This window comes from Heteronotia binoei, chromosome 2 (genome assembly GCF_032191835.1).
Source record: "Heteronotia binoei isolate CCM8104 ecotype False Entrance Well chromosome 2, APGP_CSIRO_Hbin_v1, whole genome shotgun sequence".
NCBI classification, from domain to species: Eukaryota; Metazoa; Chordata; class Lepidosauria; order Squamata; family Gekkonidae; genus Heteronotia; species Heteronotia binoei.
The window spans coordinates 183,592,092-183,645,176 of NC_083224.1; the positions used below are offsets into that span (position 1 = coordinate 183,592,092).

A 53,085-nucleotide genomic window follows, 5' to 3' on the forward strand; every position below is an offset into this window, starting at 1 on the left:
TGTGAAACAATGGTGATGTCAGGGGATGTGGCCTGATATGCAATTGAGTTCCTGCTGGGCTTTTCTTACAAAAAAGTCCTGTGTGAAACAATGGTGATGTCAGGGGTGTGGCCTAATATGCAAATGAGTTCCTGCTGGGCTTTTTCTACCCCCAAAAGCCCTGGATATACAAGTGCTGGACCCTGGACTCCATCCAGTTGTTTGCTGTCCCCCAGGAGCTACTGTGCTCAGGTAGACTGTTTCTGAAAATTGCGGTTTTATAAACCTGTCCACAAAAATGCACAGATCACATAAGGATGCCATCTCCAGGTAGTGGCTGGAGATTGCCTGGTATTAAAATTGGTCTGCAGGTAGAAAAAGTCAATTCTCTTAGAGCAAATGCTTACTTTGGAAGGTAGCCTCTTTGAGATTGAACCCCATGGGGGTCTTTTCCCTCCCCAAACCCCACCAACCCCAGACTCCATCTCCAAAATCTTAACTAATTTCCCAACCCAAAGCTGTCAAGCCTGTGCAGGGAGATGAGTAAAGATATATCCAGGGCTTTTTTTGAGCAGGAACACAGTTCTGGCTGGCTTGGCATTAGGGGGTGTGGTCTAATATGCAAATAAGTTCCTTTTTTCTACAAAAAAGCCCTGTGTGAAAATGGTGTCGTCAGGGGATGTGGCTTAATATGCAAATAAGTTCTTGATGGGCTATTTCTACAAAAAGCCCTGTGCAAAACAATGGTGACGTCAGGGTGTGTGGCCTAATATGCAAATTGGTTCCTTCTGGGCTTTTTCTAAAAAAAAAAAAGCAAAAAGCTCTGGATATATCTGTCCTGAACCAATCCAGTGCACTGGGTGAGAAATAAGATTGACCAGGGGCCCTTTAAAAAAACAATCAATGCAGAAGTATTTAAATTGGTTTAAAGGGAGACCTGTCAAGGCCATCATTTTTGTACAAATACGTCTCAATGTTTCCTGACAAAATGAATGAATTAAACAAAGTTGAAATAAAACCCTTCTGCTCACACAGTGATTTAAAATAAATATTATTAGCCTTTAAACCAATCCCGCCACTCCCCGCACTTTAAGGTCGTGTCCCTTTAAGGGATAGACGGGAGGGGGTCAGTCAAAGATGTCGGGGACGGACGTTCCCCCCCCCCACTCAATGCGCACGCGTCGCTGTTGGAGACCTCTTCGCCTTTCTGCGCAGGCGTTGCCTTTTTAGTTGCCGGTGGGAAGAAAGCTGGAAAGTAGAACAGCTTCATCGAGTTTATGCGCATGCGTCTCATTTCCTCATCCACTCGGGACAGCCCCCTCCTCTGGGCCATGTGTCGCAGTTCCTCTAAGGTACCCTCTCGCTGCGCATGCGCTCTCCATTTCGCTCCTCGATTGGTTGCCAGGGCCTCCTCCAAGGCTCCGCCCCCGCTGCGTGTCACGTGATGCTGGTGGCGCTTTCCTCCCCCTCCCTTCCTCCACCTGTCCCCGGCGCGTTGGACGCTGGAAGCCAAGATGGCGGCGGAGCTGGTGGAGGCGAAAGTGAGTGAGTGAAAGACTTGAAGGGGGAGGGAAGCGGCGTCCCGCTTCGCCCTCGGGGGGGAAATGGGACTCCCCGGTTTGTGTGGGAAGGGGGTCTCCGCTTACCTGAGGGTAGGGGGCGTGGCCAAAAGGAGCGCGCCCCCTCCTTGCTGCCTCAGGCCCCGCCCCCTGACCCCAGTTGGGGGAGCGAGCCCCCCCAGGCCCTGAATGCTCCTCCCTTTCTCTGAGTCCCTTAGCGGCCCCCGCCTGAAGGAAGACGGACTTTCAGCCCCTTCCTCATTTCCCCTGCCCCCCATCTCTTTGCCCCCCTCCCATAGGATCTGTCATAGATTTATTATCCTCATGCGCTGCATCCACCTTCTCCATTAACTGCGCCTCAGTTAATGGAGTTATTCCCCCTCTCCAAGAAAGAGGAGTTTTCCCTTTCAGTAGATCTTTTAAATAATCTAATACTTTTGTTAGTATCCTCTCTCTTGCTAAGTGCCCCTCCCTGTTTCCAAGGGCGTCTGCAATCCCCCCCTTTCCCCCAGGATGTCCCATTCCATTTGTTATGCCTGCTTCTTGGAAGATCCATTCAAATGTGGTGCTGTGTTTCCATTTCATTGGAATTGTCAATTACTATTACTCTTTTTATTTTCTTAAATTTCTGCCCTGTGCGTCTGTCTCCACCTCTCTTCTGCAAGGTGGACATCATCCCTTAAATTTGATGTGATGAATTCCATTGGCTTTAAAGTTAACAACAAAAAGGTTTGCACTTCATTGAAACTGGTGTGATTTTTAATGACAGATAAATGTGGTGTTTCCACAAGCAAAATGTAGACTCTTTATGGCATGTGTTTCAAACAAGATTTATCACCAATGTTGCTTGCGTTAGTTTTATTTACAGTTGGGAGCAGTGCTGAATTTTTTATTGATTATTGAGCTGTCAGCTGTGGAGCCCCCTATTTAGAATGTTGTGTATGTCTGCCTGAATTCAAATTAGTCTTAACTTCTGTATTGCTGTAAATGTTAATTTCTCCTTCAAAGCATTGGAAATGGGCAAAGGATTACCCGTACAGTCCATGATCATCTGATTGTGAGGTGTGTGTGTATTCCCAAAGCTTTTCTTCCTGTTCATCATCTGCACACAAGACTTATGTTGGTACACTGTTCAATTTTTCTTAACAAAAACAAGTAACAGAACTAATAATATGTAAAGACATGGCCTAGATTCCTTCCTTACAGGGTTGTTATAACGGTTGTCTCCAGGTAATGTAAGCTTGGAACACAGCATAAGTATTCTTCATGTAGTGACCAGTTCAGTTTTTGCCTTGAATCCACTTGGTGGCCTTACACCAGCTGCTGATGACATCAAACCACCCCCATATGTAGAATGGAGAGTCATAAACCTATCCTACCTTATAAAAGATACTGGAGACAGCATGTAGAAAACTTCCTATCAAGAGGATCAATTTATTTTGTGACACTGAACTTGTTTTCTATTCCCTGTGCAAAATATACTGGGCTCTCACACTAAAGATGCCAAATCCAGGAGGACGGCTGCATTGTGTCCAGAGAGAACGTAGGTGAAGGGCAGCAGTCAGTTTATAACATGCCTTCTGGTTTTGCATGTGTGAACGAGAGAGGGGCTCAGTGCCAAGTATTGTCAGATTGGCATTTTGTGTCCAAAGTAATATAGACTAATACATAATGACTGGAGCAGATCCTCGGTAGCATGCTCTCCTCCCCTCTCTTCATACATACCGGCTGTCCTCAGCCTTTTCAGACCTGGCTTCCACCTGATGGAACTCTCTTCGTGGTGGTATCTGCTCCCTATGGGACCTTGTACAGTTCTGCAGGGAGTGTAAGGGATGTTCCACCCAGCTTACAGTTGAGGACAGCAGTGGTTTCCACCACACTTGGCCCACTATCGACACCCCCCCTGCCCCTGGAGGGAGGCAGATTTATACTAAATAAATGCCATCACTGATTAGACTGTATTTTAATGGTTTTATTTTCAAGCTGTTTAATTTAATGGATGTCTAATGAATGTATGTTTTAATTATGATGTACACTACTCTGAGTCCTATGGGGGAAGGCAGTTTATACATTCAATAAATAGTAATAGTTAATAAATAATACCCCTTCAGGAGTAAATGCTGCTGCATTCAGTGGCACTTTTTGTGGACGTGCACACAAGATCTGTCTCCAGAAGGATAAGTCTATCAAAGATGGCTAAATGGAACCTCCATGTTCAGAGACAATCTGCTGAAATTCTGGGATGAAGAACACGGGAGGGCGCTTTCTTTGTGTTGTTTGGAAGGGGGAATCCTGGCTATTTCCTGTTGGGAGCAGGAATAGGGCTTTTGGTCCGGACTAATAGGTCTGTTCTTGTATCCTGCATATGTATTCATGTTACAGACCCACATGAGGGATGCCCATTAGTAAAGAGAAACTGAACAAACCCTGATGAGTCCTTTTATACACCTTTTTAATGTTTGACTGCCCTAACCTGGGCTGCTCAGGCTAGCCCAGTCTCCTCAGATATTGTAACCTAAGCTGGGTCAGCCCTGGTTAGTACTTGAATGGGAGACCACCAAGGATTCAGGGTCTCTGTGCAAAGGCAAATCATGGAAATTAAAAACTTGACAGCAGTTTGTACCTACTAACGTTCCGCTGTTGAAAGTGAAACTAAAATGTTCCTTAAAATATTGCATGCTAAGTCTCTCATCAGCTTTGCGTGGCAGTTCAGTCTCGTTTAAACCATACTAGCATCTATCCCTTCCTCTGTTGTATCCTTGCTTTTATTTTGGTAGAAGAGGCTCCTGCTTGTATTCCTGTGCTATTCTGAGCTTGGTGTCTGTGTGTGCGCGCACACGGGCAACTGTGAAGCATGGGTGAGATTTTGAGGAAACGGTTTCAGTAGTTAAGTATCTCCAGGGGATTGTCAAACTTTGCAAGCTCTCTGCATGGTAAGCAGTGAAGGTGTGACCTGATTTTTTTTAATTAGACAAAAGCAGAGGCGGCTTTGAAAGATGCTCCATGATTTCAGCATAATCATATTTATACTATATATATATATATATATATATATATATATATATATATATATATATATATATATATATATAGTATAGTATAGTATAGTATAGTATAGTATATATATTTAAAAACCCTGTTTGCAATGAATCAGCTTCAAACTAACTTTGCTTTCTGTTAAGGCAAGGTTGAACACATGAAGCTGCCTTATACTGAATCGCACTTTTGATCAACCTAGGCCCTCAGGCTGATGTCTGAATCTCCAGTTAAGATCTTCTACATCTCCCTGGCCTGATGGAATGCTCTCCCAGCTGAGATTTGGGTCCTGTGAGATCTTTTACAGTTCCGCAAGGCCTGTCAAACAGAGCTGTTCCACCAGGCCTAAGGCCGAGGCTTCTGACCGAGGAGAAAACAAACCCACCTGTTGGGCCCTCCTCATGCTTCTCCTCTTGTGAACTTCCTCACAATCTTGATGTGGTCAGAACTTCCCCCCCAGCCATGAGATTGCATTGTTTATGTGCCATATGACTGGTGTGGCTTTTGTTTTAAATTGCTTATTTGGTTTATGATTGTATTGAGAGCCAGTTTGCTGTTATGGTTAAGTTCAAGGACTCTAATCTGGGAGAACTGGGTTTGATTCCCCACTCCTCCCCATGAAGCTGCTGGGTGACCTGGGGTCAGCCACAGTTCTCGCAGAGCTGTTCTCTCAAGAGCAGTTCTTAAAAGAGCTCTCTCAGCCCCACCTACCTCTCAGGGTGTGGGGAAAGGAAGGGAAAGAGACTGTAAGCTGTTCTGAGACTCTTAAGTGAAGGGTGGGGCATAAATCCAATCTCCTTCTCCTCTTCCTTCTTCTTCTTAAATTGTTGTTGTTACTCTCCCTGAGGCCTGCAAGTGACCTTAAAAGAGGTAATGTTTGGCTGGACAGAAACCGATTTCATTAAGGATATTTTATGTGATGAAAACCAGCTGATCACTAAAGTTGTAGCTAAATTCTGTGCTGCTTGTTACTGTATTCAGAAAGGTCTTTTGAATTTGAAGTAAGTTTATACATTTAACTAGTACCCATACTTAAGTTTTTATGTAATTTTAAGCTATGCTGTTAGTGGTTACATGTTTTAGGTATATGATGTACTTGCTCGGTGCCGTAATTGTCTGTCTGTCATTGGCCTGCAATAGCATGGGAGGGCAAGTCAAAAATAAAATCAAATAAATAAAAGGGTCAGGGAGTAGATGATGGCAGGAATTGAACCTGAGGCATTCTGTATGCCAATCAGATGCTCTGCCCCTGATCTACAGCCTCTCCCCTAGTATACTGATCCTCCTTATGAGGGGTCCCGGATCATTTTGTGCTTGTGGGCATTTTTGGAAAGCATAGTGGGTGCCATCACAACATGATTGCTGGGGGAGGGAATGACAATATTTTGAGAGTTTCCAAGCCACACGTTGTTCTTGGATGGGAGAGGCAGCTGTTTCTTGATGGGTACTCCCTGCAGGCCCAAAGATGATGTCTCATGGGGTCCTCTGAAGCAGCTACCCCATTAGGTGGAGGAAAGCGAGGATTAGCTCTTGGGGTGGGTGGGGAAGCATTCATCAATCCAGTTTCCTGAGCCCACCCTCACAACTGCCTGGCCATGAAGATGGCAGTGGAGGGAGCTTAATCTCCCAATCAAGGCAACAAACACGATTTAGGTGGCAAGTGGGATTTGATGTGAGCATCTTTGTGCAGAAGCCGTGGCATACTGTAACCCCTGAATGCACGTAAGGGTTTATGTGTGTAACACTCTGAGCAGTGAAAACACGATAATAAATTATAATGGCTATTAAATATGACATTCTTTGCCTTACAGCAGAAAAAGATAGCAAAGCACACCAACACACCTTCCTTCAGAGGAGAGGTCATTGATCGGGACTCTGTTGTACAAGAAGCCCTTTCTCTGGTAGCCTTCCATCTTGCTCAGTCAGGGATACCTACTTTCCACCGCCATCCTTGTGGCCATGCAGTTGTATTGGTGGGCTCAGCAAACTGAACTTCTGTGTCCCTGTGAGTCACAGTTAGCACAGACGTGGGCTTACAAACGAGCAATTTGCAATCCTGGTTCATTAGGTGGCTTGCATTCAGATGACCCAGATAACTAGGGGTTGGTCAAACCATAAGTTATGAAAACTGAATGTAGCCACTATATTATTGTCCTTAAAACATCCCTCTTGTACTGTGTCAGATTGGCAGACGGCTGGGGTGGGGGCTTGCTTCAAGGCCAACATGTGTGTCCGTGGGAGTTGAGAGCCAGGGATTGCCTGGCTAATGGCTCATTCTCTTGACCACCAGGCCAAATCAGCTGTTCCTCCATGCTTTGGGCTTATACGTTTGTTGAACTGGTCACTGTTGGTTCATATGCGTCTCTGCCAGCATGGTGTAGTGGTTAAGAATGGTGGACTCTAATCTGGAGAACTGGGCTTGATTCCTCACTCCTCCCTAGGAAACCTGCTGGGTGACCTTGGGTCAGTCACAGTTCTCTCAGAAATCTCTCAGCCCCACCTACATCGTATCATGTCTGTTGTGGGGAAAGGAAGGGAATATGATTGCTTGAGACTCCTTAGGGTAGAGAAAAGTTGGGTATAAAAACCCACACTTCTTTTCTTGTTCCGGTTTTTATTCTGCCTGGCGGCTAGCTTAAGTTTTTTTGACAGAAAGTGAGCATAAAGTACTGTATCTCAATCAGACTTTTAAGAGAGCGAATCAAGTTCCGGGTCTTTGTGGTTGCTTTAAAAAGTTCTGTCTGGTAAGGGAGGGGGGAGTGCCAGCCCTCTTACAATTAAAGAGCCAAATTACATCAACATTCAGAGCCGGAGCTCACCAAAGAGCCAATAAGAGTGCACATTTGTATAACCAAAACTGTGCAGCTCGATGTTACCGATAACCGACATGTTAGTGAATTATCTTTCGCTTCTGCAGCCTAAACACTGGTTGCTGCAAGCGGTATATTTGGAAGTGGCACAGAGGATATCACACAGTACGTACTAAAGATATACAGAAGCATGCTGGCAGAAACCTGTGCATGGTTTGCAATTGGCAACTGTTCTCCCCTGTCATTTCCCTTTCCATAAATCACCTCTGAGAAGCCCTTTGGTCCTGTAAAAATCTTTGCTTGACATTTGCTTTGTAGGTTCGTTATTCTGGCATCCCAACTACACATCCGGTATACCTCAAAATAGGATTTACTTATGCATACTTACCAAGAGGGGCTAAACATCCTCTGTATATTAGTGGATTTTTTGGGGGGGAGTAGTGAATGTAATGTAAGGCAATGAATATTGGAATCTGACAGAAAGCAGCACCCCACCTCAAAGTAAAGGATGCTCTCAGCAGATTCTATGTACGAGAGCAGACGAATGGTGCATAACTGCAGAGTCGCAATTACTCTTACGATTAAGAAAGATAGTTTTATACGTTAGTCTCCTACTTTTATTTATTGCTCCACTGTCCCCCCCCAATTAAATCCAAACCTATTGTGACTTATAACCTTAACATGTTATCGCCATTTTGTCTTTGCATAGATCAAAACATCTTCGTTAAGATGTATGCTAATTTGCCATTCACCTGTGTAGCAGCATCTAGTTATATATATATATATGTAACATTAGCTTCCGTTTCTATGTATCTGAAGAAGTGTGCCTGCACACGACAGCTCATGCCTTGAATCAACTTTTGTTGGGCTTAAAAGTGCCACTGGACTCAAAATCTGTTCAGACCGACACAGCTGCCCACCAGAATTCGATTTAATTTTTTAAAGAGCTGCATATAGGTTGTGGTCCCCTCAGTTAAGTTTGCTTGCAGGTTTTTTTGGGGGGCGGAAGGTGCAGTGACCCTCTCTTGACTCTTTGTGAGCCTTTGCTGAGCTCACTGGAGTGATCTCAATGGGGTGGGGGGAATTCTCCACTTTGCTTCAGTCAAAGCTTCAGACTCTAGTGCTGCTGATTGTCCTTAGCATTTGTATAGAGAGTTTTCAGAGGACTTTGTGCTACATCTCCTTAGTCCTTGCATCTGCCCTGCAAAGTATGTTTGGTGAAGTGCAGCGGTGGCCAAACTTGCTTAACTTAATAGCCACATGGACTAAACATCAGATGTTTGAGAGTCTCAAGACATGAACATCAGATGTTCGAGAGCAGGAAGGAAGGAGGGAGAGAGAGGTGGAAATAAAGCAACTTTAAATGCATTCTCTAGGCTGCTGGCTGGCTTGGCTTGGATAAGTGATTTAAAGAGAGAAATGCCTTCTCTAAATTGGCCAATGGGATAGTGAGGGCTTCAAGAACCACATAATATGTGTGAAAGAGCCACATGTGGCTCCCAAGCCACAGTTTGGCCACCCCTGGTGTAGTGGTTAAGTGTGCGGACTCTTATCTGGGAGAACCGGGTTTGATTCCCCACTCCTTCGCTTACAGCTGCTGGAATGGCCTTGGGTTAGCCATAGCTATCGCAGGCGTTGTCCTTGAAAGGGCAGCTGCTGTGAGAGCCCTCTCAGCCCCACCCATCTCACAGGGTGTCTGTTGTGGGGGGAGAAGATACAGGAGATTGTAAGTCGCTCTGAGTCTCTGATTCAGAGAGAAGGGCGGGGTATAAATCTGCAGTCATCGTCTTCTATGTTGGTGGTGGTATTCCCAGATCGCTGGAGCGTTTGGGGATAGGCTGAGATCAAGAAGCAATGGCTGAGGTCACGTTTGGTCCCAGCTAGACTAGTATGGCTACACAGCTGTCAACCCAATAAAGGACTTTCTCAGTTGAGGCACCAAAACTCTGGAACTCGCTTCCCACGGAAATTCGCCTGTCTCCCTCTATTGGTACGTACCTTCCACCAGTGGGTGAAGACTTTTTGTTTCTTTTGGCATACCCCTGATAACAGTTTCTGTCTCCCTGGGTCTGGCGGTGTTTCCTTATGAATTATTTTATCATTTTAAGTGTTTTTAATAATTCAAATGTTTTAACATTTTCATATTCAACCGTCTTGAGTACTTTGATTGGTTAGAAAGGTGGCATAAAAATGCTTTAAATAAATAAAACTAGCATGCTTTGTTGCCATATCAGCTCTTGGCTTGGGGTCTCCTAAGTCCAAATGGGATGTGAAAACTCTGGGTTTCTGTGTTGTTTGTGTTTTGCTTCTCTTATTGAATGGTGAATCTTATTGAATATTGAATCTTATAAATTCAGAGCAAAAGCGCTGTCTAGTTTGGCATCCATCTCAGAGGGCTGTAAGAATCTTTCATATTACTGGGTACCAAAATCGAATTTCTAAGCGTCAACCTCATGTTTTTAATACCAGATGGGTTGGAGAGGGCAAAGATGGGAAAAATCAACTTCCCCGGGATTGCTTCCCCTTGTTGACCTGATTTGAAGGTATTGCCCTTGTTTCTATGGTCTTGGGACACCTGTGGATGTTTGCAGGTATCCAGGTGCTTCTTGGAGATGTCCCCAAATAACCAGAGACGAAAATGGGGACAAGATTATGTCCACTCTCAGAGCAGTCATTCAAGGAAATAGATGCATCAGCATAGCTGGATTTTGATTGTAAGAGGAAAGAACAATGCACCCTCTTTCTCACCCCCCCTTAAAATTAAAAATCCTCCCCCAGCAGTTGAGTGCATTAATGTTGCCATCTCTGTGAGAATACCACAGTGATGCAGAATTTGAGCTGGCTTCTGTTTAAGTAGTTGAAGAAGTTCAGGTTGAAGGCAGTTTAAGGCATTTCCACACTATCTGTGCCTGTACAACCCACATGAGGCTGCCTTATACTTTTTGGTCCATCAGTCAGTCCTGTCTGTTCAGATTGGCAGCAGCTCCCCAGGGTCTTGTGCAGAGGTCTCGCGTATTGCCTACTACTGGATTAGTTTAACTGGAGATGCCAGGGGTTGAGTCTGGGACCTTCTGCCTACCTAGGAGGTGCTCTACCGCTGAGCCATTGTGGTGTCAGGTTAAGTTGTGCTGGGAAGTCTGGGAACTGTAGTTCAGTGAGGCTTCTGGCAGTACTCTGTCAGAGGTTCTTAGCTGCCTTCTTTATCAAATGCAAACTTGCTGTCAGGAGAAGGAGTACCCACCCAGTTCTTTGAAGAAGGTCATGGGCTTTTCTCTTTTGGTAATGGGCTGCTGAAACTGCAGGAGACTGATTTGGGGACAGGGAGCAATGACTGATCTTGTTCTAGCTTGTTGCTCTTGGAGTGGTCTAATGAAGCCTGCCCTCTTAAGAGAGAGCAATTCCTCAAAAGAAGGAAGAATTCACAGTTGTCCTGACTTGGGTGGCCCTGACTAGCCCAGTCTCTTCAGACCTCAGAAACTAAGCAGGGTCAGTATAGCAGGGGTGTCAAACATGTGGTCCGGGGGCCGAATCAGGCCCCTGGAGGGCTCCTATCAGGCCCATGAGCAACTCGCTGTCATCTGCTTCCTTCTCCCTCTTTCGCTTCCTTCTGCATCACAACTTGCTTTGTCAGGCTTGCTCAATCGCACAGGAGCAACAGAGCAAAACTCCTCCCTTGTGGGGGAAGGAGAGCTAGCTGTGCCAGCTCTCTCTGCGTAGGGTTGCTATGCAGAGGCACACAATGGCAAACCAGCTCGGGTCATCTCTTGCCCTGAAAGCCCTATGGGGTTGCCATAAGTCGGCTGCAACTCGATTATACTTCCCCACAGCACTACATTGACCATTGCTTGCATGAAAATATGGTGGAGTTGGATTGGGATGATGTCATCAACCTTACTCTGTTTATGACAAAGAGAGCTGAGTGCAGGCTTGCAGGGGCCAGCGGACCTGGCAGAATACTACACTCTCACTTGGTATTTGTTTGAACCTTTGCCTGGCTTCCTTGCAGTTCTCAAGAGCTGTCTGGAAACATTCTGAGCGAAGCACCTAATTGTGGGTGGCAAGTTTAGACTGGAGGGTTGTCAGAAAGAGGAAGATTCCTTGCCTCCAAAGAGCTGTATCGGCTTGTCTGTAGTGCCCCCATCTCTCCTTTGCGACGTGGCATCGCTCACGGAAGTCGAGGCCAGAGCTACAGAAATGCCCAGTGGCACCGATGGCCAGTAGGTGCCTAGATACCCACAGCTAAGAGTTGGACATGTACCCAGTGCCTTTCAGAACTGAGCTTGGTGAAACTGAAGCTGGTGGCCAGAACTGGGAACCTTTTCGCTGTTCTGCAGAGCTGCTGTTTCAACTGGCAATCAGCTAATTGCCACCTTTAATGAGTGGCTTGCAGATCTTCATACTAAAGCATGGCAGTGACAATTAGGACACCTTGCCACTTTCCCCCCTACTCTCCCCCCCCCACCCCCCGCTTTGGTGTGCTGTAGAATAATACCTTGGTTAGAGATGCGGTGGTCACTTGGAAGCTGTATGGGTTTCTCTCGGATGACCTTCAGGGGTTTTTTTTGCAGCAGGAACTCTTTTGTACTTAGGCCACACACCCCTGATGTAGCCAATCCTCCAAGAGCTCACAGAGCTCTTAGTACCGGGCCTACCGTAAGCTCCAGGGGGATTGGCTACATCAGGGAGGGTGTGGCCTAATATGCAAAGGAGTTCCTGCTACAAATATTGCCCTGGCAACCTTCGTCCGCACGCAAGAAGGATTCTAAGCCAGATCAGTTGGTTACTAGGCAGAACAGCTTTTCCCAGTCAGTTGGAGAATAGATGCTTCGCAGCCTCTCCATTCCATCTTTCAAAATTCAAAATTCAAAACCAGTGAAATCTGTTTCCTACTGGTTCATAAGATGATGGCTCCCCTCTGGTTCATATAAAGACAGTCTGGCCCAGTTTTGTCTGTTCCGACTGGCAGCATCTTTCAGGACCCTCGAGGAGAGAAAGAACTTTCTCAGCACTTGAGGCTTTCTAACTGCTGGGAACTGCATTTCCGTCCTTCGGCATGTAGAGCAGGGTTGCCACAGCCCTCTTGTGAAATTCGTTTTCATCTGGAAGAAGCAAAGCATCCTTTGGCTCAGCATGGCTGGTACAGGGCAGTGGGTTAAACTTCAGCAGTGACTGCAGGCTTAAAAATGTTTTTGTTAGATATAAATTTCATTCTGAATGCCTTTTAAAGAACCCTTCCTGTACCTGAAACTGCAAATGAGCTGAGCTTAAATATTCTTTTAAATGTGTCTGGTTTTTTAAATCCCCACCTTCTTTGGCTTCCTGATGAGATGTTACAGGGTATTGTGGTCAGGCAGTGTTCTTCCAAATACAATCGTAATATAGAGGGAGAGACTGGTTCAGTCCTAAACTGACTTGCACTCTTCCCAGTCTGTTGAAGTCAGTTCCCTTAGAACACACGTTGACGTTTCTTTCCTTCCACTTTAAGGGCCACCCACAAAATTTAGGAGCCAGACTTACTTTTTTTCCAGACTTTAAGATTTATATTTTAATTATCGTATTTCCTAATTATTGTTGCTGCAAAACCTAATCCTAGACCAGGGGTGGCCAAACTTGCTTAATGTAAGAGCGGCATATAATAAAGGTCAGATATTTGAGATCTGAGAGAGGGAGGAAGGAAGAAAGGATGGGAGGAAGGAGGGAGATGTGGAAAGAAAACAACTTTAACTTTAAATGACTTTTCCAAGCCAGCTGATGGGGCGGGGGGGCTTTGAGAGCCACACAATATGTGTGAAAGAGCCACAGTTCGGCCACCCCTGTCCTAGACTCTTCTCCACTGCTTGTCATCAACTGCTTTTTGTTATGTATAAGTAAGCATAGGCTAAACCTGGTTGTCATCACGAGAAAAGCCAACCTCTACTCCTCCCCTAAATAAACTTCATTTTTCTCCCAGAAATCACCGAGGCACTTCAGTAAATGGCTGCTGAGAATACTAGGTGCTACAGTGAATTGGGGGGTGGGGAGTGTCTGGAGCCAGGGATTTGTCAAGTCCTGATTTGGAAGGGGGTAAATTACAGAGGATTGCCCCATTGGTCTCTGTCAGCTCACATGAGACACCCTGCTACAGAGGGGCATGTCACACCCCACTTTCTTCCTGTGGATCCAGTCCCCCTCCCCCAGCAGCATTTTGGGGAGCATCATAAGAAGTAGAATGGTTTGGCTACGGGTGCTACTCCACTTGCAATATTAAGAATTCAATTAATTCCTCCCCAACGCAGTATTTTGAATATCATACATCATATGTCCCAAACAATGTCTGGTTCTTCTGACATTTTAATTGCAGAAAGGTGAGGTCATTTTTATAATAAATGTATGAAACTTTGAATTAAGAAGAAGTGGGGCAAAAATGTAGACAGGTGTGAAATTTTCCCACTTAATTGAATCCAAAAGTTTTGACAGAGGGAGTCCAGATTATTCAAATGAATGTTTTATCCTGTTATATACAATTTAAAAAAATTTTTTAACCCAGGAAGGTAAATTTGTAGTCCAGCGTCCGATATCTAGGGTGGAAATTTAGGCTTCTGACCTCACAAATCTTGCCGTCCTGTCAGAGGACAGCAGGTTACTTGCAAGAATTCCTATTTAATGTTTTAGAAAATATTTGTGGTTGAAGTCACAGCTGGATTTTATTTGCTGGCAGAACAGTTTATTTTGGGGGGTATTTTTGTGTGTACACACACCTGAAAGTCAGGCTGGCTTCTGATGACCCCCTACTGGGGTGTGGGGGATGTTCAGAGAAGTGGCTTGATACAGCCTGCCCCTGCCTCCCGGCTCTGATATTCCAAGGAAGCCTCCCAAGTACTTGCCAGGGTCAGCCATGTGTAGCTTCCAAGATCTGACAAGATCGGGCTTGCCTGGGCTATTCAGGCCAGGGCAACAGGATTTTGTTTGTTCTGTTTTTGACCCTTGATTATTTTGCTCTGTTCCTCTCTTCCCCAGAACATGGTGATGAGCTTCCGGGTCTCGGACCTTCAGATGTTGCTGGGATCGGTGGGCCGGAGCAAGAGCGGCCTCAAGCATGAACTGGTCACACGGGCCTTGCAGCTGGTCCAGTTTGACTGTAGCCCAGAACTGTTCAAGAAGATCAAGGAGATCTACGAGGCTCGCCACGCCATAATCACCGACGCGGGCCAGCTGCCTCAGCAGCATCAGCAGCCACCCCCGACGCACCGACCTCCTCCCGAAGCCCTCTCCCTGCATTCTTCCTTCGACCGCAGTGGCACGGTGCCCAGGACTGCCCTTTCCACCCCCAACATTGACTATCCTTCTCTCTACGGGAAGTACTTAAACGGACTTGGACGGTTACCTCTCAAATCCATGAAGCCAGAAGTTCGGCTGGTGAAGCTCCCCTTCTACACCGTCTTGGATGAGCTTTTGAAGCCGACCGAGCTCGGTGAGTGTGTGTGAATGTACAGCTGCTGGTCTCACAGCTCCAGATGTGGTGCCCTTCTGGGCTAGCAAGGGGTTGTTGATTAGTAGAAGCGGCTGTTGTAGAGCTCTGTCCTGGCATGCTGGTGGAGAGAGTGGGGCTTCTCTCAGTGCCTGGAGGGCAAAGTGGTATTTTTTTTGCTTGTCTGATACCTGCTTATTCTTTTCTGAGCTGGTTTTGGAAGGTAGCCATTTTGAACTGTGGGAGAACGGTCATATTCAAGCCAGTAGCACAGTAGAGATGAACGAGATTTAGGGGGGTATAACCTTTCAAGCATCAAAGCTCTCTGTAGAGAGCCAGTTTGGTATAGTGGTTAAGCGCACAGACTTTAATTTGGAAGAATTGGGATTGATTCCCCACTCCTCCACCTGCACCTGCTGGTATGACCTTGGGTCAGTCATAACTCTCTCAGAGCTGTTCCTCTCCAGAGCCATTCTGGGAGAGTTCTCTCAGCCCCACCTACCTCACAGGGTGTCTGTTGTGTGGAGAAGGGAAAAGAGACTGTAAACTGCTCTGAGCCTTTGAGTGAAGGGCAGGGTATCAATCCAATCTCTTCTTTTATACTCCCAAAAACTTATTGTTGAGCAACTCTTACTGTCAAAATGTTTTTCCTAATATCCATCTGGTGCCTTCTCACCCTTAATTTAAACCCACTATTGCGAGTTCGCTTCTCTACTGCCAACAGGAACAGCTCCCTGCCCTCTTCTAAGTGGCAGCCCTTCATATACTTCAAGAGAACAATCACGTCCCCCCTCAGCCACCTCTTCTCCGGACTCAACATTGCCAGATGGGTTTGCCAGCACCTGGGAGTCAAACAGATCACCCTCCTGACACCATGCAGTGGTTTACAACTTCCTTTCTGTGTTGATCTGCATGCTTTTGCACGTGTTGTTGGAGCTCCACGGTTTGAAAGCCTTCTGGGCCATGCTCTGCACCAGTGTTCTCTCTAAGCCGAGTTAGTGTGAGCGTGCTCACAGGTTTTTAGCCTCCGGCTCACGCATTTTTATCTTCGCTCAGGAAAAATGGCTCCAGAGCAAACCAATTTATGCAGTCGCTCACAACCTTAATGCCAGTAGCTCACAAAGTAGAATTTTTGCTCCCAAGACTCCACAGCTTAGAAGGTGTATTGCTCTGCACTGTCCCATCAGTTGATGGCAAGCACCAGAGTAGCCCCTCTCACAGTTGCCTGCAACTAAGCCGCATTTTCCCCCTTTGCACAATGGCTGCTAGTGCTTTAGAATCAAAATGAAGAAGGAACTAGAAAAGCATGGAAACACTTTGAGGCACGCTGATCTCCAGAGCTGAACATAGCAATGATGGAAATGGGCGATGTAAGCAAAATCCCTGGCCATCAGCCAAAATCAAATGGTTTTGGTGTTCTGGAATGCCAGCAGGGGTAGGGCCTGACCTGAGCTTTTTTTGTAGCAGGAACTGCTTTGCATATTAGGCCACACACCTCTGGTGTAGCTGATCCTCCAAGAGCTTACAGTAGGCCCTGTAAAAAGAGCCCTGTAAGCTCTTGGCAGATTGGCTACGTCAGGGGCGTGTGGCCTAATATGCAAAGGAGTTTCTGCTACAAAAAAAGCCCTGGGCCCAACAGTCTTCTTGACGAAGGGAGGAGCTCTTGGAAAGGCCCTGAGGCTTCTGGTCAAGGCTTCCTCTTGCCCTTGCATAAAATCGTCTCTGAGGCAGGATCTCCTGAGTGCCAGAGAGGTCCATATGCCCCTGTCTGTCTTCTCCTGCCTCCTTCTGAGTCTTTACCAGAAGCCTAGCAAAGAGAAGCTCCGCGGGTGAGGCTTTTCCCCAGAGATCCTGTAACTGGAGATGATGGGGACTGACATTTGTTTGGCAAGCGAAGTCAGTCCTATTCCTCCAGCATGTGGCCTTTCCCTAGTCATTCAGGTGCTGTCATAGCTGAAAGGCAGGGCTAGACTCCATAATGCATGATGGGGATACTTGGTGGTCTGTGCGGGGTTGCACTGCAGAGGGCAAGAACCATTTGGCTTCTAGACTGGGTACAGCAGCAGCCCTCACGGTGTGGCTCGCTCTGCCTCTTTCATCCTCGTCTCTCCACCTCCAGTCCCCACGCGGCTGCCAACTTTTTAAAAAGGCCCTTGGATTAATGGCTCTGACTACTCGCTGCATGGTTAAAAAGGCGTCGTCTCCCCAATGTGAACAGCAGCAGAGATTTGGACATAGCCCCCTTTTTTAAAATGCATGTCAGGTCCTTGCTTTTGAGCGTGCACTTTTGGGGGAGTGCAGGGGGTTGAAAGCCCCTTGGCCTGTGTCTTGGCTTTGTGGAGTCACTGAGGAGCGCAGTAACTTCTGTGAGTTTATGCATGGGCTTTGGAGACTGCAGCTGAGTCTTTTGCTTGCATCAGAGAGTCCCTGGGGAAGCATGTTGGTTTGTTACACTCTGTGTGTGTGTGTATGTGTGTGAGTGAGAGAGAGAGAGAGAGAGAGAGAGAAGACTGCAGGGAGGCTTAACTGAAAATATTGTGGTCTGGTGCCCTAAGGAGAACCCTGTTGGATCAGAGAAATATTGTCTACCTAATCCAGTATTCTGTGGCCAGCTGCCTGCCTCTGAGAAGCCCACTTACAATGTGCAAAGGCCACAATGTCTCTTTGCTCCCCAGCAACTGATATTCAGAAATACCGTGCCTCTGCGTGTGAAAGTTCCATTTAGCTCTCATGGCTAGTAGCCCTTGAAAGGCAGAACCCAGAGGTAAAAAAACCCTCACCTTTTCACATCATGCTGGACTTTGGGGGTGCCCAAAATGTGATGGATTGCAACCCTCCTCCCCCGTTCCAAAGTGGCTTGGGTGCCTTTTGTAGGTGAGCTGACATCTGGACTCTTAAGCGTAACTTCTCGGTTACTTGCGGCTCATCGTGCGTGTGATCCAAAACTTTCAATGAGCGAGTAGCATGCCAAAGTAAAAAAAAATTTTACAGGTAGGCATGAGACAGACTGGCCAAGAGCATTCTGGAGAGATCAGCAGCGAATAGGTTCTGGCAGTTCATGTGCTTGACAAGACTTGAGGATTGTTCAGAAGTTAAAAGAGTTTGGCAGGCCAGGCAGGCGGAATGGGAGTCAAGCTTCAATTTCTAGGCACCCACAGAGATTTTAAGTACTATCTAAATTTTTTAGGCTCTGTGGTTGGCAGCGCTGCCTGTTTCTGACCCCGGAGATCTCTTGGGTTTCTCCAGGCCAACTAACACAAGGACTTCTATCTTGATCCCAAGTGGTTAGAAGAAAGGTGGGTTTATAAATATTTGGTTGGGATCTCCAGCGATATTGGCACTACCTTGTAATAAGGCCTTGACATCAAGGAACTGTATGCTCAGGATATGGCTGGAGTGTTGCATGCAAAGTCCTCCTCTCAAACTTTGTTTAAAACCCCCCAAAAAGCGCATAGTCCAACACAAAGGCGGCCAAACTTACTTAACGTAAGAGCTACACAGAATAAAGTCAGATGCTTGAGAGTCACAAGACATGAACATCAGATGTTTACGAGCTAGGAAGGAAGGAAAAAAAAATAAATGGGAAGAGGGAGGGAGAGGTGGAAAGAAAGCAACTTTAAATGCATACTTCAAGCCGCTGGCTCGGCTTGGAAAAGTGATTTAAAGAGAGAAAAGCCTTCTCCAATCTGGCTGATGGGGTGGTGAGGGCTTTGAGAGCCACACAATATAGAAGTCCTGGGCCAGACAGATATGTCTGAAAGAGCCACATGTGGCTCCCAAGCTGCAGTTTGGCCATCCCTGGTCTAACACATCAAGCAGCCACATATCCAACTTTCCCCACTCCACAGTCAGAATTTGTTGGGGCTGCCCAGAGGACCAGCTAAAACTGCATTGTGGGCTGGGCGAGGGGCAACACTTGGTTTCAGAGGAGCATTCTACGGCTAGAGATAAGAAAAAGTCTTGCATCTACCAAGTGAGCCCATGGATCCATCCAAGCCCAGTGTTGTTTGCTGAGGCTGGCAACTGCTCCTCAGGGTCTTGGACAGCCTTTCCAAAACCAAACAATTGCTCCGCTCCACGCTTCACAAATAATTGAAACATGCAGAATTTGAGCAAAAGCTGTTTTCTTTATAGTATTCCTTTACTTCACTTACAACTTTCCTTTCTTCTTAGTAATGGTTTCCATCATTTCCCCTGTCCTCCGTGTTATCACAACCACCTTGTGAGGCAGGCTGGGCAGAGACAGAGCGTAGCTGGGCTGCAGCCCAAAGCCGCGTGGAGCTTTAAAAATCCAGCAGACCCATGGCATGCAAGCACTTGAGTGGAAAGACCTGGCTTCTATTTAGCACCCCATTACAGCTGAGGGATGATTGCTAGAGCGGCAGGAGGTGGGGAGGGAGCCATCCATCAGCAGGTCAGAAAATCTGGCCGATACTCGGCTTGATGCATCTCTTGGAGTGCATTAGAAGTCCTTCAGCACCCTCTGAGGAATTCCTATTTCTCTGGCTTGACGTCATTCCTGCCATGTTACGACCTGGGATGGTATTTCGGATGAAGGGCCCCATCTTGAAATCCTGAAACGGGACACAGAGAGAGAGCTGTTAGCATATCCTAGCTCAAGGGTGGCCAAACTTGCTTAATGTAAGAGCCGCATAGAAATAAATGTCAGATGTTTGAGAGCCGCAAGACATGAATGTCAGAGGAAGGAAGGAAGGCAAGCAAAAAGATGATGAGAGAGAGGTGGAAAGAAAGCAGCTTTTTAACTTTCAATGCATTCTCCAAGCCACTGACTGGTTTGGCTTGGAGAAGTGATTTAAAGAGAGAAATGCCTTCTCCAAGTCAGCTGATGGGGCAGTTGGATCTTCCAGAGCCACACAATATGTGTGAAAGAGCCACATGTGGCTCCCCAGCCACAGTTTGGCCACCCCTGTCCTAGCTCATATGCCCATTCCTCTTCTCTCTTGAGTCAGAAGCAAAGGAAGATGGGGGCTCCTTTGTACAGGCCGGGTCCTGCAAACCTGCTCTGCGAGCACCAGTGCATTCCTCTGGCGCAAAGAGGCTTTGCCTGGCCCAAGAGCCTCTTGCATCAGGGGAAGGCTCCTAGCACTGGAGGCAAGTGGCACTGATCACATAATGAGCCTGGTGGTCCCAGCCCCGAGGCAGAGAGGGGCTGGCAATATGAAACCCACATCTGCCTAAACGCCTCCTTTTGCGCAGCTCTTTAAATATTAAGGCACTCGAGGCCTCGCCTGCGTCTTAGGCACCTTCTCCCCCCACCGCTTTGCTCTGTGCCTCCATCCTTCTCTTTTTAAAAATGCATGCGAGCCAGCCTGAAGAAAGCCATGGTGGTGGTGATGATGAGCCACCTTCAGTTGTGGCCTGATTCATCTTGTGATTCGCAGCCCGGTGGGGCGAAGACATGTGGTTTAGAGCAGGCCTGTGCTAAGCTACACTACAGAACAAGGTATGTCTGGGGACTAGCTCACCACTGCCTAATCCTCTCGCCTTTGCTGCCTGCCTGGGACGGCGGAGGGAAATGAGTACTGTTGTTAAGCACCTGGCAGTGGGCTGCATTCAGGTTAGAGCCTGCTGGAAATGAACAAAGCAGATATTTAAATGCATAGCAGCCCTTCCTTCTCCTTGTAGTGAAGAAGATGGTCTTTAGGATACTCAGCCCCCATTTGTGCACATCGCACATTGACATGACCTGCCTTGTGGTGTAGGCCTGGCGTGATGCCCCTCTGCTCCTTCCAGCCCTTTCCAGGTCGTGCTGTCTCTTGTTAATAATAATAATAATAATAAATTTTTATTTGTACCCCGCCCTCCCCGCCGAGGGCAGGCTCAGGGCGGCTTACAGGACATGGCATAAGCCATGTTATAACAATAAAACCAGGATAATACAATTAAATACAATTCACAATTAAACATTAAATAATCTAAAAACAGTCTAAAACAATATAATTTAGTGGTGCTACTATCTCAGTTGTGTTAAAGGTGGTGTGATGCTTATGCCAGGTTCCATCTCAGAAGGCTAGTTGGAAGAGGGTGGTTTTGCACGCCCTACGGAATTGGTTAAGACCCCGTAGGGCCCGCACCTCTTCCGACAGCTGGTTCCACCATTGGGGAGCCTTTATAGAGAAGGCCTGTTCTCTAGTTGTTTTTAATTTGGCCTCCTTTGGCCCAGGTACTTCCAGAAGATTTTGTGAACTAGATCGCAGTGCTCTCTGGGGAACATATGGTAAGAGGCGGTCCCTAAGGTAGGCAGGTCCTCGGCCATATAGGGCTTTAAAGGTAATAACCAGCACCTTGTAACGAACTCGGTATACAATTGGCAGCCAGTGCAGTTCCCACAGCCTAGGCCGCACATGTTCCCACCAAGGTAGGCCCATTAACAGTCTGGCCGCTGCATTCTGCACTAGCTGCAGTTTCCGAGTTCGGCACAGGGGCAGCCCCATGTAGAGGGCATTACAGTAGTCTAACCTCGAGGTGACCGTTGAATGGATCACTGTTGCCAGGTCACCGCATTCCAGGAAGGGAGCCAACTGCCTCGCCCGCCTAAGATAAAAAAGGCGGATTTGGCAGTGGCTGCTATCTGGGCCTCCATTGTCAAGGAAGACTCCAGTAGCACCCCCAAGCTCCTGACCCTGTGCACTGGGTCTCCCCTCCCCGACGGCACTGCTTTCTCTGCCCCTTTCCCAAACGTCGCTTCTGGGAATTTACCCACACCCCTCCCCGTGTCCGAAGAAAGTTCTGATGCGATCTCAGAAACCCGAACGGCTGGGGGATTAGTGCCACCCGTGGAAGTTGCACCAGGCTGCTTGCTGAACGACTTGGCGCTCCATAATTAATGTATTTAAATATAGGCTGGGCTGGGACGGCGCTGCAGAGCGTGCAGGCAGGGTGCCGGTGTACTTGTGATGTTCTCGGGGAAGTGGCCTCCTGCCTTCCTCAGATCTGAGCTCCCTTTGGCTGAGGGGGGCTGCTAGTTTTGTTCTCTCGCCACCTTCCCCACTATGTTCATCAGTGCTGTAGCAGATGGGGAGGTGGGGGGAGGGAGGGAGAATGTTTTTAAAAATTGAAAACTGTTCTTTCCCCCACCTTGGCTGGTACCAGGGATTTTTTTAGAGCAGAATGCACAGGAACCCAGTTCTGGTTGGCTTGGCATCGGGGTGTGTGGCCTAATATGCAAATGAGTTCCTTCTGGGGTTTTCCCGCAAAAAAGCCCTGCGTGAAACAATGGTGATGTCAGTGGGTGTGGCCTAATATGCAGATGAGTTCAAGCTGGGCTTTTCCTACACAAAAAGCCCTGGCTGGTACAGTCACTCTTCCCTCTCAGCGCTTGGACCAAGGATGTCCCTCCTTAAGCCCTAAGGCTAGCTTCCTGTCTGCTCTTCCTGATCAGCTCCTTCACAGCCCATTACAGAGTTGTTCCCCTCTTCTCTCTGTCCTCGGTCCCCATCAGTGTTCCCTCTAAGCTGAGTTGATGCGAACTAGCTCACAGTTTTTTAGCCTCCAGCTCACATTTTTTTCTTAGCTCTGGTAAAATGATCCCAGAGCAAACCAATTTGTGAAAATAGCTCACAACCTTAATGCCAGTAGCTCACAAAGTAGAATTTTTGCTGACAAGACTCCAGAGCTTAGAGAGAGTATTGGTCCTCATGCCTCTCTCCCCACATCCTTGGTTCTGCCACTTCTGCTATCCTTGGCCATCTAAAGTTTTCCTCCTATCCTTCACCTTACTCCTGGAAATGTTTCCACGGATGTCTGTCAGATTCTCTTGTTTAAAATACCCCCCCCCCCCCCCCGCAACTTAAATCGCAGATTCTTTCTGGGCTACTCTCACTTTCATGGCTATCTCTTCTTTCTTCCCACTCATGGAGAATTTTACTGATTTATTTAATTTATATCCCACCCTTCCCAAAGCGGGCTCAGGGCAGGTAACATCAAGTTGCACGGGCATTAAAAAACCAGTTAATACACACTCGTTAAAAACAGATCAAACTATTAAAAGATGGCGAAACAAATATAATAATTCAGAATCCTCACATAAACTGGGCAGATGGTACTGGAGTCACACCAATCAAGTCAGATTTCTCCTTCCTTGGAGATTTTTAAACAGAGGCTAGATGGCCATCTGACAGCGATGTATTTGCGGGTTTCCTGCATTATGCAGTGGGTTGGACTAGATGACCCTGGAGGTCCCTTCCAACTCTATGATTCCATATCAGGACTCCGCATGGGGCAGATGGTCAGGGCAGCTTCTATGCAGGGAGGCCAAATATTTGAGCAAAAGCCTGGCAGAACAACTCTGTCTTACAGGCCTTGCAGAACTGCAATAAGCTTCACAGGGCCTTGATCTCAGGTGAGAGCATGTTCAGACTGCACCCCACAAAAGAATATATAGCATTGGGCAAGGTGCAAAAAAGGGCAACTAAAATGATTTAAGGGGATCTTCTCTGTGAAGAAGGGTTAAAGAGGTTAGGGCTCTTTAGCTTGGAGAAACAATTGAAGGGTGACTTGATGGAGGTTTACAGAGTTATGCGTGGGACAGAGAAGGCAGGGAAAGAAGTCCTTTTCTCCCGTTCTCAGAAAACAAGAACTCGTGGGCACTCAATGAAATGAACAAGCAGTAAGCTTAGAACAGGTTAAAGGAAGTATTTCTTCACCCCAAAAGTAATTAACACTTGGAATTCACGGCGGTAGGAAGCACTGGCAGCTACAAGGATAGTCAGCTTCAAGAGGGGATTGGATAAACATATGGAGCAGAGGTCCATCAGTGGCTATGAGCCTCAAGGTGTAGATCGGGCACTATGTCTAGAGCAGTGGTGCTCTATATTCACGGTGCATATTAGGCCGCACGCTCTGACATCACCATTGTTTTGCACAGGGCTCTTCTGTAGAACAAGCCCAGCGGAACTCATTTCCATATTAGGCCATACCCCCTGACACCAAGCCAGCTGGGAGTGCGTTCCTGCTCAAGAAAAAGCCCTGGTGTCGCTGAGCCTCTATGCAGTCCCTGCAAAACAGTCAAGGTTGGCAGGCGTGTGGAGCTGGACCTAGTTGGGCTACGGCCCACCGATAGTCATACATTCGGCTCCTGGGAGCTCACCATGGGGCCCCCTCGCTTTCAGAATGATGCAAAACATTCTACAGGCCTTCAGGCTTATCAGAACTGTGCTTCAGACTAGATGTATTTCACAGATTTTGTGTCTTGTTTTACGTGGGCCAGTACAGTTGTTTATACACACGCATGCACGTGCTTTTAAAAATCCAGAAGGCTTGCTTTATTCTGGAGGGCTTTTATAGTTTTATTTCTTGACCTGCTTTATTAGCGTCTTAATTCTGGGGGGTTTCTTTAATGCTATTAGTGTGTTCATTTTAGGGTTTTTTTTAAAAAAAAATATCTATAATTGCCGTCTTTTGTCTTTGCTGTTGTTCATGACAGATTCTTCATTGCGATTTTTTCAGTGTCTACCTGTTTTTGACATGTGCCACTTTTTAAGTTGTATTGAAGCAGAAAAGTGCTGTGGGAGAGGCCGGTATCCTGCCAGCTCCACTCCACTCCCAGCAGTGATTTCCTCTAACACAAGAGGCAGCGCTAAAGTGGTGGGATACAACACAAGGGGTTTGTGTGTGTGTGTGTTTCCAAAACCAAATGTATGTCATAAGCTGTACCAGATCAGCCTGCAGGGCCCTGTGATTGCCCTGTTGCCCTTTGTGGCACCACCTGGTGTTTCCAGCAGCACAGCTTAGCTCTGTGTTACAGACCAGCCCTGTGGAGGATGGAAAGAAAAGCAAAGAGAGCCAGTTTGGTGTAGTGTGCGGACTCTTCTCTGGGAGAACCGGGTTTGATTCCCCTCTCCTCCACTTGTAGCTGCTGGAATGGCCTTGGGTTAGCCATAGCTGTCGTAGGAGTTATCCTTGAAAGGGCAGCTGCTGTAAGAGCTCTCTCAACCCCATCTACCTCACAGGATGTCTGTTGTTGGTGGGGAGGGAAGGTAAAGGAGATTGTGACCACTCTGAGATTCAGAGTATAGGATGGGATAATCCAGTATCATCATCTTCAGAGGCCTGCAAATAAAGCCACTGGCTACCTGATCTCATCTGCTGGCTGCCCTCCTGGACTAGCGCTTTGGCCCTTTTGCTCAGCTGCAGTTTGAGTTGCAACTCACCTCTGTTGCTTAGAGATGGGATAGATCTCTCTGCTGTTTCCACTCTCCTCAAGGCCATCTGCTTGTGTGATGGACAGCAGGCAGAGGCATGCTTAAAGGCAGTGGTGCTTGGAAGAGGGTGAGTTAGCTGACCTGATTGACAGTCCATGGAACTCACTCTGATTGGGGAACTGCAGCTAACTGTTGAGAAGAGTGTGACAGTTAGGCAGTTGGAGGTTAGCTGGAGAAGTGAGTGGTGGCTTTTGAGAGATTCTTGAGCATGAGGAGAGTCTAAAAAGCAGAGTCTGTTTCAGAGCCAGTGTGGTGTGGCTTTGGAAAAATAGACTCTGGAAGGGACTGTTCCAATAGTATAAATGGGGGGTGGCCAAACTTGCTTATTTTATTTTATTTATTTATTTACCTTCGATATTCCAAAAGCGGACTCAGGGTGGCTAACAGTCATAGTAAAACCAACAATCTCAGTTACAAGTATAAAACGATAAAACATAAACAATTAAGAATTTAAAGCAAGATATTAGGTGCTATACAGAATCTTGAAGCATAGGCATATCAGATTATATTAGAGCCACATAATGTAAGAGCCATATAGAATAAATGTCAGCTGTTTGAGGGAGGGAGGAAGATAAATGGGGGAGGGAGAGGTGGAAAGAAAGCAAATTTAACTTTAAATGCATACCCCAAGCCAGTTGGCGGGGTGATGTGGATTTTGAGAGCCACACAATTTGTGTGAAAGAGCCACATGTGGCTCCCGAGCCGAAGTTTGGCCTGGTGTGAAACAAAGAAAGAAAACTTGAGAGGGAAATTAGTTTCCCAGTTTTAAGCTTAATATCCAGTGGGACTGTCAATCTGGAAGATCGGGATTTGGCAACAGGTTTGAAGTGGCATTGAAAGACCCTAAACACGCCAAAAACCTAGGTTTTTGATCTAAAAGAGAAGATAGTAATGATCTTGCCAGAGAAAAGGGTCTAGTTCAGGGGCAGCCAAGCTTGCTTAATGTAAGAGCCACATAGAATAAATGCCAGATGTTTGAGAGCTGCAAAACATGAACGTCGGATGTTTGAGAGCCACAAGATATGAACATCAGATGTTGAAAGCTAGAAGAAAGGAAGGAAGGTAGACAAATAGATGGGGAGGAAAAGGTGGAAAGAAAGCAACTTTAACTTTAAATGCATTCTCCAAGCCTGCTGACAGGTTGGTGGGGGCTTCAAGAGCCACACAATACATGTGAAAGAGCCACATGAGGCTCCTGTGCCACAGTTTGGCCACCCCTGGTCTAGTTGAAAAACCCTAGTCTTAAACAGAGGGATAAAGCTGAGTACATTCTCAAGACTGTGTGATTAACCAGTGTGAAGTTCAGAAGGAAATCTAGAACAACATACCTGTTATACCTTCCGTGAAAGCCAAACAGCCAAAAGGTTAAAAACGTCTCTCTGTTTATTCAGCAACATAAGATGCAGTTCTGCGATTATATGTAACTTTCTGTCTACCAATTCCAATTCCCAAACACTGTGCAAATATCCCTACCCTGCTGGTTTGTTCAAATAAACCTTAAAAATCTTCAAATCTTTAAAAGTGCCTGACGTGCCATTTCTGAAGGGGGATTTTTGAAAACTGATGCAACAACAGGGTGACCGTTTCAGAGGTGATCAATAAGACTGTCACTTTGTCACAACCTGGTCTCTTCTCTCCCCCTCTCCCCATCTCATTTCCAGTCCCACAGAACAATGAGAAGCTTCAGGAGAGTCCGTGTGTCTTTGCTCTGACGCCGAGGCAAGTGGAGCTGATCAGAACTTCCAGGTACTTGGCTGGGGTTCCATGCCCCCCCTAGGTTCTTCCTCTTTCCTTCCTATTTGCCAGGGAGAAGATCCCTTCATGCATGGTGGGCTTGCCATGTAGGCTAGTCTGTCACCATGGGGGGGAGTGACCTGTGGCATCTCCTGGTGCAGCTTGTGGGGAGGGGTGTCTCCCATGCTGTCAATTTATCATTTGCCATTTTATGTTCACAGGGCGTTTGAGTAAAGTGTAGAGCAGTGGTCCCCAACCTTTTTGACACCAGGGACCAGTTTTGTGGAAGACAATTTTTCCACGGACTGGGAAGGGGGAATGGTTTCGGGGTGATATAGTTGTGCACTTTATTTTGGTGTGGTGGTTAAGTGTACGGACTCTTATATGGGAGAACCGGGTTTGAGTCCCCACTCCTCCACTTCCAGCTGCTGGAATGGCGTTGGGTCAGCCATAGCTCTCTCAAGGTTGTCCTTGAAAGGGCAGCTTCTGGGAGAGCTCTCTCAGCCCCACCTACCTCACAAGAGTCTGTTGTGGTGGAGGAAGATAAAGGAGATTGTGAGCCACTCTGAGATTCAGAGTGGAGGACAGGCTATAAATCCAATGTCGTCATCATCATCTTATTATTATTATTACTACATTGTAATACATAATGAAATAATTATACAGCTCACAGCCCAGTTGTTAACAGGCCACAGACCTTGGGGATTCCTAGGTGTAGAGCATCAAAATTGGGAAAGCAGGTGTGGAGTTTCATCTGATGGGTGGCAATTGCCAGTGGGGCTTGGGAAAATCACAGATAGGCTGGGCCTTCAGTCCTCCGTTCTCTGGTCCCTAAAATTAGGAATAAGCAGCTGACCTCATGGGGCCAATTTGAATTACAGAATGTGAAACTCATTACTCCCAACACACGCACAGTTGGTTCTCTCCAGCCTCAGTTCTCTAATCTGTAAAATGGATTTAAGCTACGTCCTTTGCAGGATTAAAAGGAAGGTGGACAAAAGTTAAGAAAATACACAGTCTTTTCTCACCCACAGGTGTTAAGGAAAGTTCTCTTCTCAATCCGGCCATTGGCCTTCAGTTCAATCAGCTATGACTGTTTCTCTTTCTTCTGTGCAAACTGAATGCTTATCTGTGTTGCGTTTTTGTTTTCCATTCGGCAGGGAGTTGCAGCCAGGTGTGAAATCGGTCCAGGTTGTCCTCAGGTAAGCCTGAGAGGCAGAGTGCTAATTAAAACCCTTGAGATGGGTGTGTGGGCAGGAGGGGGAGATTAGCAGAACCGCGACCGTGACGTTGGAAGAGATCCTGAGCCGACAAGCACGACAACTCAGCTGGAAGACAATACCTCCTGGATTTAGGACCCCAAGCTTTAGTGGACAGTGGCTGGGGACCGAAAATACTGTGTGTGCAGCATTCCAGGGCTTGAGTGCAGTTGAAGGTGCAGGTTTCCAGGCAAGGCTTTGTGTGCTTTAAAAGAAGGAGGGGACCAAGCTCTTCTGTTGCTTCTTTTTGTCATAGGGAAGGACACTTGGGGGGGGGCATCATCACCCACAGAGCTTTTCTATAGTCCTCACTCTATACGCCAGCTTCTGAATTTTTGCTAGGTCTCGTACCACTGGAGTAAAAAATTTGCATTTTAAAAAAAATCTAATGCTGAGATTGCCTGGATGCAGATTCTGCCCAGACGTGAAACTGTAGCAGGCGTCCAGTTGTGCTAGGAAGTCCTAAAAAGCTTTGACCCCACGTGGCATACACGCACGAGCCCCTTTGGTGTAGTGGTTAAGTGTGCGGACTCTTATCTGGGAGAACCAGGTTTGATTCCCCTCTCCTCCACTTGCAGCTGCTGGAATGGGGGGAGAAGATTTAGAAAATTGTAAGCCACTCTAAGTCTCTGATTCAGAGAGAAGGGCGGGGTATAAATCTGCAGTCTTCTTCTTGTAACAGTTCAGTTCCTATTCTGTTGGCTGCTAGACTGTCGGCCTTCACATTATGCTCTTTATTATACCAGAGCCAGTGAAGTAGTTGGACTTGGACCGGGGAAAGCCAAATCCAAAACTCCAAGCGGTTGGGGAAGGGTCATGGCTGAGTGGCAGAGCATCTGCTCAGTCTGCAAAAGGCCCCAGGTTCAATCCCCGGCACCTCCAGTCCAGGATCGGCTACTTCTGACGTGAAAGACCTACATCCAAGGCCCTGGAGAGCTGCTTGTCTCAATAGACAACACTGATCTCGATGGACCAAGGGTCTACTTCAGTGTAAGGCAGCTTCGTGCATTCATACACACGCTAGGTGACCTTGGGCTAGTTGCACAATTTCTCAGCCTAACCTGCTTCATAGGATTGTTTGGGGAAAACAGTATGGAGGAAACGATGTGTGTCTCCTGGAGCTCGTTGGATGAAGCGTGGGATGAAATTACAGTGGCTGCAGATACCAACAGATGCTGTTTCAAAAGGGGAAATACAGGGCTTGCGTTGGCTGTTAAGCTTCCAAGCTGTCCCTCTGCTGCCTTAACAGCCGAAGCCCTGGCATAGCGAATCCTGAGCTGAGTTCTGCACAAAATGTGGCACAGCTGTGGAAAGCAGTCATGGGGATGCGTTTAATTAACCGCTGGGCCCTGTGTACAGCCTGTAAATTTCAGGTGAGGTTTTTGGGGTCCTGCGTGTGATTTAAATATATCAGAGCGCAGGGCCCCTCTCTTGAGTAGCCCAAGAAGGGAGAACCTATTCACACGTTACGGGCTACTTGCCAAAGAGTATGAAGCGAAGCAGCCCGTTGTATGACTGCATGTACTTTGTGCGCCTGTTAAGAAAGAGCCAGTGCTCGTTTGCTTTACAAATGAAACCGGGGACCGGTACTTGGAGAAATGTGAATTTTCAAACATGCGTTCAGCTTGGGGTTGCTGGGTCCAATTCAGGAAATATCTGGGAACTTTGGGGGTGGAGCTAGGAGCAAGGGTGTGACAAGCATAATTGAACTCCAAAGGGAGTTCTGGCCATCACACTGAAAGGAACCGCACACCCTTTAAATACCTTCCCTTCATTGGAGATAATGAAGGATAGGAGCATCTTCTTAGGGGGCTCATAAAAATGGACCCCCTGCTCCAATCTTTTTGAAACTTGGAGGGTATTTTGAGGAGGGGCACTGGATGCTATGCTGAAAATTCTATGCCTCTACCTAAAAAACAGGGGCCCCCTAGAGCCCCAGATAACCACAGATCAATTCTCCATTATACCCTATGGGAATTGGTCTCCATAGGAAATAATGGAGTGCCCAGCAGACATTTCCCTTCCTCTCCCTGCTTTCTGATGACCCTGAAGCGGGGGGAGGGTCTCATAACCGAGGGATCCCCAGCCCCCTGCTGGGGATTGACAGCCCTAGTTCAGCTGTACATGCTTTGAATGTAATGTGAGAATTACTGAACGCACACGTAAAGGGCAATCAATAATATACTGTGTATGGATTGTACGTGCGTTCACTAACTTGTGAACAGGGATAATATAACAGGGGAACTCATTCCAGTTACAGATTGCTGTCTGTGGGTGGGAATGAACTCACAATGGTGCATGCATGCCTTTCTGATTTGCATTTCTGTGGACATCTCTTTTTCAGAATCTGCTACACGGATACCAGTTGCCCTCAGGAAGACCAGTACCCCCCAAATATCGCCGTGAAAGTGAATCATAGTTACTGTTCTGTCCCGGTAAGACGGAGAGAAAGTGAGGCAGTCCTCTGCCCGTTTCCCTTTGGGAGGGAGCTCTCTTCCACTAGTATTTTGTCAGCAAGAGAGTTTTTCTTTGGGGGGATGGGGTCTGCCTTACATCATACTTTTGGCACGGAGCTGGAAGATCTGCTTTCTTCCAAGCCAGCTGGTTCATCTTCACAGCCAGTTGTGACCAATGTTCCCTCTAAGTGGTGGAGTCTTGTGAGCAAAAATTCTATTTTGTGAGCTATTAGAATTAAAGTTGTGAGCTACTGCATAACTTAGTTTGCTCTGGGGTCATTCTTCCTGAGACAAAAATGTGTGAGCTGGAGCCTAAAAAACTGTGAGCTAGCTCACTCTAACTCAGCTTAGAGAAAACAGTGGTTGTGATTTGAGGCAACAACAGGGAGAGGGCGAACAATGGAAGGAAAGCTTTTTGTCTAGCTTTGTGGTCCTCCTGGCAGCATCTGGCCTGAAGAGGATTCTGTGTTAGAAAGCTTTCTAACATAACGGGGACGGTCATTCCAGTTACAAATTTGCAGGACCCAGCAGGGGCTGTTGACATGAAGTCCTATCAGGACTGAGTATTCCTAATAGGAGCCCCCACTTTCTCTCTTCCCCTCCTCAGGGCTATTACCCATCGAACAAGCCTGGCGTGGAGCCCAAGAGGCCTTGTCGTCCCATCAACCTCACTCATCTCATGTACCTGTCGTCAGCAACCAACCGCATCACTGTCATTTGGGGCAACTACGGAAAGGTGAGTGGCGACGGAGCCGTAAGTGAAGTGCGGCCTTCCAGAATCAGCCACCTCCCACTTGTCTCATGCGGAGCTCCACTTTGCATGAAGGTGTCACTTGTCTCCCTTCTCTGTCGTGCTCAGTTGCCGTTGTGCTGCCCAGGGCTTTTTTTGTAGCAGGAACTCCTTTGCATATTAGGCCACCCCCTCCAATGTAGCCAATCCTCCTGGAGCTTATAGTAGGTCCTGTACTAAGAGCCCTGTAAGCTCCAGGAGGATTGGCTGCATCAGGGGGGCGTGGCCTAATATGCAAAGGGGAGTTCCTGCTACAAAAAAAGTCCTGGTGCTGCCCCAGGTGCGGGACTGGTGGCTCTCAGTCAAGATGAGCCACTCCAACCAAGACTTTTCTGAAAGCAGAACAGAAACATAACAATCAGTGGAGGCCCGCCCTCTGGATGCCCAGCCTTCAAAGGTTCAAAGAGTGGTTATTGGAGATTCCTCCCAATTGTGGCACCCCCTGGAAATGTTCTTCCAGGGCATACTGGCTGGCCCCCTAAATTGTATTGCATAGCTGCCAGACAAGGGCCATTGTGTTTGCTTGCTTCTCTTTCTGTTACGTTGGGTAGATCAAAGCGGGCAGCCGGGTTGGTCTGAAGCAGTTGAACAAAGCAGGAGTCAAGTTTCACCTTTAAGACCAACCAATTTTTATTTAGAACGTGAGCTTTCGTGTGCTCTTAAGCACACTTCATCAGACATTGGGAGCAGCTTACCACGAAACTGCAGTAAAACAGTAGAATTAAATATTATAAGTAATTTAGTGTCACTTTCTTTCCAAAGCAGCATGCCGTGTGCAGTAAGGAGAAGAAGTCAAATGCTAGCATTTAAAATCAGCGAATGCATCAGATGCATAAAATAGTTTTTGCCTTCAAGGTTTTTTCACCAAGGGTCAAAAGAACAAGGCAGCAGCCAGCCCAAGCAGATAAATACAGCAGGCCTGGTGGAGTTCAAGGGGGAGGCTGCTAACAGGCAAGGTGCCACCACTGAGAGAGCCCTGTCTGTGGTTGACACCATCTCGGTTTCAAGAGGGGCCTGTAAACAAAGCTTAAGATATTGATTAACTGTTGGCCAGCTCGTATGGTAGGAGGGAACAGTTCGAGTGTCTCGTTCTGGTTCCACTGAGGGCATTGAAGGTCAGCATCAAAACGATTAATTGCTCCCAGAAACAAATTAGCGGCCAGTGTTGTTCTTCCATGGCTGACACAATGCATCCTCTGCAACTTGTGTTGGCCAGTGACCTGCCTATTAAATTTGACATTTTGAGGGTGCTCAAATCACATGGCGGTAAAAAAGCCTGGATGTGAACAGAGTCTAAGTAATTGTTCTGTTTGTTCCTGCTTTTGATGGAATGTAGCTTCTAGACCCGTTTCAAGGTTTTTGTCCTATTTGTTTTAGGTGTATCAACTTAATTGTAGTTTGGTTTGGTCTAGTTGTGTAAGTTGCCTTGGCTGGGAAGCAGGAGGGCTTGTGCAGAAAAAGAAGGGCAGATGTTTTCAGAAAACAATCCCATTGCAAAGCTCACAACATTGTGCGGAGGAGCTGTGTATTGCACAGATCTCCAGGGTGGGGATTGCAGTGCACTGTGGCGCCTTTGCCGGCATGGGCTGCCATTGTGCCATAGGAATGGGGGCTAATTCCGTCCTGGCTGGCCCCAGCTATTGCAAATCAAATTTGCTCCTGTTGGCAGAGTCCCAACAGGGTGGAATTCTAGCAGAAGCGCCTTTGCATATTAGGCCACACCCGCTGATGTAGCCAATCCTTCAAGAGCTTACAAAATGTATTCCCAGTAGTAATGTATGGTTGTGAGAGTTGTACCATAAGGAAGGCTGATTGCAGAAGAATAGATGCTTTCGAGCTGTGGTGCTGGAGAAGACTCTTGAGAGTCCCTTGGACTGCAAGAAGATCAAATCAGTCAGTCCTAGGGAAAATCAACCCTGACTGTTTCTTGGAAGGTCAGATGCTGACGCTGAAGCTCAAATACTTTGGCCACCAAATGAGAAGGGAGCACTCACTGGAGAAAACCCTGATGCTGGGAAAGGCAGAAGGCCAAAGAAGAAGGGGATGACAAAAGATGAGATGGCTGGACAGCGTTTCTGATGTAATGAACATGAATTTGAGCAGACTTCAGAGGATGGTGGAAAACAGGAGGGCCTGGTGTGACTTGGTCCATGCAGTCGCAGAGAGTCGGACTCGACTGTGCGGCTGAACAACAAAGCTTTTGGAGGATTGGCTACATCAGGGGTGTGGCCTAATATGTAAAGGAGCTCCTGCTAGAATTCCACCCTTGGTCCTGCCCCTTCATCTGCACGACCCCTTGTCCCGCCCCTTCATCTCCACGAAAGGGAAATGAATCAGGGTGAAGAGCATCAGAAATACCTTGAGGTTTGAGGACTTTATAAAGTGTGAGATGAGAAGTGTGTGTGTGTGTATATATATATATTTTAAAAGCTTCAAATAAATGTCCTGTCTGCCATTCTGGGGTGGTATTTAAGTTGTTCTGAGGTCTCACACACTTTCTGTTTGATTCCCTTCCCCTCCCTTTGATGTCCAGAGCTATTCTGTGGGCCTGTACCTAGTGCGACAGATGACGTCTGCAGAATTGTTGCAGAGGTTGAAAACGATTGGCATTAAACACCCAGAGCTCTGCAAAGCACTTGGTAAGTGCTCCTCTCTCTTGAGTATCTTGGGCTGCCCTCTGGGTGCCCACCTTTCAGAGATCCAATGGATGGTTATTGGAGATAATCAGTATCTCTCTCTCGAGTGTCTTGAGCTGGCAGACAACTGATTTTATAGCCTCAGTTGAGAATGGAGGTGGCAGCTAGTTTGTTTATTTATTTTAGTTGGCTTATATTCCGCCCTTTCCCAAGAGTGGGGTCAGGACAGAGAACTACAGAGAATAACAATTAATGCTTACAGATTAAAACCATAAATAACAATATAGTAAAACCATTAAGACAATAATATACAACCTGGGCAGCAGTTCCAGTTGGGTACATGTATCAATACCCAATACGTTGGGTACATGCCCCCAAAAGTACAACAGTAAGATGGTAGTGATAAAGATAACATCACAGTATGGGAGGCCAAGATAGATAGAACATGGACGCCCACTGCCTCAGCCAAAGGCCCGGCAGAATAGCTCCACCTTACAGGCCCTACAAAATGGTGGTAGGTCAGATAGGGCCCGGATCTCTATGGGGATCTGATTCCACCTGGCCGGGGCCAAGGCTGAAAAAGCCCTCCCCTGGTCAAGGCAAGACAGATGTCCTTCAGGCCAGGGATGTTGTGGAGAGGATCGTACCAATCTCTGGGGCAGTCCCGCAGGGTGAGAGGCAGTCCCGCAGGTATTTCGGTCCCAGGCCAAATAAGGCTTTAAATCTCAGAACCGGACCCTAAAAGCAGATCCGGTACTCATCTGGTAGCCAGTGCAGTTGGTATAGCGCCGGCCGTAAGCTTGCCCGTAAAGACAATACAGTTAACAAAAACGTGCCGCTGCATTTTGCGCCACTTAGTTGCTCCCCTCCCCTCAGCAAAAATGGGTTGGGTGTGGATCACACTGGTTTGCACCTTAGTTTGCATTTTCCTAGGAACGGGGAGAGGGAGAAGGCCTGTAGAAAGCATGGGTGCTGTGTTGTTGCCCTGTTGCTTTTAGAAGAACGCAGCAAACTACCAGCATAACTCTAAAGCCGAATGTGAATGTTGCTGCTATAGAGGATGCTTTAGGGCAGAGTGGCTTTCGTATATGCCCCATAAGCAAGCAGGATGGGGATGTGGTTTATAATATGCTTTGCTGGAGAAGGACCGAGGCTTGTCCAGTCTGGTGTCTTGCTTCTGACCGTGGACCGTGTGATTTGAAGCCAAAATCAGTCCTTGGCTGTCTCTGCAGTCCGCTTACTCTGAACGCGCTAAGCTGCTTCATACCTGGTTGTACCAGTTGGTCTGTGCAGCCCAGTGTGGTCTCTTCTGACCGGCAGCAGCTGTCCAGTGTCTCGGACGGTGAGAGAACCCCCCCCCCCCCCCCAAACATCATCTTCCGCCCCAGGACCTTCCAGACAGCGATGGCTGGAGGAAACCTGGGAGCTTCTGCAGACAAAGCATGTGTTCTGCCATGGTTGGTGCAAAGAATCTTGCAACTGGACTGTCCCGCTAGAGTGTGAAGAAAGTAGCCAATCTAGCTTACCATTCCCATCGCCACTGCAACGTCTTTCCCAGTTAGGGACTGCGGTAGCACTGAAGGGAAGGGGAGATGACTGGAGAGAGGTAAGAAGAGGTGAAGGAGTTGAGCGTCTAGAGCTGGGACAGTTGCGGGACTTCTCTCTGGAGGGAGTTCTGACTCGTTGGCAAGTAGTGAAAGTTGCTAACTGACCATGGCCTCCACTTTTCTCCCCACCTTCCCGCCCATACAGTCAAAGAGAAGCTGCGCCTGGATCCAGAAAGCGAAATCGCCACCACGGGGGTCCGTGTATCTCTCATATGTCCGGTAGGTGGTGAGCATGGTAGTGTGTGTGTGGGGGTGTTATATAAGCCACAGCCCAGTTGGCAATAAGATGATGTCTTGGCAGGGAACAAATTGGGGGGGGGGGAATGTTTTGCCTGCAGTGCATCTTCAACTTTTAGGGATGGTGGGGAATGAGAAACTATTTTTATTTATTTATTTATTTATTTTATTACTTTACATTTATATCCCGCCCTCTCCGCAAGCGGACTCAGGGCGGCTTACAGTATCATAAAAACAATCAATTCCATAAAACATATAAAACCATAAAACATTTATCAAGTTAAAAACTAGTACGCTATCTCAATCTAGTCTGGCGGTATTGGGTTCTGACTATGACCGCCAGCTTCTGTAGGATGTCCGGTGGCAGCCCATTTTCAGTCAACCAGAAAAGCCTGCCTAAACAGTTCGGTCTTACAGGCCCTGCGGAACGCCGACAAATCCCGCAGGGCCCTTATAGCTTCTGGGAGGGTGTTCCAGAGTTCTGGTGCTGCCACCGAGAAGGCCCTAGATCTTGTTGCGGATAGCCTGGCTTCTTTTGGGCCAGGGGCAGACAGCAGATTTTTTGTCCCTGATCGCAGTGCTCTCTGGGGGATATATGGGGAAAGGCGGTCCCGTAGATAGGCAGGTCCCTGACCATAAAGGGCTTTAAAGGTTAATACCAACACCTTGAAGCGAACTCGGAACACAACAGGCAACCAGTGTAGCTCTCTCAGCACTGGCCGAATGTGCTCCCGTCGTGGTAGCCCCATTAACAGCCGTGCCGCAGCGTTCTGCACTAGTTGTAGTCTCCGGGTTAGCGTCAGGGGTAGCCCCATGTAGAGAGCATTACAGTGATCTATTCTTGAGGTGACCGTAGCATGGATTACCGTCGCTAGGTCGCTGCGGTCCAGGTAAGGGGCCAGCTGCCGTGCTTGCCGAAGATGGAAAAAGGCAGATCTAACAGTGGCTGCCACCTGAGCCTCCATTGTAAGGGAGGACTCGAGGAGCACGCCTAAGCTCTTGACCTTGGGGACCGGTATTAGTGGCACCCCGGCAAGGGCCGGCAGCTGGATCTCTCTCCCCGGACCGCCCCGACCCAGGTAGAGAACCTCCGTCTTCGTCAGATTAACAAGACAGCGTTTGAGTCCAGTGGCACCTTTAAGAGCAACAAAGTTTAATTCTGGTTATAAGCTTCCATGTGAATTAAACTTGTTGGTCTCAAAGGTTCCACCAGAAGCAAACTTTGTTCCGTTGCTCCAAACCAACAGAACTTTTTAAACAGGCTTGATGGCCACCTGACAGCAATGAAGATCCTGTGAATTTAGGGGAGGTCTTTGTGAGTTTCCTGCATTGTGCAGGGGGTTGGACTCGATGACCCTGGAGGTCCCTTCCAACTCTGTGATTCTATGACTCTAACTACCCACTTGGATCCATTTAAAAAAAAAACCACGTTGGGTATTTATAGGCAGTATTTATGGATAATAACAATAGTAATAACGTTATGATAAAGAACATGACTAAAACAGTTAATTCATTATGAAGGATGGAGCAATAACTGAAGAAGTGTGCTTGCACATGAAAGCTTATAGCCTTGAATAAAACTTGGTCTTAAAGGTGCCCCCCTGGACTCTAACTTTATTCTATAGCAATAACCAGGGGTGTTCCAAACTCAGCATACTTGGATAAATGAGCATATAAGTAGTCATATCGTGCAGAATTTGAGATAGTGAAATACCTAGAACACTCTAGATTTGGCTATTTAGCAACCAAGATACATATTTAAAATTTTCCCCACTGTACCATAAAAAGGTAAAGGTGGTCCCCTGTGCAAGCACGTAAGTTGTTACCAACCCATGGGGTGACGTCGCATCATGACATTTTCTCGGCAGACTTTTTACAGGGTGGTTTGCCATTGCCTTCCCTAGTCATCTGTTCTTCACCCCCTGCAAGCTGGGTCCTCACTTTACTGACCTCGGAAGAATGGAAGGCTGAGTTAACCTTGAGCTACCTGAACCCAGCATCTGCTGGGATCAAACTCAGGTTGTGAGCAGAGCTTGGACTGCATTCCTTCTCCTCCCGACCATTGGGCTGATTCCTGAAAAATATTACACACCAGAACCCAGCTATTGACTGTCCTTGTCCTAGACCACTGACACATCATGAAATACCATCCTGGCTTGCCATTCTCTGCTTTTCATGTGTGTGTGTGTACAAATGTTTCTCTTAAAGCTGGTAAAGATGCGACTGTCCGTGCCGTGTCGGGCGGAGACCTGCGCCCATCTGCAGTGCTTCGACGCTGTCTTCTACCTGCAGATGAACGAGAAGAAGCCAACATGGATGTGTCCAGTGTGCGACAAACCAGCCACTTACGACCAGCTCATGATTGACGGGTGAGTTGAGCCCAGTGAGGCTGTTAGATGTGCCGTGGACATGTGCCTTTTAGGTGTAATGGATGGTGTTTGGGCTCAGAATAGCGAGAGCTAATTTTGAATCATTCCTTTGATTATGACATTTGTTGGCTGACGTTGGGCTGATTTCAGCCTTAATGCACCTCACAGGATGGCTGTGAGGATAACATAACATAAGAACCATTTTGAGGGAAAGGGAGGTAAGACTGTGGACTCCGATCAACCACTGGATTAAAGAAACTGGAATTCTGTGTCACTAGAAATGGAGGTAGCCTCTGGCTTGGATGGCTTGAAAAGAGGGCTAATGAGATTCATGAAGGGAGGGGGGGAAAATCCCACAATAGCATTTAAATGCTAAATAGAGCTTCCCTAGCCAGAGGCAGTGTATGTCTCGATACCAGATATGGAGTTGGAGGAGGCCATAGACTATGGGGAAAGTTTGTGGTTTCCCCAGAAACCTCTGACTAACTATGGTTGAAACAGACTGATGGATCCCTCCCCCCAGTCTGGGTCAACCAGTCTGCATTTATAAAGAGCTGGAGAAGCAAGAGGAAGAATCTGTTGGCTCTGAGATCTTTAAAGAATATCTGTATACATAAGCCTTTGAGTCTTGGAGACAATCAGAAGAGAGCCATTACTGTTTATGGGCTTCTTTGGTGGCCAGCTCTTGACAACAGAATGCTGGACTGGCAGATAAACCTGATTCAGTAGGGTTGTTCTTGGATTCCTCACCATCCTGAGTTCCCTGGAGAAGAGGGAGTTTCTCTGTTAGTTGCCCAAGGCCTCTTGATGTTGATCCATGAGGTGCCCACCTCCTTCCTTTGAAACAGTTTTGGGAGAGAGGAGCTTCTGCACAAGCCTCCTTGAGAAGACTGGTTGCTGCTGCCCTGACCTGGATAGCCCAGGCAAGCCTGATCTCGTCAGATCTCGGAAGCTAAGCAGGGGTGACACTGGCAATTGGATTACATTGGAGGGGAATACCAGGAGTGGGAGGCAGAGGTAGGCTGTATCAAGCCACTTCTCTGAACATCCTCCATGCCCCAATGGGGGTTGTCAGAAGTCACCGTGACTTCCAGGCAGGCACACACAGACACACATGCACAAAATGCAAAATATGCCAGAAAAGGGACAACAGGTTGTTGCTGAAGGGTGAGAGTAGAGTGCCGGGTTTTGGAACCTGACGTGGTGCCGGCGCTCTCCTTCTAGGCTACTCTCGAAGATCTTGACTGAGTGCGAGGATGCCGACGAGATCGAGTACCTGGTGGACGGTTCCTGGTGCCCAATCAAAGCGGAGAAGGAGAGAAGCTACAGCCCCCAGTGCCCAATACTGGTCGTAGGTGGATCCACAGGTGGGTCTCAAAGCCCTGGTTAGCATCTGCCATATATTTTCCTTTTATTTTCATTTTGTCTTAGAAAATACAGACAAACGAAGAGTCTGGGTAATGGCCACCAATGTCCCACTTTGCCACTACAGCCACCTTGCAAAGTTCCAATAAGGAACAACCTGCCGTGTGCCTGTTTTTCGTCACTGTCCAATTTGTAGTGTGTTGCTATATTAACATATCAGTCAGTCAGTCTTTATTGCATTAGCAAAGGAAAGCCATAGCAACAATACAGAATAAGGTGGAGATTCCACCAAAAGAAAATTAATAAGGAACACATAATAAAATAATTTTAAAATTAAACATTTCCCAATTAGTATTAAAATACAAATTCATCATTAAAGTTGCATATCTAAAGTAAGAAAGACCTTACAATGAGAGACAAATAAAAGATGACAGATAACAATTTACCCAGAATGGAGCAATCATGGGTCAGACATGCTGTCATTTGATCCAAAGTTCCAGTTGTGTTCATTTTTTTTTTCATTTACTGTGAATTGATCGTTTTCATAGTTTCATTGTATATGTGTTTCATTCTTATCTGAAGCAGAACATACATTGATTTAAAATGGCTGCTCAGGTAACTTTCCCATTGTTTCATTAGGATTTCCTTCCCCCTTTCAAATAATCTGTTTACGTCTTGAACTCTGGTTCCTTTTAGACCATCACAGTTGGATCTCTAGGCAATATGTGATCTCTCTAGTTTTCAGTATTGTGCCTCCTGGTGATCAGAATTTCATCATGTTGGCTACTGACCCCCCCCCCCCCCCACATAAGTCTGTGCATAAGTCTCTCTCCCATGCAGGGCAAGTTATTTGCAAAGGGGTCTTTAACTCCTTTCCCTCTGTGAATGGCTTTGTGCGAGCCCTCAAATTATTTTGCACTTTGGCTGTCTGAATATTGACTCACTCGCAAGAGTAAGCAGCTGAGGAGCATGTGAGAAGAACCGACAAGAGTTCAGTGGCTGGTTATACTGGTACGGAACAAGCGAACAGTGCCCTTTGCCCATGTCATGGCTGGAGAGGGTGGAGGAGTATCTGAAGTCCAGAGATGGGAGAGGAGGGATGAGGATGGAGAGCCCTTTGCTCATATTACGACTTATGGTAAAGGGGATGAAGAGCCCTTTGCTCATATTGTATCTTATGATAAAGGAGTGCCTGAAGTACTTTTTTTCCATGTTGGGAGATAATTGTCTGTGGGATCAAAGGGCCATGCTTGAGGACCATGGTTGTCCACAGTTGCCTACCCATTATCTAAAATATGTGTGGAAGGAAGGGCCAATTGAGATAAGGGAGAACAAGCCAGTCTCTTAGACCAGTGTTTCCCATTTTCAGGGTCGTGAGCCGGTACTGGGCCACGGAAGCCTCACTACCGGGTCACAAGAAAAGCCAAAGCTAGCCCAGCCCCCAGCAAAGCATGACCTCTGCTCTGCTTCCTTCCTTCCCCCATCTCTGTTGTGCAGAGAGGAGCTGAGCTGCCTCTCTTTCCTTTCCCCCCCCCTCCCAGTGTTTGAGAGAAAAGCCAGAGTCCACTGGCACTTTAGACCAGTGAAGTGTTCTTCAAGGTATGAGCTTTCATGTGCCTTGCAGTATGTTCTTTTGGGGAGATTTCCCCAGGAGGCCTGGGTGGCAAAGAAGGGTGTGTGTGTTTTTCAGCCGGGAGGGGTGGGGTGTGGGCATTCCAGTAGCTATTTTTTTTACCAAATGACCCCTGCGCAGAATTGTTGCTGGCTGGGATCATCTGATGGTGAGGAAGATTTTTTTCCCTCTCCCCCCTTCTTTCTTTCCCTGCAAGTGATGCTCTGTCTGTATTCTTGGTGCTGGGAGAGGGAGAAGCAACAGTGGGAGGGCTTCTAGTGCCCTGGCCCCACTGATGGACATTCTGGTGCTTTTTGGGCATTGTATGAGATAATTTTGGACTGGATAGTCCACTGGCCTGATCAAACATTATGTTCTTTCTTTCCATGTCTTCTTTTCCTCTCCTTCCATTTCATTCTTTCCCTTTCTTTCTTTCCTTCCATTTTTACTGGATGAAACTTTTCTGTGCATCATACTGTTGTTGCAGACATAGGAGCTCTGCCAATGAAAAGTTGGCACCCCCAGTTGTAGCCAGCTGGCCTTTCTATTAGATTTCTGTGTGAGTGAGATGTGGGGCAGAAAGAGATTATTGGAGATCACTGCAGTATATTTCAACAGCACTGGAAGTGATGGTACTATGAACATGGCACCATTTTACTGGTCCTGCTTTTAACAGCTGTCTGACACCAAAACTAAACTCCTTCTGTAGATATTAAAAAGGATGAAAGAAGTTCCCTGGCTAAATATCTGCAAAACAGGTTGCTTTTAAAGGCATGGGAAACACAGTCAGTAAAAAGCTGTAGGCCCCTCATAAATATCCTTTTTGGGATAACTACAGAAAAGCTTGTATGGACTTCATATAACTGGAAATTAATACATTAATTGCAGTACAATTCTCTGCTATCTTTCACAGCAATTTCCCAGTGTTTCAGCCAAAGAAAAGTATGAAAAATAGCTGTCAAAAGATTTTCTTGAAACCAAGCAAGCTTGGTTATAGCTTGAGTCAGGGTTTCAGAAGTAGCAGCTGAAGGAAGGGCCTACTAAATGTTTCAGCATATTTTGAGGTAGAGCAGCTGCCATGGCCCAGTGTGGGTGATACACAGTGCTGTCATTCCTGATAGCAATGGCAACAGCACTCCCAACTGCATACAATGGCCAGTGCTGTTGAGGAAGGGGTGTGTAGGTGGTGCAGGCAATTGAACATGGGCATTAGGAATGCTTGCAAGCTGGAGAAGAACACACAAACAGATAGGTGCATGCAGGTGTGGGAGTGGAAAGAGAGGACTGCCCACTTTCCACCCCCATATTGGCTCAGCATGAGTTTCAGAGAGATTTTTCTGAAAACGAAGTCACTTCAGAAGAAGAGGCAGGTTTGGGGGAGTGCCCTGGAAGTGACATCACAGGAAAAGGTGGAGTTTTGGTTCAGTGTGCCCCGGAAGTGACATCACTTGGCCCTTGACACCACAGGAAATGACATAATTCCTGTCTTCCGGCTCCACCTCCAAATTTTAGTGGGCCACGAAGGAGAAGTGTAAAAATAACCGGGCCACAGGAAAGAAAAGTTTGGGAAACCCTGTAGCTGAGTAGTTGCTTGAAGATTGGTATAAGAACAGAAAGAGGTGGTGGAGAGAACTGAGAACTGAGGAGGGCCTGTGTTGACAAACTGTGCCTGCGGGATTAGAAAACAGAGAGAAGCCAGCTATGTTGTGAACCACAGACAGGGTAACTCCCCACCAGCCCCTCCTATTAATGCCTGCACCCTGTGGTATCCTGGAAAGGCTGTGCTTCTACTCTGTGGCATCTCTCGCTCTCTTTTTTAAAAAGTACAGAACTGTGGTGGATTGGGGGGGATAAACAGCATACCACAGGACTTTAGCCTGTTATACAATCTCCTTTCCTCAGGTTCCCAGTATGAGTTTGAAAAAAGGGAGGGGATTCAAGGGGAGAAAATCCAGGTTTAGAATAAGCTCCAAGCCTGGATTGATACACATTGTATGATGAGATAAACCTGATTAAAGGAAGATGGCTTCCTTTCTACAAGTGAGCAAGAATAATGCTTACTCAGAAAGAAACACAGAACTTGAAGTAAACTCAACCGTCAGCCAGGAATTACAGGATGTTAGGTTTTGAATATTGTTTGCCTGAGGAAAAGCTGCTGTTAGGCAACATCTCAGTTACCCATATGGGGGGCAACCAAAGGTTTACAGTCCACACAATGTCATTTTCTTCATGTTCCTGGTAAACTAACCCTTCTCTCTCACTCCCAACTACCAACCCCTAACTCTGCCCCCTCAAAACTTAATTAGCTAAATACACTCCCTGAAAGGTCTTAACTGTTTCCCAGTGCTCAGCTCCTGTTGGATGGTTCAGAGCACAACTCTGATTGACTCCTGTGTTGCTGGGCGCATCTTTCTGCTCTGCTTGTCAGGAGAAGCTTCTAGTCCTTTCTGTTGCCTAGAGAAATCTGAAATCTCTGGAGCTGTGTTTCACTTTTGATTTTGTTAACGTATATTGTGATTGGTTAGCACAGAGGTCCCCAACCTTTTAAAGCTGTCTGGCACCTTTAGAATTCTGGCATACCGTGGTGAGCACAGCCACAAAATGGCTGCTGCAGGAAGTGGAACGAGGCACAAAATGGCTGTCGCAGGTTACCTTCAGTCACAAAGTGAAGATCTTTAAAAACTGCTCAGCCAGTCAAGAGCTCTGCTGGGCAAAAGCCTAAGTAGCCTCAATCACTGTCTACAATCACGCGTTGAGTGCCAAGAAAGGTGTCAGTGGATGCCATGAAACCCATGGGCACCACAGAGATCCCTGGATTAGACTGATGGGGGTGGGCTGGGGGTGAAGGCTGGGTAGAAAAAAGTCCAGTTTGAGAATGCTGGAGGGGGCTGAGAAGTACCCATGAACAGCAGACCTTCACCTCACATCTGTGTATGCTGTATTTTTCCCTCAGGGGGGACTTCAGACGTCAACGGGGTGCTTCCCATAGCTCCCAGCACCAACGGGGAAAACGGCAAGGTCCCCGCCGACGTAGTGGATTTGACACTGGACAGCTCGTCCTCCGAAGAGGATGAGGAGGAGGACGATGACGAGGACGATGACGTGGGGCCCAGACGGAAGCGGCCCCGCCTGTACAAGAAAGACCTGGCTTCTGCCTGCTGACCGCCAAGGGCGCTACGGAACTCCCAGTGGAAAAGCTTGAATACTCTGGTGCTTACTTGGATATGGGAAGAGGGGCTGTTCTCCCACACGCATACACACACCCTTCCATCTCACTCTCCTCCGAAGCAGACCTTCAGCTCCACCTTCGGATCCAACATAAGACTACAAAAGAATGCACTGGGGAGCGACTGCATGGCTGGACTTTTCCTCCGCTCCCCGTCCCCGCGAAACAATCTCAGGCTCTTGTCAGCTTGGCTCAAATGGCGTCCGGAAGCCAGGGACTCGGGCAGCCTATCAGGAATCACCACTGTCTCAATTTCCCTTCTTTCCTTCTCCTCTCCCGTTGCTTCATGGATAACCTTAAACTGCAGGCTGGTTGCAACTTGTCTGAACGCCCAGTGGACCATTGTTTTTTGGTTTAGCCTTGCTGTGTCTCTCTGAAGCTGTGTGCATTCTCCCCCACCCCTTTGTTCAATAACCATTCCAGACTCTCTTGAAGCGCCTCGTTGAATATATGAAGTGGGGGGTGTTTGGGGGGATATTTTTTGGGGGGGTGGTCCGGCTGGGAGGTTTCTAGAACCAAGAGAGCTTCCAAGTTGGATGTTTCTTTCCGGGGGGCATGTTAAGTTTTTTTTTTAAGGGGAGGGGAGGGGGGGGAGAGAAAATAGCGAGAGATTGGAATCGCTCAGTGTTTGAGCAGCTTGTAACCTCATGTAAAGAAAAGGTTGGGATCCTTTTTAGCCACTTCTGAAAATAACGTAGAATTCTTGCATAGTGATTCCTTTTTTTTGTTTTTAGTCGAACAGAAGCCATTGGAGGGGAGGGAGAGAAGGGAGAGGGTGGTCATGGGGGGGGGGCGGGGGAGGTTGAAATGTGGGAAGGGCTCAAACCACAAACTGTCTTTTTTTGAAGTGCAATAATTCAGTGTGTTTTTTGGCAGATGCGGAAGGCTGAGCAAAATTTCCCCTCGGTCCCCAAAGGGTTTGACTCAAGCCTGCTGCGTCGGGAAATGGAGCGGTGGGGGTGGGGGTGGGGTCGGTTGGTGGGCCTTCCAGAACAAAAAGGAAAAAAAAATTGCCCCGTGGAGGAACTTTACGTTTCTTTTTCAATTTTGGTTTCTTGCCAACTACCTCGGTTTTAAAAAAAATAAAATAAAATAAACGAATTACCCAATTCAGGTTGTCGCTCGGTTGTGCGGAACAGCGCCGAGCCAAGCCAGGGGTGGCCCCGGCCTGCAAGTGACTGTGTTTTCAAAAGGCTTCCGGGTATGCGCCTTGCTGTGCCGCTGTTCCTCTCTGTGTCTGAGAGCATGCATGTATGTTTATGGAACCTTTTTAATATTCCCCACCACTGCCACCAGCCTTTGACTTGTCCTCCGACCTCTGTCTTTCCCGGCGGTTGTTCTGGACTTCCCTTGCTGAGGAGGGAGGTGAAAGTCACCAGTCATTTCCCCCAAGCAAGAAGCTGTGGGTATCTATGAAGAAGAGTGTATATTAAGTCACGGGGTGTGGGGGGAAGAGTGTCTCTTAGGGACACCAGGGTCCTCTTCATGGACTCTTTGGTGCACCTTCTAGAGACTCAGACGAGAGTTTTGTGACTTTTCCCCCCCTCCTTGGCTGTTAACCTGCCACTTCTGCGTTTTTGCCATGTTGTGTGGTCTTGCTTTTCTCCGTAACCGCATCCTCCCCTGTTACAACTTGGTAGCAGCTCTTCCTTCCTCCCTCGGTGATGAATGTAGAACCCTTAATTTTTTGGGTTTTTTTAAAAGGAAAGATGCAAATCGTCGCTGCTTCCCGATGTTCTGATAGGAAAAGAAATGCACTCCCCCCCCCCACCAAAAAAAACAACCTATGGGGGCATGTCAGAGGCCAGTTAGAACTGAACCAAAAGACCTCCTGCCTCTCACTTTTGAGGGAATCTTGGCCGTCTTTGCAGATCCCATGGCAGGATACCTTCTTCCTGGGAACTCCAAAATCTGAGGTGCCTCACCATATCTGTACTACCACTATGGGGAGAGACCAGACCACTGCAGATGGGTGCTTTTTTTCTTTTCCTTTCCTTTTTGCTTGTTTGTTTAACAAGCCCCACCACCTCACAGCAAACATTCCTGTCTACTTGCTTGACTTTTCCTTCTCCTCTAGAGCTTTTGCCCAGACAGCAGCACCCCCAGCTAGAAAAGTTGGAGTTTAATGTTGTTGATGAAGGGACAGGGTGGGGCGGGGGCTCAGTGGGTCCCGCCCAGCTCACCTGACTTTTCTCTGTTTTCAGCCCACATGAAAATCTGGTCGCTTCCCTTCTCCAAAGTCAGTGAAAGTGTCATAGCTCAACGTAAGCAATATGCTGGCTTTTGTTTGTTTGTTTGTTTGTTTTGTTTGTTTGTTTTAAAACATGCAGACCTGTTCAAAATGAAGTTTTCTTGTACAGATTTTTCAGCTTTGCATTTTCAGCCAGGCGGTAGGGTTAGCTCTCTTCCCCCCACCCCTCCCTTCCACTTTCTTCCCCGGAATCTGTACTCTAATTTAACTGTGTGTTAACTTCCCATCCCCTTGGATCCCCCCCCCCCCCAAAAGCCAAGTCACTGTCTCTTGACTTCTGTATTTACCTTCTCTTATCCCCACCCCCACCCCACCCCTAGCTTGGACATCCTGTACATACAGCACTTGTGTGTTTTTTTTGCTTATATCCTCTCTTCTCTCCCCCTTTTTTGTAAAGAAAAGAAAATTATTTTTCTTTTGTTCAATACACATTCTTCGAAAATTCGAGATTATAGTGTTTGTTAAATAAATAAAAGGAAAGATTTCAATTTAATCTCTCCTGGCGTCGGTTGACTGTTTGTAGGGTTAACTCCTAGAGGAGGTAGAGGCTCTGAAATGCAAAATTATGGAAGCGGTTGGCTGGTTCTGATGTGAAGTTCTGGTTTCGCTTCTTTATCTGGGTCGCCAGCCGGGCAGGTGGCTCACAAACAGAGCTTTCTGCTCATATCTCTTCCCCTCCTGCTGTTTCTGACTGTGGAGGTTCCACAGAGCCAGCCACTGGTGAATTATGAATCTACCCATAGACACCTGCTTGATGCGGCTAAAAGGTCTCACGTTCCAGTCTAGCCAGCTACCTGTACGTTCATAGGTGTGTGGAGGTCATAGCCTTCCTGTGCTTCCCCTCCCCCCCCCCAGCATCTGGTAAAAACAACGGCAGCACAGACAGCTTGAGTGGCTTACTTGTCGGTAACATACTATGCCTAATAAGTGTTTATAGTGGCAGTGTGTTAAAACATTTTAAAGACGATATTCCAGAAACAATGTACCCACTTTACAGTTAGGAAATACTGACGTGAACACTTAATCTCAGGAGACGGTAGCTGAAGCGGAGCCAGTAAATTGAGGGATAGGAGCTCCCAATCAAGTCTGTTTCTCTTGCTAAATATAGGTGTACAGTTAATAATTTTATTGATGAGAAATAGACGTTAAAAATGACCTGGTTAGTTAATCGAGTGGTCCCCAACCTTGTTGGCACCAGGGTTTCATGGAAGACTATTTTTTCCATGGACCAGTGGGGGGGCGGCACTGGGGTTTCTGCCACCTCCCCACTAGGTAGCCAGGTGACAGAAGACCAATCTGCCTCCCCCTTCCATTTAAAGACCCCTGCTGGTCAGGTGGTGGGGCTGCTCTGCCTTGCTCTGAGGCTGCCTCTCTGCCTTGGAGCAAGGCCGCACTGCCTCTTTCATCCACCCAGGTCTTGGGCGGGGCTGTTCTTTTGCCTTGCTCTGCGGCCTGGTCGCTAGCAGTCCACAGACCGGTGGTTGGGGACCCCTGATCTTAATCCATGCCAAGTAGCATCCATTTATATTTGCAGTGCTTCTGAATGTTCATGGCATGTTGTGTTACCTTATGCTGGGAATCCTTGCAACAATTGTGCAAGATAGGACAAATTGTGCCTCCACCTATTGTGGGAAGAGGCAGTGAGGTTAAGTGTGGCTTGTTTACGGTTACATGCTCCTGGCAGGGTGAGATTTGAACCCATGGCCTTTGTGGCTGATCTTCTCACTCAGTGGCAAAGCTGTCGTGTTCAAGCCCACCTGCTATAAGGTAGACCCTTCTGCTGGAGCTCATTTTCAAGATATTATTTATACCTTTTAAAAATGCATTCTGCCAAATATGGCGCTTTGGGTACCTTTAAAAAAAATGCATAAAACGATTCGACCACAATTACTGAAGCCTGCTCAAGTTAACCGGTGCTTTATTTTCAGTCATAGGTTGAGTAAAGGGCCAGCAGAGGCATTGAAATGCTGGTGACTTTGACCTATCACATTTTTACCCTTCCCTTTTTCCAGTGAGCTTCACGCTGTCCACCCTCTAGCTTGGTCCTTGTAATAACCCTGTGAAGTACGGTTGGGCTAAAAGGCTAAGGTCGTCCAGCCAACTGCACCATGAGAACACCCTTTGTTTATTACTATGGAGAGTGCAGTTGCTTGGAGGAACAGGATTTTCTGTGGCGATGGAAAGTACTCTCAAGTCACAGCTGATTTATGGTCACCCTGTCAAGTTTTCAGGACAAGAGATAAACAGGTGGTTTTCAGGCCATTGCCTGCCTCTATTTATTTCTTATTTTTGTTAATTTGTAGTCCGCCCTTTCCCTCAAGGAGGTCAGGGCAGATCACAACAAGAGTAAAGACAATTAAAAGCTACAAGCTAAAAGCATAAAATACAATAAAACAACACATATCAAAGGCAGTGGTTCCCATTGGGCTCGTTCTATATATCAGTACAGTAGTAGGCCCAGAGATGAAGTAATAAATTAAGATAAAATAATATCGCATCATGGCAGGCAAAGGACCCTGGACCCTGCATAGCAACCCTGGATTCCCCTGGATGCCTCCCACCCAAGTACTGCCAAGGGCTGGCCCTGCGTAGCCTCCAAGATCCGGTCATATTGGGCTAGCCTGGGCCGTCCAGTCCAGAGCTTTCTGCGAGGAGAGGCTAAAGGGTTTGAGACTACACTTGAGAAAACCAGATGGCATCTACAATCACATCCAATTCAGAGAATTGTGGATAGAACTCTTCTCCCCCTCCTATAGCAGTGGGACTTGGGTACCCAACGAAGCTGACGGACAATAGATTCTTGACAAACAGAAGGACATAACTGAGTAGAGCCAGTTTGGCGTAATGGTTAAGTGCATGGACTCTTATCTGGGAGAACCAGGTTTGATTCCCCGCTCCTCCATTTGCACCTGCCGATGTGATCTTGAGTCAGTCACAAGTTCTCACAGAGCTGTTCCTCTCAAGAGCAGTTTCTGTCAGAGCTCTCTCAGCTCCGCCTACCTCACAGGGTGTCTGTTGTGGGGAGGGGAAGGGAAAGGAAAGGATATTGGAAGCCGCTCAGACTCCTTCAGGTAGCAAAGGACGGGATATAAATCCAATCTCCCTTCTCCATAGAAGAATCCACTGCCAGTCGATATAGTAACAGCCATAAACATGGATGGCTTTAAAAGGGGATTGGGCAGATTCATGAGAGTTTCATCAGTGGCTGCTAGCCATGATATATTTCTCCCAAGGAGGGGACACTTAAGTGCCTTACATTCTCCTCTCTTTCATTCTATGGATAAAGGGAGCCTTCACATCCAGACGCAGTTAACTTCTGAATACCACTGCTAGGAGGCAACCTCAGGACAAGCCTTGGCCTCTATGTCCTGTTGGCAGGAGACAGGATGCTGGACTGATGGACCACTGGTCCGATCCAGCAGGGCTCTTCCTAATGCTCTCACCTGCTTTATGAGTTCTAACTAAAAAAGATCTGTGGGAAAGGCATTCTCCCAGTCAGAGGAGAGAATACAGAGCTTGGAATGACCAATGGTTTGATTTGGCATAGGGCAGGGGCGGCCAAACTTACTTCATTTAAGAGCCACATAAAATAAACATCAGATGTCTGAGAGCCACAATATATGAATGTCAGATGTTTGAGAGCAAGGAGGGAGGGAGGATGATGAGTTGGGAATGGAGAGGTGGAAAGAAAACAACTTTAAATCATTCTCCAAGCTGCTGGCTGGCTTGGAGATGTGATTTAAAGGGACAGATGCCTTCTCCAAGCTGGCCAACAGGGCGGTGGGGACTTCGTGAACCACAGAATATTTGTGAAAGAGCCACAGGTGGCTCCCAAGCTGTAGTTTGACCACCCCTAGTATAGGGGATCCCTAGGAAGCCGGGGACCCTCAGCATTAGGCAGCTGTTTTGCATGCAGCTGGCTGCAGATTCAACTCCCTCCCATCTCTAGTCTTGTCAGGTGCGGAAATGCCTTTGAAAAACAAGCTGTGGGTCAGATCAAGGAGGTGCGGGTCAGATCAAGCTGCGGGTCAGATCAAGTGGTGACCTTCGATCGATCGATCATTCCACACTTGACCTATTGAACTCCCAAGTATGTAGCCTTAGAGTCATATGACAGGAAAAGGGGGACCAGAGCTATAAGCCCCTGTGGCTTCAAGGCCATGAACCTGGAGCTAGACATAAGAAGAGCAAGCTGAGCCACAAGATGTGCACTTAGTGAAGAACGAGCCATGGGTTAAATTATGGAGGAAGCTGCTCTGCCCCAAGTGAATTCTCCTTACCTTCCTAGCATGCATCCATAGAGATTTAAAAGGTTTATCATTGGTCTTGATGCTCCTCAAAATCTCTTTCTGCATGCTTAGTTATTGACTTACATTTATTTTGCCGGAGCTCGCAGTCCCCCACTCAATTCATTCGGGCAGACCTTCCAGTTTTTAAGAAGCATCCGTACTGTTTATAGCTTCCTTGCTTTGGGCTTCAATGTGCTTTTAAATAGCTTCCAAGCATCCTTTAGAGCATCAAACTCATTTGTTATGAGGGCCGAATCTGACATTAATGAGAGCTTGCTGGGCCGGGCCATGTCAGGCTGGGCCATGAGTGTACCTGTTTAAGATTAGGTAGCAACATATAAATTTTATAAAGGGCACATACAAACACAAAGATCCAACAGAAGGAAAGAGAGGCTTGGCTCAATAGCTCTGCTGTGTGACTGAGAGAGCCTGGCAAAGCAAACTCTGCCTCCCCCCCCTCCCCAAGGGAAGAGCCTCAGCCAATGGAGAAAGTAGAGGTTTTGCTCTATAGCTCCTATGCGATTGAGCAAGCCTTGCAAAGCAAGCTGTTATGCAGGAGGAAGCAAGCGAGAGGGAGGAAGCAGATGACAGCAGTTGCTCGGGGGACTGATAGGAGCCTTCCAGAGGCTTGATTCAGCCCCCAGGCTGCATGTTTGACACCCCTACTTTAGAGATCTGGTTCTCTTGTGTTTCACCTTCAGCTTCCTTTTTACTATTTCCCTCATTTTTGTAAAGTTGCCTCTTGTGAAATCAAATGTTCCAGTTTTGGACTCTAGGTGTAACTTTTTGTTGCCCTGACTGCTGAACAGCATTGCTGTTACTGTTGTCGACTGGTGTAACAACCTATATCTCTCACCAGGTCTTAAGACCCACTTAGAACTCAGATTGGGTTAAGAAGGTAAAGGTAATCCCCTGTGCAAGCACCAGGTCATTACCGACCCATGGAGTGACATCACATTACGACTTTTTGGGGTGGTGGTTTGCCATTGCCTTCCCCAGTCATCTACACTTTACCCCCAAGCAAGCTGGGTACTCATCGGACGGATGGAAGGCTGAGTCAACCTTGAGCCAGCTACCTGAACCCAGCTTTCGCTGGGATTGAACTCATGTCATGAGCAGAGCTTGGACTGCAGTACTGCAGCTTACCACTCTGCACCATAGGGTTACACTGAGGCATATTGGGCTGGTGAATTAATGAAAGGACTCCTTTTGAAAAAACAAAGCCTTCTGATGCTTGGTACCACTGGCAACTTTTAAGAAGAAATGTATGTTAGTACTTGTATACAGGGGTCATTTTGTAGAAAAAGAGGTGCTGGAGCTCATTAGCACAACTCATTTGCATATGCCACACACCCCTGACAGCACCAGAAGGTGTACTAAATTACATCAGCTCAGCATCTACCTTAAAACACTTTTTGAATTATAATTGTCATAAGAAAAACCTTATTCCCATCATACTTTTTAAATGACTTTCTCCTATGTGGCCATCGTAGCATGTGGAAGATTTCCGTCTGTCTGCTTTATATGTTTTGATTATATTCCCATTTTTTGTGAGGTAAAATATTAGAAAGTTTGCCGAATCTTCAGCAAAATTCTCACAGGGGGTTTGAACAATGGAACCTAGAAACAAGTATTTGGGCTGCGGGAAAGTAAGAAAGAAAGAGCACAATAAAATGTAGTGGTTCCAGAGCTCCACTCCTGTGAGTTCCTGTCCAAAATGAGGCCTGCTTGTCTGAGTAAAGCTTGATGTTCATTTCAGAAAACATGCTTGCTCCCAATTCGAGAGTCATCATGACGTAGGGACTAGTGTTGTCTAAAAAGCTGGGTTCAGATCAAAACCATGCTCTGCCATGGACTGTGGTCAATAGTGGAATCAGCTCCCTAGGAAGGTGTGGAGCTCCCCCTCACTGGCAGTCTGTAAGCAGTGGCTGGACAAACACTTGGCAGGCTGCTCCTGCATTGAGCGACGATTGGACTAGTTGGCCTGGACGGCCCCTTCCAACTCTGTGATTCCATGAAGCTCACCATTTTATCTTGGGCCACAGTCTCTGCCTTTCAGGGTACTTATAAAGACAAATCAAGGGTAAGGGGAACGGGTTTTGTCCCCCTCCCTCGTTTTCTTGGAGGAAAGGTGGGATAAAAAGGGTTAAGATAAGCACCTATAGGCCAAAGGTATACCTTCTAGACAAGTTTTTTCCTT

At 47.1% G+C, this 53,085-nt stretch overlaps 1 protein-coding gene across 3 annotated transcripts; it reads left to right on the forward strand.

Moving 5' to 3' along the window:
• Positions 1-1,430: 1,430 nt before the first annotated feature.
• PIAS4 (protein inhibitor of activated STAT 4) lies at positions 1,431-47,089 on the forward strand. Of its 3 annotated transcripts, none has more exons than XM_060232620.1 (11): positions 1,431-1,524; positions 14,381-14,834; positions 26,716-26,800; positions 27,949-27,990; positions 30,392-30,482; positions 31,111-31,239; positions 33,827-33,932; positions 35,682-35,755; positions 37,982-38,142; positions 39,367-39,509; positions 44,073-44,762. In XM_060232620.1, the coding sequence occupies exons 2-11, from the start codon at positions 14,384-14,386 to the stop codon at positions 44,279-44,281; spliced, it is 1,491 nt and encodes a 496-aa protein (XP_060088603.1). In that variant the 5' UTR covers positions 1,431-1,524; positions 14,381-14,383; the 3' UTR covers positions 44,282-44,762. The 3 variants fall into 3 exon arrangements, with proteins under 3 accessions (XP_060088603.1, XP_060088600.1, XP_060088601.1); XM_060232617.1 differs by having other exon boundaries at positions 1,437-1,520; positions 44,073-47,089; XM_060232618.1 differs by having other exon boundaries at positions 1,437-1,520; positions 39,367-39,497.
• Positions 47,090-53,085: the final 5,996 nt, after the last annotated feature.

What these genes read in the sequence shown, in the direction of transcription:
- PIAS4 (XM_060232617.1), top strand. Translation starts at nt 1,494, where the DNA reads ATGGCGGCGGAGCTGGTGGAGGCGAAA. An exon ending in GACCAGCTCATGATTGACGG is followed by an intron (nt 38,143 to 39,366) that starts GTGAGTTGAGCC and finishes CTCTCCTTCTAG; the next exon opens with GCTACTCTCGAAGATCTTGA. An exon ending in GGTCGTAGGTGGATCCACAG is followed by an intron (nt 39,510 to 44,072) that starts GTGGGTCTCAAA and finishes TTTTTCCCTCAG; the next exon opens with GGGGGACTTCAGACGTCAAC.